Source organism: Tetrao urogallus, assembly GCF_951394365.1.
Source record: "Tetrao urogallus genome assembly, chromosome: 1".
Taxonomy (NCBI): domain Eukaryota; kingdom Metazoa; phylum Chordata; class Aves; order Galliformes; family Phasianidae; genus Tetrao; species Tetrao urogallus.
Genome location: NC_136813.1, coordinates 14,670,800 through 14,742,888, shown reverse-complemented (window position 1 = coordinate 14,742,888; position 72,089 = coordinate 14,670,800).

Sequence of the window (72,089 nt, the reverse complement as noted above, 5' to 3'; positions counted from 1 at the left end):
TCTGAAAGATGACTTTTAAAACATCTTTCAAGCCATTATTTCAGATAGAGTTAAGATGTCATTGATGTACATGCTGCTGTAGCAGGATGGGGATATGCCTTTCGAATATACCAGTTTAGGGAAAGTGCATAATTATTGTGACAAACTATGGTAACAAGTTTGTTATTGCAGTATCATTGATAATGCTTGCCACAACAATGTGCTTATGTCTGAATCATAGGACCTGAAACAGAATGTCATGTTAGCTCTGCTGTGCAGGGCAACATTCACAGGCAGTACAAAGTCCTGAAGAAGCTGCTCATTGATGATTTAATCTGTCTTGAAAGGGTTTCATTCTTACAAGTACTGGCAAGATTTTTATGATCTGATGGCTCTGAAATAATTTCCAAATTGTCTCCAAGGTATGATAATAATAATAAAGTAATTGAATAGGATTTTTTTCACCTATTATATTTTTCCTCAAACTGTTAGTAACAGTGTAAGACTGAAGATACAAGCTTATGCAGTTTTTGTGCATTTCAGTGTTTGAAACTGTATGAAATATGCTATCCACTGGCATACACACACAAATTTTTTCTTCTTATTTATATCACCTTCATAAAAGTGTCTGTCTTATCCTTGCACAGATTAGTTCTCATTGAGCATCATGACTTTTTCATGGAGGAGATTTGTGGAAGAGAACTCCTTATTTACTATCTAGCATTAACACTACACTGCTAATCTAAAGAGAGAAACAACTGCCACTCCAAGACATAAATGATGCATGACAACTCTAAAAAAACATTTATAACATTATGTAAAAGTGAAATAAATACTTATTTTTTCTATTATGCAGCAGATTTTCTTCTTTCTGTCCTATCAGTGGCAAGCTTCGCCGAATGTGAAGATCAGAATTCATACAAAAAAATACTGCATAGAAGGAAGTGAATTGTCTTATTTGTTATTCTGGACCAGGGAAGTTGAACATTTATAACAATGTATCGTTGAAATACTAACAGGCAACACCAGAAGCTAGGGAGACTTGGGAGAACACTTAATGTTCATAAAAAGCTAGCAGTCCTTTTTCCTTCTTTTTTTGTTTGTTTGTTTGATTGATTGATCGATTGATTGTTCATTTGTTTCCTAGCAGGCAGAAAATTGCCTACAATGTATTAGAAAACATAAATCCAGGAATCTTCCACAGATGTGGAAAAACTGTGATGAGAATATATTGGCATAAATGGGGAGGAAATGTGAATGCTTGGGTGCAAAATACCAGCAGGAGGAGGGCTCTAACAATGGGTGATAGATTAGATAGATAGATAGATAGATAGATAGATAGATAGATAGATATAGATAGATAGATAGATAGATAGATAGATAGATAGATAGATAGATAGATCATCAAGATCTTTGCACATATCTGCCTGCAGTTTCTCAGAACAACCAAATCTGAAACAGCGTGTACATCCCAATGACTCACAATGGTGAAACAGCATAGAGAGATGCATCAAAAACTGACACATTCTCAAGAAGAACCAGTAAGTGTGCAGACAGACTTGTAAACTGGTGTCCCGTGTCCACTGTGTCACTGCAAGCAAGGCTTGACAGACTCCTTGGATTACAGGTGTCACTGACTGCTTGGCAGACTGCTCACAACTGTGAGATACTGCACTGAGCTGTTTTTTGCTACAGTTCTATGATACTATTTCTTGCAAGACAATTTGGCAGTCATTGTGTTTTCAGGATTTACTAAAAGATAGGGATACTGCAATACCACATCCATACATACAAATTGTGAGATGAAATGTTCTATTTAGAGACTAAAGGGTCATCTTTAGTGCTAAATTACAAAAGAAAAACCATCATTTCTGTGAAGATGTTTGTATCAATTTGACATTGCTCCTAAATAGTTCAGATGAATTGCAAATACCAGAGCACAGAATGAAGTCTCTCATGACATCTGTTAGCAACACATTGTATGCAACCAATTTTAGAAATCAAAATGTAGGAAAGCATTTGAAATGTACAAACGTTTATGTGGAACCACATTGAGATCTGCCATAGGTGACACTGAAGCTCTTGGATGTCCCTAAAAAAGCTTTGCGGGATCAGGTCAGATACACCAGGATATCTTATGATGTGGTGGCTGTGTCACAGTGAGCACAATGTTGGTGGCTGTCCAGGACAGGTATGTAATGAGTTGTGCTGGTGAGGTGAACAGGCCAGCTCAGAGGCAAGCAGTGGGTGAGAAAGGGCTGAAGCGGGGAAGAGGGCAGGTCTGGAGAGGGCCAGGCAAAAAACTGAGGTTGCCACATCTCACCACCCGATGCAACAGCTAGTGGCTGCTCCTTCTTTGTCTGTCTGTCTTCTGGAGGTAGAGACTTGGACAGGGTAGAGGTAGAGACATGACCAGACCATGCTACACTCCTGTCCTCAGCCACAAAGGTGGAGAGATGTGCTGCTTTCTGCAAGCACATCAAAATAAAGCTAATGAATCAAATGTTATTTCTGGGCACCAACTCCAGTAGTGATGTAGTGCCTATATCACTGAGGCCAGCGGACCAGCAGAGGTCCATGTCACCATGGGATGGGTGACACAGTCACACCAGGATGGATGTCTCCTGGCCACTAGAAGATCTGGGACTGACAGCCTAGTCCTGAGGTGGGGAGAGCCCCAGGTGAGGGTAGGGGCTGCCCATGGTGACCATGATGGCTGCTCCCTGTGTGTGTTGGTATTACACTACCTTCTACATCCACAGGCCCAGGCTGGGACACAGCCAGACCACGGCACACTCCTGTCCTTCCTCAGCCACTCTGTCCGAGGTCACTGCAGCTCTCTGGAGTAACATTGCCCTAGGGATGAGAAAAGCCCCCAGCCCCAGCCTGCACTGCACTGCAGCCTTGCAGAGGCTGAAGGCGCTCCACTCTGCACTAACCACCCTCCCTGTTCCTGTGTGAAAATCTCAAAATAGAAATTTCTGATTGATTAACCCATTTTCTGCTTCTTCTGGTATGTGTGATCTCTATTTACTTATGAGATTTAATTTAAATTTCTTTTAATATATGTATATGTGGGTGATATGCACTTATATCAATATATGGACATGTAGATAATAAATGTATGCATATTTTACATCCCTTTTTACACATGTTTGTAGAAACCTCTATATAAATATATCTTATGCAAACATAATGATGTAAAGAGGAAACCAGAGGATGCTCTGAGATGATGTGGATATGAGGGTTTGAAAACATAGCAGCTGGTCCATCAGAGAGCAGTATGGAAACAGGTACGGTGTGCACCAGCAGCCATGCCCTCAGGTCAGTGTGACAAGGGAGGTGGCTGGGCACTGTGTACTGAGTGGGCTCCATACAGACCTCCCCATGGGATTCCTATTGAGAGTGACACTGAGGTGTTCTGTGCTGTCACTGGGAATCTTCATCTGAGGCCACCAAAGAAAAGCATTTCACTCTTCTATCTGTTTTCTCTTAGAAAATCTCTATAATTGCCTATAGGATCATAGAATATCCTGAGTTGGAAGGGAAACACAAGGATTAAGTCCAACCCCTGACTCCACACAGGATCTCCCAAAATCCAAACGCTATGCCTGACTCGGGGCCGTGCCCACAGCCCTGGGCAGCTGTTCCATGCCCACCGCCCTCTGGCGCAGCCCCTTTCCCTCACCCCCAGCCGCCCTCCCCTGACGCAGCTCCACGCCGTTCCCTGTCGCTGTCACACAGAGCAGAGCTCAGTGCTGCCCTCCGCTCCCTGTGAGGAGCTGCGGCCGCCCTCAGTCCTCCCCTCAGCCTGCTCTGCTCTGGGCTGAGCACACCCAGGGACCTCCTCAGCTCCTCACAGGTGTTCCTTATAGATCTCCATTGGGCAATTCTTGTATCTTAGTAATATGTTCATAACTTATCAAATATGGAGTAGAATCCAAAGCATTTTTTTTTTAGTGCCTCAGATTCTCTGTGGCTGGCTACATCACAAGAGCTGACATTGTATTCCTTTGATTCCTGTGTGATGGAATTCCATTTGCTGTTTTCCTATGATTCTTTTTACTATTATTTAAATCAATAAGACTCCTAATTAGATAATACAATGCAACTAATACACAGAATTAAGTATACTGTGAGATACAGAATCTTAAACTTGTTGGCAATATAACATCAATGCCGCTGTTTCTTCTCCCTCTGCGCTGATTGTGTTGAGCCAGACCTGTCCCAGAAATGTCAGTGCACATAAAGGAAGTGCATAAAGGCCATGCTTTGCAAAGCCAAGTATGACATCTTCATGTCACTCAGAAAGTTTTCAAAAAAGATATTGGTCTAACGGACGAAAAGTATTATAAAAGAAATCTGTCATAATAAATATTAGTCATACTGAAATAGTATCACCTGGCAGTGTTCGAGTAGCAGTAGGACAGGTGTAGGGCAGGGCTCATTGTGTCAGACTTGACTGTGCTAAAGGAAAGTTACTCCTGAAACGGGAAGTTGTGCTAAAGGGAAAGTTCATGTGAAGAATCTCAACCTTGAACTGCTTGGGATTTGAATCAGGTTTCAACTCTGACTTCTCTTAAAGGTGAATTCAAAACTCTCTCTTTTGCACTCTTTGTGCTCATGAGTGACAAACAGGAGAAACTACCTTTAGCACAGTAGTAACTTTCCCTTTAGCGTAACTTTCCCTTTAGCATAACTTTCCCTTTCAGGAGTAACTTTCCTTTAGCATAGTCAAGTCCCAAGTTACAGCATTTACTGACCTACCGTGTATAAAGTACCAAGGTCACAACATCATATTTTTACTCAACTTAATTACTTTTTTAAAAACCATGAAGTCAAATCTGTTAATCACATTAGCAATGCTTAGTCACTTGATTTCAAGTCCAGCTCCAGCATGGTCTATTTGTTTTTCTGTGGTACTTAGCTGAAGTTTTGCAGTTCTGTATGACTTATTAATGTGCTTTCCATTATTGTTGGTCAAAATTATCATATTTTACTATCCTACTTCTAACTAAATGCTTCAATAGATGTGCAGGTCTTCTGCACAGGCTACTCAGTGTTTGTGAGTCAAATATCCTTCTAAAAGGCCAGCAGTGCCTTTGGTATAGAGCCTGGAAACCATGTGTGTCAACAGACCTAATTTCAGCCAAGTGTGGTGGTGCAAAGCAGAGTATGCTTGGTAAACTGGCTCTAAGAGCAAATTTCATTGTCTGCCTTGTGAGCCACACAATTTCTTACCTCAACCATGTGTGGCACTAAATAAGGAAAATATCAGTGCTTGAAAAGAATGTCACAAAATTTATATCTCCTTCTCATCTTGTTACACACTTAGCAAACTCATACTGGTCAGGTTTTATGCCTTTCTTCTGCTCATAGTCAAGATGTGAGGAAAATAGCCTAGTGCTAAGATAGTTTCTTCAGCTGTAGTGAATGTACTAAAAGAAAATAAATATAATTAGCCATCGTTTACATAATGAGATATTCAAATATGCCTCTCTTGGCAGCACTTGAATTGAGACAGAATATATTCTTAATTATCTAAGTCAGAACTTTTCCATGAATGCAGACCAACTATTTTAAAATGAGAGATGATGCTTTTCTTTCAAATATGCATGTTTAATTTTCATCCTAATCTCATAGATAAGCCCTGATCCAAAGCCCATGGAACATTTAAAAAATGTAACCCAGTACATTTTCTGTCAGTCTTTAATACCGAGAGTATGTTTTATTGGTGGAAGTGAGTGAATATAGCAAGTGAAGTTATCATGCAAGTGACAAATTTCTAAGAATACTCAGGGAAAGAAGTAGTCACGCACTACAAATAAGCTTCCTGTTTCAAAAAGAAAGAAAAAATAACCCGCTCTAAATCTGCAGGGAAATAATTTAGCATGTTTTGTGCGTGTCTGTGATCAGAAACTGCCACAGTATTTTATTGTGTTGAGGTCATACTAACTCAGCAAAGTAGTTGCAGCTAGTTTATTAAGAGCCAGAAACTGGATCAAAGAAAACCAAGGTTTCCTAAGAATATGTAGGGATAGTAAAAGATAATAGTAAAACTGAGGAGTGAAAATTACAAGATTTCAATGTTAATAATAGAAGGATCCATAAATGACTACACAGTTTTCTTTGTGCATCATCCTTTCTCATGCATGCCACATCTGCTCAAGCACCATCTTTCAAACTAGTTTTGAGATGCTGTCCACTGCCCTTGCTTTTCTTTGGAGGCTCCTGATTCTAATTTGAACTTCTGCTTACAGCTGTAATGTGAGCAGTGGTCCCTCATCTAGTTTGATGACAGTTGTACCAGTGCATGAACAATGCAAAGTAACTGATACTTATAATTTACAGATAATTATTGGCTAGTATACTGATAATGATGAAATCCATAAAGATTTTTTGCAGTCATTAAATTGAATTGTTTTTAATGACAACTTCTGTTTGCATGTATGCTTGTCATCTTGTCATTATAATTTATCACTGAAGCCAACAGTCAGTTAGCCTACCTGTGCTGGTGAGAAAGGAAGGACTGTGACAGGAAAGTCGTCACCATACAAGAAACAGAAGGTAGTATCAGGACCCGCAACATCAAAAGCAATTTGCTATTCATGCTTATTTTTTTGTATAATGTGGTAACAATGAATGAAATTTTTTTACTTATATCAGAAAAAGTTTTGTAACAGTGAGTTAATATGATTTGGATGCTGGAAAACACTAATTATTTTGAGGTATTCTTGCTACTAAAAAATCATGTAGAAATTTATTGACAGATGATGGCACGGTGCCCCTATTTCAGTTCTTTGTATCTTTGCACAGCATGCAACTAAACACACAGTGATATACTACTACATGTTAACAACTAAAATCTCATAGATTATGAAATGCTTATTTTCTTTTGAAATGCTTATTTTAGATAAGTTTCTAGGGAAAAATAAATAAATTCTATTTAGATGATCATAGAACACTGAAATAGGGGAGCCTAAAACCCCTGAGGTGGAAATCAAATGGCAGAAGTCTGCTGTGCTGAATTTGCTTCATTGCCCTATATGACACTGAGCTCAATTCCTTCTATAAGGCAATTAATCTGAAAATTTGAAAGATTCAGAAGGAGGTAATAGCCTGAATTTATATCTTCAATTCAAAAAACATGTTAAAAAACAAAAAACCAACCAACCAACCAACCAAAAAAGCCAGAAAACTGTAATCCAAGCTGTTAACATATGTGTTACTTTCCCGCAGTATCATCCTGCAAAATACTGAAGTTGAAAGCTCATCTGAGAAGAGGGCTTCTTCAGTTTCTGTGGACTTCTAAGTGTTTTTTGAAAAACAAAAATTTGACTTTTTAGGACAGACTGAGGCAGATAGTTGATATTAACTAGCAAAACTCCACCAATATCTAGCAAAAAGTGTAAGTTTTACAGGGGTAGAATTTTGTGATTATTCATCAGTGGCTAGCAGAGTCCAAACAAGTATGTTTATGTGATAGAAATGTGGCATTATAGAGGAGGATGCATTTGAATATCTTTAATTCTGACCATGCTTACTATTTAACAGCTGTAGCTCGTCTCTCCAGAGCACCAAACTTCTCTTTTAAAGAGGTTTGCATTTTGCTGTACTACCTGCTTGTGCAGGGTTTTAGGGTCAAACAGCACACCATAAAAGACAACTTTATACACTGATTTGTACATCAACAGTCAGGGGAATAGAATGTTTGTTGGTGCTCTTCTATTTTGTAATGATGGGTTATGGGCTTATGTCCTCAATCACTTCCTACATTTAATTCTATGTATCTGTATTCCATATACGCTGCTACAGTGATTCCCTTTAATAACATCTGTGAAAAGAGGTCACTAACTCTCTGGGGCATATGCCAGATCTTCTTACTGTTATTACAAAATGTTTGCCTTTTCTTGAAAGCTCTATGTTTATAAAATACTTCAAAAAAACCAGAGGTCATTCAGAATATTGCAGAATCAGACTATACGTCCATGTGGATTTTGGACAAACAGGGTATAGACAGTATACGTATGCACTCAATTTCTATTTCTCAGAGTTCTATAATGTGGAAAGAGACAGAAAAATTAAATATCTAAAGAAATTATTAAATATATTGTCAGAAGTTAGTTTACACACACAGAGGAAGGTACACAGTTTTGCTTAGATAATGAGGCAAGAATGAACTTTATCTGAGATACTGTTTAAAATAGAGTCAAAAATAAGAAGGCAAAAAAGAATAGCTTATTTGTGTAATGCCTTTATTAAATACAATAGTTTATACAAATGTCAGATTAATTTTTCAGTTGAAAGTGTGGAACTTACACTCAGTTTCTCAAGCAGTGGGAAACTGTTCAGTTCTGTGACTGAGAGTATAGTTTAATAAAGTGTTTATTTTTGAGATTATTTTTTTCTCTAGGAAGCATCATAACTTTTTCTTAATTTATCCTTTGTAGATATTGGCCTTCAAAACAGCTAATCATGATTTTGTCCTGAAGGTTTTGGGTTTTTTTTTTGTGCATTCTCAGCATGAGCTCAGAAATGCTTGGACAGTGGAACTAAATGATTTTAGAGGAATTTCCAACTTTTATGATTCTATGATTTGATGACTCCGTTATGCAGCAAAACGTGTTTTAACACACATTTGTAAAGATTATAGTACTAACAAGAAATGTAACATCTTACGTAGTTGGAACCACCCAAACAACACATTTTACTTTGCCCTTAATTCTTAGAAAGAGTCTCAAAATTCAGAGTGAAAAGAACAGTTCACACCTCCTGGCATTGTTCCAGGATATTTTAGATCGCTTCAGGTGCGGTGTGTGCTCAGCTCATGTTTTCAAGTTTTTCCACTACCCTAAAGGGCTGGAAATGTAATAGGAGCATGAGAGCAAAGATTCTGATCTCAACCGTGTGCCGCCAGTAGCTGTAGATCGAGAAAAAGAACTTTAATATCTATGTCTTATTCTATCTGCGTCTTATGAGTTCATAAGACTGAGTTGGTAAGTGCTTAACTATGTTGCTGTATGGGTTTTTTTGCCCCTAAAAATTATTTATTCGTGTAATCAAATATTTTTTTATTGAAGATTACACATTAAAGATGTAGAAACAATGATGACTGTGACTGGATTAGGCAGGTAGTACTATTTTCAAAAAGATAAGTTATGCTAAGGACACAACAACGACAACAACAACAACAATAGCAACACAGAAAAGCTGAAATTCAGATGAAATCTCCTGCCCAAATAACCAGTCTGGTGGTTTCACGCTCATGGCTATCTAAACTCCACCACACTGATCTCTCCATCCGCCTACTCAAAGGAACAAGAGGAAAAAATGTGATGAAAAAGGGCTTAAGGGTAGATATATATTACTGTCACAGGAAAAACAAATTCAAATTAGGAAGATTAATGTAATATATTACCTTTTGCTGATAACACACTACTTCAGTGAGAACACAAAGGAAAACTGAAACCCTTTCTACCATATCCAGTGTCCTCCTCCCAGGCAATGCAGGGGAATGGCCAAAGGAGTCTGCGGTCAGTCCATCTCTTCTGCTCTGCCACAGTCACGCACCCCTGCTTCACCTGGGGTCTCTTCTCAAAGAGATCCTTTGTGGGCTTCCCACATGATGATGGATGGCACTGAAACCCCAGTCCCTACTGTAACTGACAGCATCAGCCCTGGGTACCTACACCACCATGTCCAGTTGGTGACCTCAAATTCACTCACACTGATTCTGGCAGTAGCTGGCACATAGTCCTTACAGCCTTTACACACAATAGAAAGAGATGAACTTAAACACAGTGGAAGGTAAGAAAAAATTTAATAAGAAGTTAGTACAGATTGTGGTGATCATGTGCAAGGCTCATCCAGAGAAGTGCACTGACAAGCCTCACTGACACTTTTTTGTTGATTATCTTCTTTGCTCCTTCCCAGTTCTCTCTCTGAATGTTCTTCTATGTATCAGCTTGCACAGTTCCACCATTGCCCTTGGATATTCCAAATCTTCATGTTCCTCTTGTTCCCCTTTCTTATAAGTTGCAGAATTCAGGATGACTCTCTCCAGCAATGTGTGCGAAATTCCTTAATAGCCTCTCCATTACTGAGAAATATATTGTTTAATTTATACATTCACATTTTAAACGCATTTTTGCTATGATTTAGCTATCACATGGAATGAGTGAATGTTTCTAATTAATAAGGAAAACATAATCATTTGATAATAATGAAGAGGGATGTAAGAAAAATACTACATCGTGTTTATCAGTATTTTTTGACATAGAAAAATTATTTGAAACTAAGATGTTCCGATTAATAGTTTCAATTTAGATAAATCCATTACACTGTGTAGGAGCAGCTATAAAACTGTCCTAACTGTTCTAACTGTTTACAGTGCAGGAATTAGAGTCTTGACTGGAACAGAGTTAGCTTTCTTCAAAGCAGCTTGTGCAGTGCGATTATTTGGATTTATGATTAAAGCAGTGTTGATAAAGTATGGATGTGTAGTACCTGCTGAGTGGTGCTTACATAGAGACAAAGACTTTTCAACTTCTCTCTCTGCCCTGCCAGCAAGGAGCTGCGAAAGCGCAGGAAGTTGGTGGTGCACAGATCCAGGACAGTTAACGCAAACCAACCAGAGGGATAATTCAATATGGCATCACGTGATGTTTGGCAATAAAAGCTGGACAGAAAGGAAGAAGGGGTAGATATTGGGAGTGATAGCATTTGTCTTCCCAATAAATCACTTCATGTGATGAGCCTGACTTTCCTGGGAGCAACTGAACATCTGCCTGCTTGCTGATGGGAGGTAGCAAATGAATTTCTGTTTTGTTGTACTTGTGTATGAAGCTTTTGGTTAACGTATTAAAATGCCTTTATTTCAAGCCACAGATTTTCTGACTTTTACCTTTCTGATTCTCTCCCCCATCCCACCTGGGGAGAGTGAGTGATCATCTCTGTGGGGCTGAGCTACTTGCCAGGGATAAACCACAGCACAAATTTAGAATGGGAGAATCAAGATTGCTCAGTAGTTTCAAAATTATGACATTATAAAGAATAAACTTCTACATAAAACTCGCCAGAGCAGTTTGAGTATATATGATTCAGTGAATGTATAATTATTTGTGTTCCTGTGTAAAATGGTCTTATGTATTTAATGTCTTGCTACAGAGTGTAAAGATGATAATTTGCTGCAGAAAGTAGGAATAGAACTCTTCAGTAAGATTTCTTCTAGTTTTTACACTTAGCAATTTTTATATTAATATTCTTTCACTGATCCTGTTTTCTTAGAGAAATCAAAATGAGAGAAGGTCTCAATATTATGAGTGTTTTCTTCCACTGGTTTTTAATTTAATAGCTGCATGGATGCTTGAATACCTCATAGTCCTGCTTAATTTCATCTTTTGTGTGATGCTGTGTTAGGAATTAGAGGAAAGGATCATCATCTGATTTTAAAAGGGATTTATAAAACAGCTTTCTATGTCTTTACCAGAGATAAAGAACTGTAGAAATGTGGGTGTCTATCTTGTAGACACAGAAAGAAAAAAAGTGAGTACAAAGTGGTGATTATTTCATTTGAATGCTTTGAAGCTTTCACAACTAGCAGTGTTTATTCTTGTTAGCATGTCTTCTTTTTTTTTTTTTTTTTTTTTTAATCAGTTTGTTTTACAGAAATAGATCTTGGCTTATGGCACGTATCTTAATTATCTCTCCTTTTTGAGACATATTTAACACCCAGCCAAACATAGTATTTTGTCACTTTTGATACCATTAATTATTACTGTGGAAATTATGAATAAAATAAATACACAAGGTTGTAGATGTTAATGTTTGTACCAATGAAACTAATGCTGGATTGGGATGTATTTCCTACACAGGTGTTTTCCTCATCTCTTTCTTTTGGGTGGATTTTTCCTCATTATTTTCCAACTAAATTATTTTTCCAACTAAAATGCTGTAATTTTCTATATGGCAAAATGGCTAGAATGAAAGTAAAGATGGGCAGGAATTGGTGGGAATGAGTGCTTGAATTCATTAAGCTATACAGATAAAAAAGGAGCTGATCACATAACCCAAGCAAATTTTGAATGTCTATTTTCAGTGGGTTGGTCTGGTAACTGAACACAAAGCACAGTTTTATTATGGGATATACATTTAGGAACATTTAGGCTGAAATAAAAGACATAATATAAACTGCATATGCTGAAGCAATTGTGGAAACTAGTAAGAATTTCAGAACTTCTCTTGCTTAAAAGTATAATGGACAAGGAGATGGACAAAGGCAGTAATGCCCCAACATTCAGAGAAGGGACTTAGCAGCGGGATCATATTTTTCGCATATAATTCACTGTTACCTGCTCCAAACTGCAAGAGCATATTCTTCTGTACAGTTTATTTTAAAAATAAAAAAGTGAGAGAAATAAAGCAGTCTGTTTATCTGAGTGCAAAAATTAGTCAGATGCTCCAGAATTCTCTGATTTACTTTTGTAGTTTTGTGCAAATCATTGCCATTTCCTATTTCAGCGAATCCATCAGTCCATAAAGACAATAACATGTGCCTGCATCACAAAGCTGCACCATCTCATTTGTACGTACAAAATATTTTGACAGGTTGTACAGTCATTTTCTTATAAATGAACTTGGTCCATCTATGAGAGAGAACCACATTTCTGATCAAATTCCCAGGGAAATTTTAAATTTCTGTTTTTACTTTACTTCTTTGATACTTTCAGTATCTTTTTAAAAGAATTAAAATGACTTTAACAATAAAAAATCGCTTCAGCATTCTGAAATGCTGGCAGTAGTCATGATTTATTTGTAGTGAACTTAAAGACTACCTTTGATTGTATTTTAAGTAAATGTAAAGTTGATGTCTTATTTGTGAGCAAAACAGGATAATGTTGGCCATAAAAAGAGTGATCTGCTTTTGTTTATGCCAAGCCGAATATTCCTCAGAATCTATTAGTTCCTCTACTGCTCTCCCAGATTGCTCTATCTTTTCCATCATAGCGCACAATCTATCTTTTCTTGTGCTTTGTGCTGTAATACGCAATTTCCTGATGATTAACGGCATGCACAAAATAATTATTAGATAGCAATACCTTAAAGCTTTATATTAAGCTTGCTATTAAATGTTAATATCATTGGTCTCTTCTCTCTGGCAAATGATGGTAGGATTCAAGGGAAAACATAGTTTTGCCAGGGAAGGTTCAGATTGGATGTCAGAAAAAATCCTTAACCTTGAGGGCACTCAAACACTGGAACAGGCTTCCTAGAGAAGCAGTTGATGCCCCATGGCTGACAGTGTTCAAGAGACATTTGTACCATGCTCTCATGAATATGCTTTATCTTTTGGTTAACCCTGAAGTAGTCAAGCTGTTGGTTTTTATGATCTTTGAAGGTCCCTCCCATATATTCTGTTCTTCCAAATGTACTAGCCTAGCCTAGCCTAGCCTAGCCTACACTATATTCTAAATTTAGAAAGCTTTAGAAGTATAAATATAAATAAGCAGACATAAAGTCTCCTAATTAATTTCCATTTGCATTAAATCATAATCACAATAACATATCTGCAGTATATGCTGCTATTTCTTTTCTGCATTTGTTATGCATTGGCTGTACTGTGTAGTTATAGAGTATCCTTTTCTGAAGGAAGGACAACTTAGATGAAAAGTGTCTTTTTTAGTTGCAAACAAAAATATCTGATAAATGCAATGCATAAGGCATATAAGTTACTGAAAACATGAACTGGTTGTTCAACTTTTGTCATTGTTGGAGCAGGGGTGGATGACTGTATCAACTCAAATAGAAACCTGGATTTAAGTTACCAAAAACAGTAGTGACATTCATATTGGAGTCCATCTGTTATTGCCGGGGCTGTTTCTGGGTCACTGCATTGCTGAGAAAATGCATGAACAATTTGACAAAACTTATGTTGCAGTAGTTCTTGTTTAATAGGGTAGAAGACAATACTGGAGAGTGTTAATTAAACTTTGTTCACATGACAGAAATCTTCAATGATGTATGGAGGGGAAGTTACCAAACCTGTGGATATTCTTAAAAAAAAAAAAAAAATAGTGAAAACAGAAAGTAATTTCAACTCAGACGTACCTCTGTGCCACAGGACTTCTATGCTTTCCAGTGGTGCATCTGGTATTGATTACTGTCAGAAAAGAGGTCCTGGCCTTGATGAACTTCAGGTCACACAAACTTTCAAGTGGAAAATAAAATAGAGATCCTTGGGACAGGTCTATTTCTTGCCTTAGATAACTCTAGACATCATTTTATGACTCACTCTGGTGTAAAACTGCAGAAATCCAGGTGAGATTTAAGTTCAACTGTAGTGTTTTCTGATGAACCATATTCACTATTTTCAGTGTCAATAAGGCTGATATGGCAAGGAGATTAAGTCCACCCTTGGCAAGTCTTCAGATGACACCCAGCTGAGTGGTGCAGTTGACATGCACCTCTTCCCTAGAGGGAGGGGATGCCATCCAGAGGGACCTGAACAGGCTTGAGAGATGGGTTCATGCCAACATCATGATGTTCAGCAAGGTCAAGTGCAAGGTCCCTGCACCTGGGTCAGGGCAAAGAATGGCTCGAGAGGAGTCCTGAGGAGAAGGATTTGGATCAATGAAAGATGCAACATGAACCAGCCATTTGCGCTTGCAGCCCAGAAGACAAACTGTATCCTGGGTCGCATCAAGAAAAACGTGACCAGCAGGACAAGGGAGGTGATTCTGCCCCTCTGCTCTCACAAGACTCCACCTGGAGTACTGCATCCAATTCTGGAGGCCCCAGCACAAGAAGGACATGGAGCTGTTGGAGCAGGTCCAGAGGAGGGCCATGAAGATGATCAGAGCGCTGGAACAACTTTCCTGTGGGGACAGGCTGAAAAAGCTGGGGCTTTTCAGGAGAAGAGAAGGCTCCTAGGAGACCTTATAGCAACCTTGCAGTACTTGAAGGGGGCCTACAGGAAAGCTGGGGTTGGGAAGGGACTTTTTTTAGGGCACGTACTGACAGAACAAGGGGAAAGGAGTTTAATCTGTAAGAGGGTAGATTTAGACTAGATGTTAGGAAGAAATTCTTTACCGTGGGGGTCATGAGACACTGGAACTGGTTGTGATGGGGCTTTGAGCAACCTGGTCTTGTGGGAGGTGTCCCTGCCTATAGCAAGGGAGTGGAACTAGATGATAATCAATGTCCCTTCCAACCCATTCTCTGATGCTATGATTCTATGAGAATCAGGGCTTTCCACTTTGATTCTTTTCACACATTCACAAGAAACAATCCCAAGACAGCAGAAGAAAAAATATTCACAGTTTATGATTATTTATTTTTTCTGAAACTACAGATAAAGCATTCTCATATCTCAATGTGGATATCATTAAAATCTGCAAGCGACAGTAATAAAAATTAGGATGTATCTTCAACTGCTGTGATCTAAACTTTGAAATGGCTCAATTCCTCATCTATATGCATAAGTAAAGATGACACGGGTGAAAATTATTCTGATAAGGAGATATGTACAAGAACTGAAACAACTTTTTTTTTTTTTTTTAATTCTATTACTGTTAGGTGAACTAAGTGATAAAATAATTTGCCAGATGTTTGATATACAAATTGATATACAAAGCCCAGGTAAGGGTTTTCTGTGTCATTTTAACATTAGCAAGACACTAGAAACCTTTAAAATTTTTTTGCTCTTTTTATTTTAAATACAGGTCAGAGATTCTGAATACTTGCTAAAATTTGGCTGTTAGAAATGGTAAGATATAGGCTTGTGAAAGCTAAGTAAAAAAGATTTCTGAATACAAGAGAAACACATAATTCAAATGACCTAATTTGTACATTCGTTTTACACCTGCAGTAATAGAAGAACAAATAATTTTGGAGACTCTGCTCTGTAGATTTACAGAGTCTGATTCACCAGTGAATTATTCTAGTATTACGTCAATGTAACACGGTGTTGAGGACGCCTCATAATAATTACCTCTTACGTTTATTCAAGCAGTTACATATCCAAATGGGATAAATTGCATAAGCAATTATTGTGGATGTAAAACTATGTTCACAATTTGCATCTCTAAATCGTAGGAAGAGAAAATGTAACCCAACCTTAAATATTCATAGCCATCTTCTGTATTTATACCCAACCCAAGTATAGACTATAGTTTCTAATGGCAAGAGTATAAATCAGTTTGAAACACTGACTTTGGTCAAGTGATTGCTGTTTTACTGTAATCTTTTAATAGAATGCTACCTGCCAAGCTGAATTTCTGCTCTGATACTAGAAGCAGTTCGCTAATATTGTGATGTTGAGCAGCAAAGTATAAAGTAAGTGAAAAGGGTGATTTTCCAGAAATGAAATGGAAATAGAATATGAATTAGCTATACCTGTATACCTGAGCATAGTTGAATTCTGTCTCACGTTTGCCACGTTCTTCACTAAACTGTAAAAAAAAGGGAGGGGTGGGAGGAGGAAAGTGAAAGCAATGGGAGTAGAAAGGGACATTTCAAATCTTCAGACAATTTTTTCACTAGCAACAACTTATGTCCAGGCAGAACCTGTGGTGCTCATAAACAACAATCAGAACTCACTGGAATGACAACATTTTTCTCATTAGCATTGAATTTGGATTATTAAAGAATAGTTTTAGAAGGATATTACTATATTTGCACTAAAAATATATTGAAATAAACATTTCTGATGGTTTATATTTTTCATCAACATGTTAATAGGAAGTCAGCCAGGTTTACTATTATTTTTCCTATTGCCTTGAAAGTTATGCTTTAGAAAACTTGATTTAAGTCAACATTTCAATTTGATACTTGAAAAGCATATAAAACCAGAAGAGATGTAAGAAAACTTGTATCCAGTTTATAAAACATTTTGTCACTAATTTATGCTTCCATCTTTGAAAATGTAGTTTAAAATATGTCTTTGAAAATATGGATCATTTCATACTGCCAAGTATTTTCTAGATAGTTTAAGACTTATGTCTTTTATTAGTGTCTTGAAATCAGTTTGTATTTCCTGATTCAATATATGGAAATATTTAAAATGTGGGAAGTTAAAGCTACACAATCAGACTTGATATCTTCTATGATTTTTACACATGGGCTAACACTGCAGCAAATTGACTGCCAAATTCAAATTTGCATATTTTTTCATGCTACTACTCATATTCTACCGAATTTTGTGCCAGTGTCCAAGAGTAAAGTGTTGATCATCAGGCATGCAAAGCACTGCCCTACTAACTAAAATGTACGGATCCCACTGCCAGGATTTGCTAATGGTAGTGCTTTATGAGCCCTGTAGAATTATCATAGAAGCTCTAAGTTACTCTGAAATTTGTCCCTTACAATGGCATGCAGCTACTTGTCGACTAGTTTACACAACGTATTATGCCATTTTTAAAGCCAGTTTACAAATTAAGGATATGAAGCAACTTACTGATTCATATTTGAGTGCTATAAAATCAATCAGTGTAAACTGATTCAGTAAATTTAGACACAATAAGAAGGCAAAAAGGAGGAAGAATAATACTGACAACTGCGAAACAACATATATTTGAACATCTTTCATAGTTTCTGTGCTTATAAAACACCATTTAGTAGCTAGTGTTGTAAATTATTTCTCATGAACTTTAAAAGAGAAGAGTACAGTGGATTTGTCAAAATTGATTTTTATGTGAGTTATGATTAGACAGGGAAATACTGCTGCTGCCTTACTGGAAGGACCCAAGCATGAATTTTATGATTAAAACCTTGCCCATATAGTCATCCTCCAATGTGTTATACCTGTATTTATAAGACTTATTTCCTCATAAATCTTCTGCATTTCTAGTTGTCTCATGAAGACTTTCCAAACCTCCTGGGTTTTGTTGTGGTAACAGCTTAATTTATCTCATTTCAACTTCAGTGAAGAAAAATTGTCAGGGAACTCTACAATTCCCCTAGAAATTTGTTTTCTTTTGCTGTGCTTATACCTGACACTTTATTATTTATTTTTTTAAACTTCTTTCTTTGATTTACTGGACTGAATTAATTGCATTTATTCTCAATTTGAAAGGCAACAATGAAATAACGTTCTTGTAACCCAAACCAAGTTACAAAGGCGTGGCATGGTCAAAAGGCAGGCTGACTACAGCAAAACAGAAGTGGATCCACAGTGCCCCGGGGTATGTACTGCCACAAATACCTCCAGTGATTTTTGCAGGGCCATCAGTACAATCACAGATGGGTAAGAAAGGACTCTGTGAGGTAATTTTATTCTGTTTCATTCCTACATTCAGTAGTACCAGCACTATCATTGTAATTTGCACAATATTTTTAAAGTAGTTTCCAAATATTTCTTCCTCAGTAGACGTGATGGACGTGCATAAAGACATATACTCATATTAAAAAGTATACTTGCAAAAAGTATACTATAATCAGGAGATACCGACGAGGCACAACAATCGTCCAGATCCAGACTAATTTAATATAAACTTCAGGAATGTTTATGTATGCCTTCTGTTCAGTGTCCAACATTTACAACAGTTTATATAGTTTTATTTTGCATAGACCTCCACCTATTTTCGTTTTACATACTCCTGAAAAACTGACATTAAACAAGCTATACCAGCAGTACTGCTTCTGTGTGAAAAACTGACTTAAAATAGAGCCTGCTCTTTGCTACTAGAACTAGGTTTTTGTAAATACATATTTAAATTATTTAATTAATAATTATTGTAAGATTTTTCGGCAAGATTGCCAAACACTTATGAAAACAAACTGAGCATATTCTTACAATGAATCACAGAATCACAGAATGGCCAGGATTGGAAAGGACCTCAAGGATCATGAGTCTCCAACCCCCCTGCCGCATGCAGGGCCACCAACTTCCACATTTAGTATTAGACCAGGCTGCCCATGGCCCCATCCATCTGGCCTTGAACACCTCTAGGAATGGACGGGGCATCCACAACTTCTCTTGGCGGCCTGTTCCAGCACCTCACCACTCTCTCTGCAAAGAATTTCCCCCTGGCATCCAACCTAAATCTTCCCTCCCTCAACTTAAAACCATTTGCCCTTATCTTGCTGCTATCTACCCTTTCAAAGAATTGTTTCCTCTCCTGTTTGTAGGCTCCCTTTAGGTATTGAAAGGCTGCAATGAGGTCACCCCACAGCCTTCTTTTCCCCAGGCTGAACAAGTCCAACTTACAGGAATTCCATTCAGAGAATGTTTCTTTTTCAAACACTTCAATATCCACTCTCAGACATATGCAGTGAAGAGACGACAGACATGAAGAATGCAGAAAGTTTAGAATCATTTCAATGGGCGTGCATGGAATGCAGATGACAACACCTTATCCAGACTTCATCTATGATTAGCTGTGCATTGTCAAGCAGCTTTCTCATAGAAGACAGTCTGACAAATTATTCCGTCAGCAATGTTTACAGGAGGAGGGGCTGATGCAAACGCACTAGACTAATCAAGACCTCTACTCTTAGTCTTCTTCCAAATTTCTTGGAAAGAGCAGACAGCTTCATCACTGTATAGAGCTGGATGAAGTCTGATACAAACTCTGAGAATAACTTCCAACTTAACGAAAGAGAGACATGCTGAAAAAATAAAATCTGTACAGAATTTGCAAAGAGAAAAGAGCAAAATGTATCATATTACTTGCTAGAAAATGTTGGCCCACTCACTTCTTATCACAGATGCTCTCTGAGTCATTTGTGCAACATACCATACACACAAATTAGTTAAGTTCTTGGAAAGGAAAGACATACAAAGGAACTTAATCTTGTTCATATTTACAGAGATATTCCATTCCTAATTTGAAAGTTGGGCGTGTATGAGGTTAGAAGTATTAGGACCGAATTATAACAGAGTTGCTTTTTATTAAAATTTGTTATCTGTTAGGTACTCAATTTTAGAGAATATGACAAAATGTTTTTAAAATACTGGTTACATCCTTTAAGTAAATTTTCTCCAAATCTTTAATTGATGGCTCAGTTCTCTAGGCATTGGTTCATAAAAGCACGTAAATATGGGCTTGGTGGAACCTGCTTTTAGAGTCTCATAATGTTATCTTTTATCAGATGGACAGTGCTGCTGATTACTTCCTGACATAGAAAAACTAGCTTCCATTTTGTTCAATCTTTAAAAACTGCAATCCATAGAATTTCTACTAGTCGCATATGAATTAATTTTTCTCCTTTAAGTACTTCCTATGGTCTGTATATTGTGTGGTTGCAGTTTCAGAAAAAAAAGTCAGAAAGAAAAGTAATAATCTTGCAGCTCCTTTACATTAAAAAAAAAAAAAAAAATCACTAAAAAAACAGGACACTGAAAAATCACTAAAAAAACAGCAACACTGAAAGAATTCTGTTTCCATCTTCTTTGTATACCTTCAGGTATTTGTAGACATTGAGAAGATCCCTTTGAGTCTTTTTTAGTGAAAAATTAGATTAGATCTGCAGACAACCTTTCTAGTGCTTTAAATAAATTAGAAGATAAAAGGTAAATAAATTCTAATGCTTTCTCTAATTACAGTTCACCACATATTCTCATTGCTTCCTGAAATAGCTGCAGTCCCTTCCTGCAAAGTTAACATCATGATGTAGCTCACACACAGCATGTGTCTCAGAAATACCCCTATAAATAGTTTAAGCTGCATTTTTTATAAGAATTGATGCTGAAGTTGTTTCCAGATATCCTGAAGCTCACATTATATATTTTCTTTCTAAGTTGAAGTACAGTAGGCTGTTTTCTAATATGGTACAAATGAGAAATACTTAAGATAAAAGAAGACCATCATGCTAATGTTTAGACTTATAGAATAGACTGGTGCTAAAATAGTCAATGTCAGAACTGAGGTGAAGGTATTTTGTTTCATGTGTGATGACACCACACTCCTAAAAGTGTCACTTAATTGGTCAGTGGTGAAGATGCTGATAGTGAATCATAAAGATTGTTTTAATACTGAGTAGCAGCAAGTGAGATTGTGAGAGTAAGAAGCAGATATTATTTTAGTATCTTGAAGGTTGGTTGCTAAGCACTAAGTGGAGAATACATTTTATGCCATTCAGAGCAGAAAAGGAAAGAAATAAGAGTTTGTATATTACAGAAGTGCAGATGTTTATATAGTCACTGTTATTTAAATGATCTGAAGATATTAAGTTTATTAGATCTTAGTCAAAAAGATAGATTACATGATTACGAGACAACTCTTTTACAGTATCTTTTAGGCCTTAGCGGTTCTGTGAGTCTGGCTGGGATCTGAGATGATGATGGAATTGAGATTTGTTATTTGCTGTTGCAGTCAGAGCTACAATGAAAATATTAGAACTTATTTAAGATTTGCATATGCTTCAATTTCAGAAAAAGGAATTAGTTGCTTTGTCCTAGAACAGATCCTGTAGATATTTTCTCATACTTCTGAGAAACCTAAAAAAGAGAAATCATGCGTGACTCTGGAAAGGGGAATAGGAAATAACTATTCATTTCTTTCTCACAACTCAAGTCCTAAAATATATGAAATGAAATTTTGGAGTAGCAGGATTCAAGCAAACCAAATAAATTAATTTTATGTGGTATACATAATTAAGTTGTTCAACTAATTACTGCCACATGATGCAAGCAATGTTGGAGGCTCTGATAAGTTCAAAAAGCAATAAAAGAATTTCAGAAAAGAAAATCCCATCAAGATTTTTAAAAACAGAATCTCTGATTCTGGAAGTTCCTCAGTCACAGATTAGGAGGTTAGCTGAGGAAGTATTTGTCATGTTTCACCATGCTTATCTTTTTCTGGGCTTTCATTATTAGCCAATATCACTCAGCTTCCTGGGATAGATGGAACTCTGATTTCACCATTCATGCATTCTTTTTGATTACAAGAATTGCAAAAGGCATAATTTTAAGTGTGTCTTGTGATGGGACATGTTTTTAGGAGTCTGAGTTTGTTCTTTTCTAGATATTTCTCCATTGGAGCAATTATGGTTTTTACAAACCTCACTGTTAGTCTTGCACATTCTTGAGACCTCCTAGAAATATGAATGAGCACAGATTGAACCTCATATATCCATTGCATGAAAGCTGCCCAGATCTTTCTACATAAAGAACAAAATATAAATGAAATCATCTACTGTTGCATTTTTGTAGCTGTTCTCTGTTGCTTTAACAGGTTAACTATTTAACGTTTAACTACTTGACAGTCAAAATCTATTTTCATAGGAAATCCAGTATTGGCATAAGTTAAGGCTTCATGTCAGAATTTGATTCCTTTAAGCATGAAGAACTTAATCCAAATCTAAAAACTAAGCAGCAAAATTCAGTGAATGCCAGCATCTCCTACTAGAAGGTGTTATAGGAGAAACAATGCAGTGTAACTGCTATTTCATTTGTCCATAACAAGCCTAAAATAACCCATAGAAACTGCAAAGTTTTCTGTAGCAGGCTAATGTGGGGACTATCTGTGAGATCATCAGCAAAACTTTTCTCCAAGTTTCTGGGATAAATTAGTGTCTAATGAAAAGATTAGATTCTAATATTTGCCTATACAGTATCAAATCTTTCAGTGAATCGTGCCAGCCGCAAAGGATTGGAAAACTTCCATATCTTGGTTTCACTTGGGCTGTTTGTGGATTAGGTAACTGCACTTTAGCTCTTATACTTAGAATTGTGTAGAACAGCCATGCTGATGGTGCATTTAACTACTTAGCACCTGTTTAAAGTAAATGGTTCTATGCTTTCCAGTGTCTTCTACAACAAAAATTCTTTCATGACCCTACTTTTTATCTGATTGGTTAATGAATCACAGAAACCACTTAGCATTCATCAAAAATATGAATTCTAATCTGCAATCACGCTGTTTACATTCATGTTTTCTAGTCTCACTAAATGAATTAATACAAAAAGTTCCATGGAATCATATTACATAATACATTACATAAGATATTGCTATGACTTTGTTTATTACTTTCTGTGGTGTCTTAGCTCTGTGGGCAGAAGTATTGTGGATGAGAAGTGCTAATTTCTCCTGCTTCTTCCTGGGTGCTGCACATGCAAAGCAAGGGTGCAGCTGGCAGACACAGAAATGCCTCTGTTCTGTCCCACATCCCAAGACTGAAATCCAAGGAAAGCATATGGATATTGCACAAGATTTTTTATTTTAATCCGTCTCACTTTGTTAACATTTAGAGCTGCGTTGACATTTTTGTTCCAAAAAATGTAATATGAATTTTTACAAAAGAAGTCAAAAAAGTAGTACACTTAGTATTGCTTGTACATTAAAGCACGATTGCTAGATTTTCCTTATCAGCTAGTCTTTTACAGTATTTAAAACATATATTCACTAAGCATATATATCACTTCTGTATCTCTCTTTCATGCTTTTTCATATTATATCAGCTAACATTGAAAAACTGTAATTGCACTAACACTGGAGGTTAGTATAATACAATTCATACATTTACTGTCCATCAGTATGTGCATGAGGCAGTATCTTACTGCTTGTATCTATATAATGAATATTAAATCATCTCTTCTACTTATAATAACATAATGGGTCCTGTGATGGGAGACTGTTTGCATGAGAAGCAGATGTTGGTGTTTACCTACACGTAATTTACAATGATGAGTGCTGGTAAGTAGTTTTCCTTTTTCCTGCCAGAACAACAGAATTTATGTCAAGCTTCTGCAACATACTTAATACGCCATTGTGGTATCTCAAGTCAATGTGTATGTATATATGCACTTTCTTCACTGAATAGTTGCTATTCTAAAAGAAGTGATTCTCCTGCTATATTTGGTGTTTGTGTGACCTTACCTTGAATACTGTGGGTAGTACTGGTTTCCACAGGGATCATAAGGAACTTGAAAGCATCCAAAAGAGGTTAACACAGCTAGTACTAGAGATCATGTAGTATGAAGAGAGGCTGAGGACACCTGGGTTGTCCATCTTGGAGAAGAGGAGGCCAAGACGTGATCTCACTGCTCTCTGCCTGAGAAGGGGAATCACACAGGGAAATGTCAAGCTCTGCTCCTGGAAATGGCACAGAGCTGTGCCGAGGCAAGAACAGACCGGGCATTAGGAAGAATTCTTTACTGTGAGGATGATCAAATACTTAGTGAGGTGGTGGATGCCCTATGCCTGACAGAGTTCAGCAAGCATTTGGACAATGTCCTCATCAAGATGCATTAACTTTGGTCAGCCCTGAAGTGGTCAGGCACTTTGACTTGATGATCACTGATGGTCTCCTCCAACTGTTTAGTTCTATTCTACATACACATTGGCGTTTTCTAAACTCATCACTCTTTTCCAAAAATATTCTGGCAGCATAAAAATGCAGAAGGCATCTCCAGCGGCAACCTTTTCCTTTGTTGTTCCCAAATCAGACCATTGGCTCCAAATATAATTAAAACAGCGAAAATACAGATATTTTGTCTCTCCTTATTTTCATCAAAGTAAAGTGGTATTTCTTGGACAAAAAGGATGTTCTAATTTTAAATCAGTTGCAATTGCAATGTGTTGTGTTTATTTTTTACCAATTATGTGGTTCCTCTTGTGGAATAACAGTTGTTTAAACCCTAAAAACAACAACAAAAATAATGACAGCAACAAATTACAATAGTCACCAATCGGAAGAGATCATCAGCTTGTGTAGTCTGATCATTTGCATAAAACTGTCCTTAAAATTTGTTTTTCAAGGTCATTGAGACCAATTATGCATGCCATGAGTTTACAAATATATCCACCTATATTTTTATCTATTTCTTCTTTCTGAAAGGTAACAACTTTTCACTCTCCAAAGTCTTCATTTAGGATCTACTTTCAAATTCACTTTCTTTTTCATCCTGCTGCTTCTTTCCCATATCCTGAAAAAGCCTTTCCCTCCTTGGCATTTAGACTCTTCAAATATTTATAGATTGCTACCATGTCCCCCCTTAGTCATATCTTAGACAAACTATGCATATTTAGCACTTGCAATCAATCCTCATACATCAATCACTCCAGAGGCCTAATCATTTTTGCCGTTTTCTTCTGATCTTTCTCCAATATGTGAATAACTTTCTTATAATAAAATGCCTAAATTAAATACAATGGGTCATGTCTGCAGCTCATGTAAATCAGTGTAGCTCAGCTGAAGACTGTCTTGATTCACATTAGCTAAAGAGCAACATCTCTAGTGTAAAGATATCAAAATTTCATAGTTTGCCAGGTATTTAGCTTTTTTTTTGTTAGTTTTGTTAGGGTGCTTTTTTTTTGTTGTTGTTGTTGTTCTTTTTTGGGGGTGAGGTTGTGTAATGAAGTCTCTTTGAATTAATTTCTATCTCAGGTATATTTTTAATGATAATTTGCCAGTTGCTTCCTGTAAAAATCTAAAAATGCCCTACATTCCCAATGTTTCTATTATTGTTCTGAAGAATTCCTTTTCCATCCTTGATGCATCTCTGTCCTATCCTTAGAGCAGCCATGTGTTCCTGACTGTCAGATTTAAGTTTCTGCTCACAGACCATAGCCATACAGAGCCGATGAAATCTCAGAGTGGCTTTGGGAAGAATTGCTGTAACTCAAGTGGTAATGAACAGAAATAGCCTAGACCCTCAAAAAAGACATATGCTGTGCGGATAGAAACCTTATAATCATCCTTGCAGTATCTGATCTTCCACCATCTTTGTCATTTTGCTAATCCCATCGAGCCATCCATCCCTCAGTGCATTTAATTCCAAATTGGCTTTTTTATGGCATGATCCAACAAAGTTCATGCAAACTCATAACAGGGAGACATAAGCGTACTTTTTAATATCTATACCTATATCTGTATCTATATTTATATTTAACTTTCTATTGCTGAAAGGTAAACCTAGATGCCCTAATTAGGCTCCTGATAGAACCTGATAGAACCTGTATTTTGGAAATTTAGAAGATGAATATAGCATTTAGACCAAGTGTTTCAATTCTTTTCCAATAAGATATAGAGGAGGCTAATACAGTGTAGTGATTTAAAATTACAATTTTCAAGTATTTTACAAGATAGATAGCATTACTTATCTAGCTACAAAAACACTAAATGAACCAATATACCAAAATAATGAAATTGATAAATAACTTACAGTATAGTCACTGCTCAATACAAAGTGTTATCTTTCCATTAGAAATACTGTAAGAAAAAAAAAAAAAAAGCTATAATAATGCAATTTTATACCATTCAACTCCTATTATATGTTAGAATATATATGCTCCTCATTGCTGAAGAACATTATTTCACTGTGTCACTATGGTCAGTTCGGGTCAATAGTGTAAACATGGTGAATTTACACTATCTTGGAAAAGAAAAATCTGGATTGCTGTGCTTTCAGTGGTATTGAATAGATACTTTTTTTTTTCTTTTCACTAACATGCAATACAAGTGACCATGCTTTAGAGAAATCTGCCTAATTTCAAGTATATTTGGCTGAACTGTAGCTTTGTTTCAAACAAAGTTAATATTTTTCCCAAGAAATACTGGATTTAGCCTGTATCACTTATTTACTTTAAAAAAAATTAAAAAAAATCAGAAAACAAAGAAATTTGCAATTGACTATCATATAGAAAAAGCTAGTGGCTAGTTTGATATTTTCCAAATTATTTTACATATACTTTTTTCCTCCAGTGTTTTCCAATTTTTACATTGCTTCTATATTTTTTTTTTACTGCGAGTGTTTTCTGCATGATTTCCTTCAGAACTGTTCAGTGTGACTTCTATGACTTTACATTCCACAGGGAAGTGTAAACCAAATGCCATCTGAGCTGTAAGCCATATGTCAAAACGACTTTAGATTCAGTATCAAGGGAGTCACATAGTATCATGGGAGTCAGAGATGATAGTATTTGCTCAAATTATTATGATTACAGCACTGGGATGAAATGAACTTTTATGTTGTTATGAGAAATATATACAGGGAGAAAAATCAAAGCTTTCATGTGCATAGCAATACATGGAGAAAGACATGAAAATTCCCTCTACGTTAATCATATGTGCCATGTTCCCTCTACGTTAAGCGTATGTGCCATGCTCAAATAGATTTGATTTTCAGATACCACACAGGACACAGAGATGGCATCCTAATCTTAAATTATATGGCAATTGGAATTTAGCATATAGAACATCCAAGAAATTAGTTTATCTGCTTTTTAAATGGAGGATTCTTGGTCTGCAAGTCATTCTTGAACACAGTGCACAGTACTTGCCAAACTACTTCCGCAGATGAAATTTCAAACATAGGAGTTCACAGTGTCACTGTATTTTATCTTTAGGATAGTATTTCTGAGATTGTCCTGAAGACAAAAACTTGGCTTCACTATATACCTGCTATTGGGGTAGATGTGCTGGAGGCCAGGTTGAACATGAGGCAACACTGTGTCCTTGCTGCAAAGGACACTAATAATATTCTGTACTAGGCAAAGCCACCTGGATATGGTCCTTGGCACACTACTCTGGGTATCTGGGTAAACCTCAGCAGTTGGCTTGGATCAGATGGACCGAAGGGTCCCTTCCAACCACAACCATTCTGTGAATGCTAAAACCCATTGGGATCAGACTAAGATTCATTCTTATGCTGTTGACCAGCATCCATTATGCAACTTCTGCCTCCATTAAGGTTGTGCATTTGTTATAAAAAAAAAGTGATAATTTCATATGTGCTTTTTGAGATTAGTCTCTACTAACCTTGTACAACTCTTAAACTTTAGTCCCCTGTTTATAATCTGTAGTAGAAATAGAAAATCAAGAAAGAAATGACAAGGATGAGCAACAGAAGCAACAGAGATACAGAACAGTTGTGGTTTCCAGGAAAATTTAACAACATAAGACCTCCTTTTTAGAAATTCTATAATATAGTAATAGTATATAGATCAAGTATAATGATAGTTCGTTAGCTCTTCAAACTAGCAGAAGCAGTCAAATGGTACTATTATTAACATGTTCATAATTAAAATGTGGAAATAGCTGTCACAAGATATTCTGAAAGACAAAGGTAGAAACAGGTTGATACAAATTTACAGAAGTTACAGAACATCCCCCAAAGGCTGCTAAACACAAATATCTGAAATTATTCCTGTTAAATTCTTGAGCCACTAATTGCCAGACTGGTAGCATACCTTAGAATCGTACAGTCCTTAGAGTTGGAAGGGACCTTTGAAGGCCATCTTCAATGCACAGGGACAACACAGCTAGATCAGGTTGCCCAGAGCCCGATCCAGCCTTGCCTTGAAAGTCTCCAGACATGGGGCATCAACCACATCTCTAGGCAACCTGTTCCAATGCCTCACCACTTTCACTGAAAGATTCCTTAAATCTAACCTAAATCTACCCTTCCTGAGCTTGAAGCCATTTCCCCTTGTTCTGTCACTACAGACCCTAATAAGGAGTCTGTCCCCTTCTTTCCTGTAGCTCCCCTTTAGATTCTGAAAAGCTGCTATGAAGTCACTTTGCAACATTCTCATCTCCAGGCTGAACAGCTACAGCTCTTTCAGCCTGTTCTCATAGGAGAGGTGTTCCATCCCTTGGGTCATTTTTGTGGCCCACCTCTGGATGCACTCCAACAGTTCCATGTCTCTCCTACTGAGGACTCCACAACTGAATGCGGTACTCCAGATGAGGGAGGCCTCACCAACACAGAGCAGAGGGGCAGTATCACCACCCTCGATCTGCTCGCCACACATCTTTGGATGCATTCAAGGGTACAGCATTCGAGGATACAGTTGGTTTTCTGAGTTGCAAGGGCATATTGCTGGCATATGTCCAACTTGCCATCCACCAGTACCCCTAGGTCTTTTTTGGAAGGTCTGCTCTCCTTCATCACCCAGTTTGTATTGATAATGGGGGTTTGCACAACCCAGCTTCAAGATCTTGCACGTGAATTTGTTGAACCTCGTGAGGTTCACCTGGGCCCATTGCTCAAGCCTGTCTAGGTCCTTCTGAATGGCATCCTGACCCTCTGGTGGTCAACCACACCCCACAGCTTGGTGTCATGTGCAAACTTGCTGAGGGTGCTCTCCACCCCACTGTCGATGTCACTGATGAAGATATTAAAAAACACTGGCTACAGCAACAACCCCTGGGGGACCCCACTTGTCACTGATCTCCATCCAGACATTGAGCCATTGACCTCCACTCTCTAGGTTCGATCCTGAAACCAGTTCCTCATCCATCAAACAGTCCACCCATCAAATCTGTATCTTTCCAATTTGGAGAGAAGGATGCTGTGGGGTACCGCATCAAAGGCCTTACTTAAGTTGAGATAGATGATGTCGTTGGCTCTGATATATAAAGTTGTCTTGCTCTTATATTCTTTTCTTCAGCATCCACTGTGCACTACTGTCCACTCTCAGGAACAGAGCACTGTATCAGATCTGTGATTCAGCTCCCTTTGGCTGCTACTTTGTCATTATCTACTAAATAAAATGCTCCTGCTTAGAAGAAAGAAGTCAGTAGGTTGAGTGCCTGTTTTGAGTGGTCAGCTGAGCTGTATGACTGACATTTTTAAACATGTCACCACAGAGCTGCTGAAAGGAGCTGTTTCCATATTGAGAAATTATCTGTGTGTCTGAGATAGAGAGGATGTGTGTGCAGCAGCACTGTATTCTGCTACGTGTCTTAAAAATGTGCTTCTGCTGTCAGCTTTGTCTCTTTTGTACATGCAAGTATGTGCCCATCCACCTTATTTGATCCTTGGCTTCTTCAAGCTTTGGCCTGAAATATTCTGGCTGCACAGATTTATTTCTTCTGGAATACCAGACATCAGATAGAAATTAAAATTTATCATTCAACTGAACTTTTGATGTATTGGTCTGAAAATAATCCAGTAAAATATTCTTCAGAATAGAAACTCTTAAAAGAGGAAAACCATCAAGATTTAGATACAAACTTTATTAGCATTTAAAAATACATTTATGTTGATAGTATTTTTATTTCAAATTTTGTCACACTTTCAGCAGATTTTTAATTTGCTAATTTCAATGACATATTTTAAGTCTCCTTTCAGTATTAGTAAGCAGGCAAATGCTCCTTTTTCTTTTCTTTTTCTTTTTTTTTTTTTTTTAATTAATGTTTTTACTTTTATAAACAGGAACTTGCAACGCTGCCTTTCTGCCAAGATTTGTCATTGTGTGAAACCAGGGATGAGATATGTGAGTCGGGAGATGTAACTGACTATGAAACTGTATACTTTACACACAGTGGTGATTTTTCCTTAATGTTTGGAAGACTAGAAGATGGCTAACGAACTACTTACTCTAGTAATGCCAGTAGGCTCTGGTCCCTCCAAAAATCAAGACAAGGCTTTACAAGAAAGGATTGGTATGAATAGTGGACTACAGCTAGATTTTCTCTATAGTCCTATATGAGAATTACCTTTCTAATCTTCCTCTTATAGTTTAAGTAAAATACACTCCTGGACTAAAGCTTCAGAAGATTGATCCTCTTGTGTTGTCTCTGTTCTGGTGGGAGCTTTCTAGTTAATGAAGAATACTAATTCTGATTACTGCAAATAGCGCTCATCCTTCTCTACAACCTCCTTAAGGGAGGCTGTGGTGAAGAGGGATTTGGCCTTTTCTCCCAGGCAATGAGCAGAACACGGGGTAATGGCCGCAAGTTGTACCAGAGGAGGCTTAGGTTGGACATAAGGAACTTTTTCTCTCAGAGAGTGGTCAGGCACTGGAATGGCTGCCCAGGGAGGTGGTGGAGTCACCGACCCTGGCAGTGCTTAAGAGGCATCTGGATGACGTGCTGTGTGATGTGGTTTAGTGCTTGTAGTGGCAATGGTGATGAGGAGACAGTTGGACTAGATGATCTTATAGGTCACTTCCAACCTTGTGATTCTATGATTCTATAATTCTACTGAAATGCAGGAATTGAAAGCATATTTTTCTTTCATAATTATTTTTAAGAAAATTTCACTAGAATGTGTTTTCAGGGATTGCATTTCTTTGAATTGGACATAATGGAAATATATCCAATTTCTCCAACTTTTTTCAGACCCTGGGAACTGAAGACCTTTAAATAAGGAAAAAGGAAGCAATGTCTTACCTTTTAAAAATAATGTGTTTCACATTGGTAAGCAGCACTTTCTCTTTTTCATGTTTATTACACTCCGAAGCATGATTGTGCTACTTCATCTCCAAAGAGTGATTTTAACACTCCACTGTTTTAGCAGTTAAGCTGGAAGGCAGTCAAAGGATGGTGAAGGAGTTACTTGTACATTTAATGCTGTGAAATATCCATCAGGGAAATCTGAAAAGATTTTTTTGTTTCCTCTCAAAAGAATCCACAAATAAAATTCTGATTTTCTCACTATTTCTCCCACTAGCATTTTGCAACTCTAACCTGCATGAGACAATTGGCAAAAAATAAAATAAAAACAATTGTGTTTGTGCTGGTATTCATGAATATTACATCTTTATCATCATTCCACATGTTATGTCTCCTATGGGAAGGAACTTCCTAAGGGAAGCTTCACAACTGCTGAGCCTATCTTCAGGCACTAGTCCTGTGGTGCTTTGTAGCTGTGTAAGGTTGAAGGTACTCTGCTATTTAACTCTGTTCCTTCTGGGATCCTGAGCATTACGACAGCTCTGCAGAGCTCAGGCACTGTGGATTGGAAGCTGCTGCATCTGTGAACCATTGCTTTCACACCGGTTTCTCAAAGCTCCCCTTGGACCTTCATCACATAAGAGTCTGCACCAGGAAATTCTACTGAGGTTCAAGGTTAAAATGCAAAATTTCTTTACGGGAGTCATCATCAGATTCTTCCTTAGAAAAGGAATAAAAAGCAAAGCAAAACCTGATTAGAGAGAATTTTGAGAGATGCTATATCAGAGCTGTACCAAACAATTCTCAACAATGAAGTGGATCAATGCAGGGTTCTCCTTTAAGTGATATAGCTTCCTTATTTTTTGAGAGAATTTCTGGGACAGATGGAGTAGATTGATTGATCTATTTTTAACCAGCTATTGTATTAATGCTTATCTTGCTTCCTGAAGCTGGTTCAGTATATGCTTTCTGTGAAATAGGGAAAAACCTCCAAAGAAGCCATTCTAGTAAACTCTTAATGAGACTTTTGTAGGCTGTTATCTGGCAGCATTCATACCACCGTATCTCTCTACACTTATTTTCCCTTAAATACTTCAATTTGCTTAAATTTTTTTTTATATCCAGCGTGCAGCACAGAAAATGAAAGTTTTGTACTATTGCTAGATAAAATAAAGATCTTTACATAAGTGGCCTTTAATGGAACTTCTGGTTTATTGTCACAAGCACGATTTGACTATAACAAAATTGTCATGTAATCCTCAGTCTCATAAATAGTACTTCATCGTCACTGTCATTATGTTCAAGTAACTACATATGTGGGACTTTTTTCTAATTCAGGCAGTAGGAACAGATGCATGGCTTTGCATGCTCAAGAGCCTGTTGTGCATTGTAATGGCAATAGATATATACTTACTTGTATCCATCTGTAAAATACACTCTTTAAAAAGAATGTAAAAGGTCAAGCCAATCTAAAGCATTAAGACTAAGATTTCATTGAGAGGTCTTAGAGATTTATTTTGTAGATATATGCAGAAGTTACCTCAGCATTTAAAAAGAAGTATATTAAATTAAAATGTGGAAGTGTTTGTTTTGTTGTGGCTGTTATTTTAATCAAATTTTGTGATTAATTCATTAAAGCATCAGCTCTGGAAAGTGTCCATGACACTTGAAGCTGAGAAAGTCTGGGATAGACGAGTGGATGGTGAGGTGGGTTGAGAACTGGATGACTGGCTGAGTTCAGAGGGCTGTGATTGGTGGTGCAGTCCAGTTGGAGACCTGTGACTAGCTGTGTTCCCCAGGGGTCACTTCTGTGCCCAGTGAGGGGACAGTGTCCATCCTCAACAAGTACACCAATGATACAAAGCTGGGAGGAGTGGCTGACACACCTGAAGGCTGTGCTACCATTCAGTAAGACCTGGATAGACTAGACTGGAGAGTTGGATGACAATTAACCAGATGAGGTTTAACAAAAGCAAGTGTGGAGTCTTGAACCTATAAAAGAATAACCACAAGTATCAGTACAGACTGGGGGATGGCCTGCTGGGGAGGAGCTCTGCAGAGAAGGACCTGGGGGTCCTGGTGGATGACAGCAGTGTTGCTCTGGCGGACAAGAGGGCTAATGGGATCCTGAAGTGCATTAAAAGGAGCATGGCCAGCAGGTCAAGGGAGGCGATCCTCCCACCCTACTCTGCCCTGGTCAGGTCGCACCTGCAGTATTGTATCCACTTCTGAGCTCCCTGGTACAAAAAAGACAAGGATCTCCTGGAGAGAGTCCAGTGGAGGGCCACAAAGAACATAAAGAGCCTGGGGCATCTTCCCTATGTGGAAAGGCTGGGGGAGCTGGATCTGTTCAACCTTGAGTGTGGGCGGTACTCGGTGTGGGTAGTACTTGGGCTCAGGTGGGTGGCGGTTACAGGGAGTGGTTCTGGGTGGTGCGTAACAGGTCACGGGTTCACAGGGCGGTCGTGTGTCACTGTCTATAGGCAGTGGTTGCTCAGCAATAAATTGGCACTTGAGCTACAGCCTATGGCATGTGTCTCTCATGTCCCTGTGCCAGGTGGTGGTGCAGACGGACGGGTGCTGATAAGGGTGTTGTGGACTGGGCTGGAATCACGTGGAGGTCTGCAACACTGAGAAAAAAAAAAAAAGAAGGGATCTGATTAATATTTATAAAAATCTTAAGAGTGGAGTCAAAGAGGCATGGTCAACCTCTTTTCAGTGGTCTGTGGGGACATGGCAAGGAGAAACAACCATAAACTGGAGCACAGGAAGTTCTGCACCAGTACGCGAAGGAACTTCTTCACGGTGAGGGTGACAGAACACGGGAGCAGGCTGCAGGGAGATTGTGGAGTCTCTTTCTCTGAAGGTATTCAAGACCTGTTGAATGCCCACCTGTGAAGCCTGCTGTAGGGAGCCTGGTTTGCAGGGCAGTTGGACTCCATGATCTCTAGAGGTCTGTTCCAGCCCTGACAATTCTGTGATTCTGTGATTCTTTGATTCTCTGCAGCATTCTGAGAAAATCCCAATACTACTTGAGTTTTACAATATTTTCAGCAAATTGCTTGAGGTTTTCAGCACAAAAGTTTCCCTGATGGACTTATCTTTTAAAAAAATCACTCTGAAATGTTTGTCTTATAGCACATGTCACTGCAGTATAAAATCCAATATTTTGGTCAATAATTTGCCAGCAAAGTAAAAGATGTATGGTTTTCTATACCAGGTCAGATCTAATCCAGACTCCTGTGTGAAACCATACATGCATCAGTGGACTTTTTTGAGGTGGAGTTACGTAATATTGTCACTCTTCATACCAAAAGACAAGACTGGTTAGTTTGCACTGATTAGCTGAGCACAGAGAACTGCGTTGCTATCATCCCTGGTAGGATGCTATGCTGCAAAAAAAACTGATTGAGCACTATTGTTATCCACTCCTCAATTCTACCTGCCTACCTATCTGACTGAGAGCATTATCCAGGTGTGCTGCAGAGCTGCTATTCTATCTGTCTCAAGAAGAAAAAGTGAAATCTCTCAGAAGAAACACAATGGTCACCATAACCACAACAGTTTTGGCATTGTGTGTCAGATTCAGTAATATCAGCTGTGTGTGAGGAAACCAATGAGATCCAGTGTGACTGAGGGAGCAACATAGGTATGACTCGAAGAGTCCCACTGGGCTTGCTGGCAGCTGCTTACCAAAATGATGCTACTATCCAGCAACACCTACATGTTTCCTTCTGTGTTGAAATACTGAAAGAGAAAGCAAAGAAGCAAAAGAGGTACATCTGGTAGTTTATAATATTTGTACAGATAGTTCTAACATAAGACATCTGTACTGAACAGAAAGGATTAAGAAGCTAATGATATTGGGATAGTCAGATAGGGAAATAGGAGCAAGCAATGAGAACTTAGCCTGAGGCTGTAATCAATTAGTTGATGGTTGAACGTCTGTTCCCTACATTTTATCTCCCAGCAGTGGCAAAAGATGTACAGTTTAAAATTCCTCGTCACAAAACCAATAGTCTATGGAACTCCTTATTCAAAAATGCTATAAAAGAAAAGGATTTGATGTAGTATAGATTCTATCACCATGATGATCTTTGATCTTTCAGTGGTATTAACTTTATAAAGAGAAGATCCTTGGAATACAGAGATACAAATGCAGTTGTCTGACATAATAAAGCTCAAACTAGGCTCCACTATTTTAATAAGAAATCATTAGATTGAACTGCTTTGGGTCAAATCTTTCTCCACTGAAGTTGACTGCAAAATTCCCTTGACTTCAGACAGCAAAAAATGAAATCTCTGCAAGACTGTTATTAAGCTGCAGTAACGGCTAAAAGGTAGGGAATTGATTTTGATTAAATGTAAATCTATACCTATCTCACAAACATAACAGGAGAAGAGACATTATTGATTTTTTCCTCATTGGCTGTATTTACTGATATACATTAAACGAAGAACCGAATAGTCTTTGAGAATCTTCTTTTATTCTCCAGTAATATCTCTATTTTATTCTTTTTTATTGTAGTTCAGAAAACGGAATTTTAAGAACACAAAGGCAATCTTCTTATAAATAATCAAACTGTGCTTCAAATAGAATCATGGAATCCTTAGAGTTGGAAGGAACCTTTAAAGGTAAACTAGTTCAACTCCACTGCAATAAACAGGGACAGCAAAGTTAGATTAGGTTGCCCAGAGCCTGATCCAGGCTCACCTTGAAAAGTCTCCAGACATGGAGCATCCAATGCATCTCTGGGCAATCTATGCTGGTGCCTCATCATCCTTACTGTATAATACTTTTTCCATATATCCAACCTAAATCTTTCCACTTTGAGATTGAAACCATTACCTCTTGTCTTATCACAACAGATGCTGCTGAAGTGTCTGTCCCCTTCTTTCCTGTAGCTACCCTTTAGATACTGAAAGGCTGATATCAGGTCACCTCGCAGCCTTCTTTTCGCCAGGCTGAACAGCCCCACCTCTCAGCCTGTCCTCATAGAGAGGTGTTCCATTCCCTGAATCACTTTTGTGGACCATGTCTAGATGCGCCCCAACAGGTCCATGTCTCTCCCATACTGAAAACTCCATCTCTGAATGCAGTACTCCAGGCAAAGGCCTCACCAGTGCAGAGTAAAGGGGCAGGATCACCTCCCTCACCCTGCTGTCAACGCATCTTTTAATGCATCCAAGGATACAGTTGGCTTTTTGAGTTGCGAGGCCACACTGATGGCTCAGGTCCAGCTTGCCATCCTCCAGTTCCCTCAGGTCCTTTTCAGCAGGGCTGTGCTCCATCCTTACACCCTCCAGCTTGTCCTGAAAGTAGGGGTTGCCACATCCCAGATGCATGCCCTTGCACTTGGATTTACTGAAATTCATGAGGTTCTCCTCAGCCCACCTCTCAAGCGTGTCCAGGTCCATTTGGATGGCATCCTGTCCCTTAGGCCCTTCCACTACACCACACAGTTTGGTGTCATCATCAACCTTGCTGAGGGTAAAACTGAAAACTGAAGACTCCTACAATGCTGCTACAAGCAGCTGTTGGGATGTGTCTTTTGTAAAGTGCTTTTGGTCCCTAATTAGAGATTAGAGATCTTCACTGTCCCTTGCTTTGTTAGATGTTTTGCAGTTGGTAATGATTAGTGGGGAATATTTTTGTTAATAAATATAAGCAAATGGACTTTGTGTCTGTGCGATATTTGTATGTCTCTAAAAATAATTAAAATAAAGAAAAAGCTATACATTTTTGAAGCAAGAGATGAACAATAAGTTATCTACAAGGACAGTTGAGGAAATGAGATTTCTTGTGTGCAAAGTTCAAAATTATATAGATTACAGTATTTTAGGCTGGTTAGGCCTTTTGTCTAAGTGTGCTTCTGTTGGGAAAATATATAACCTTCCCAGAAAATCCTTGGAATGAACTGGTGACAGGTATGAATGCAGATGATGAAGAACGTGGCTAGAGAGTCTTCTTGTACCTACTGGATTGAGACGTTAATGTACAAGGCAGTAAGGGGTGATAAAAGCCATGAAATGGTAGAATTAATAAGCTTTATGGTGGAAAAGAGAAATATAACAAAATAAAGCATAAGACTACACAAAAGTGGACTTCAACAAACTTAGAATTGTCTTATAGTACCTCACTAGAGTTTAAGAAATCTAGAAGTTTCTTGCAAGAACAATTTTAAGAGCATAAATGCAAATTATCCTCTTTGAAAGATAGATAGAAAGTATAAGATCTTCTAAATTGTGAGCAAATAGTGCTAAATTAAGATCTTTCCATGCAGCCTAAGAAAAAGTGAAGCAGGGACACTTCCTAAGACTGGATAGTTTTGCAAAAATGTGATGCCACAGAATCAAAAATAAGAAAGGAGCACAATATATTTCAATCCCAAAGCCTATGATGATAATAAAATCCATTCTTTCATCATGTTTAAAAAGAAAAAAGTACAAAGACTAACTAAATAGCTGTTCAAAAAAAGATAGAAAGTAATCAAGAGCTCTTACTGACACATCTTTTTAAATACCTTTTCTGCATCACTTTTTTTCTAAAAACTTGAGATACAGTTCAGTACTACAGTTATAAGTAATAACAAAGAAAACTTAAGGCCAAGGCTTGAGGTGGGAAGGAATAAGTTAAATAATTAGTAAAAAGGTACATGCTTTCATTTAGCAGTGATGAATTAGTTGATAGAAAATAAGAGATGACTGAAGTCACTCTGAAGTCAAGGACAAAAGGTGAGGAACAAATGTGTTACTGATCTTTGAAAGGAATGTGAAAATATTAGGGAATTAGACTAATCAAATGAACTTCAGTTCCTGCTTAATCAGTGGAACAAATAATCTAACTATTTGTAAGCATATAAAGGAAAACAAGGAAATTAGTTACAGCCAACATTGATTTGTCAAGACAAAATTATATCAGAATAATCTAATTTTCTTCTGTGTGAGAGCAACTGTAGATAGAAAAGAAGCAGCAGATGTCACACTCAGCTTTTAACACTGTGTCATAATTTTATTATAATTAAGCTAGGGAAGTCAATTCCAAACAAGTTTACAGAAATTGAGCACAAAAGACTAGAATCTTTTTAGTGCTAAAGCACTTATCAATACTTAACAGTCAGATTGGAATGACTTACTGAAAGTTGTTTCCAGGGAGTTGTCTCTCTTATTTTTCTTTGTGACCAGGAAAGGAAATGAATACTGTGGCTTCCCAACCCACAGGCAGCTGGCAGGACCTGTGGTCAGACCTGTGACATTTAACCCTCTATTCCCCTATCAATGTCCTGCATGTCCTGAATGTCTTGCATTCAAAGCAGGACTTCTGTATAAAAATTCAGCAAGCAAATATGTATTCTCCCTGTTTGGGTATACCTTGTTGTACCTTTTGGAATCTTTTCTCATTGTTTTCAGATCTTTCATTATAAATTGTAGATCTGTTAAACTTTATAACATTTGCTTAGCATATTAATAATGTAAATTTAAATAAGCTATAATAATTTGTGCATTTTTAAAAGATACTGAACAGAATGAACTTCACATGGGTTTTTGTTAATCAACTGAGTCATTCTCCAGAAGATTTTATGAATAGATTGCTTTTAAACTTTTCTATTCCATATTGCTTGGCTAGATATATGGAAAACATCATACATTTCCTTTCGTGACTGAATAAGCATAAATGTTTATAATAGAGAGAGATACTTTAGAATAATGTTTCCCACTTTGATTGTAGATATCCACAATTTAAAAAGTCATTTTTCAGTGCTATCTCCATTGTCTACTGAAAAATCACTGTTCCTATAAGTAATATTCAAACTGCATGGAGGCAGAGAAAGCACAGAAGAATGCTGGAAAAGATAAATTATTAATTAATTAATAGAAAATAATTATTGGAAAGGAAGATTCATGTTTGAAAAGCAATTGGCATGTTATTTTTGCATTATTTTTCTACATTACATCTTGCTGTGTTTGCATTGCCTGCCAATAGGTGGCACCAATAATTTCTACTTTGAATGGCAGCTCTGTTGTATTTCAACATTACTGGAGTTGCAATGTGATGCATCTCATCATCTCATTGCCTTTGTTTGGTTTTGAGTTAAATTTTGTTCAAGTAAAAAAAAATCTGAGTGAAAGTACGGCTACTGTAAATACAAACAAATATTAAACTTATATGCACAGAATTGATACATTAATAAACTCTAAATGAGTGATCAGATTGTAATGCATTAAAAGTTATCAAAGACTGTGAATAGCTGGTCTGTGGCAGCTGAAGGCTGCATCCATCTGCTGAAGTAAAACAAACAAACAAACAAACAAACAAGGTGTGCCTCCAATGCAACACGCATATTTCTCACTTTAACTTTATTTATTTCTTTGGAAAAGATTTTGAATATTGTCTACGGAACAGCTGATATTAACAAAAAATAATAATCATCATTTTTTCAGTCTGAATCTGCTTTTGATAAAGGTGATGTGACACTGGCAGAGGCTGCCCGGAGAAGCTGTGGTTGTCACACCACAGGATGTGTTTAAGGCTAGGTTGGGTGAAGTTTTGAGCAACCTGCTCTAGTTGGTCATCCAGAATGTGGCTCGTCTTTCACATCGCTGTTGCATCTGCTGATATGCACCACCCATTGCCTCATTGTGCTCACATCCATGGTTTGATCTCCATAAGTATTCAGCAAACATCAGTTAATGTCACTGTGTGCCATTTTTTCCACATAGAAGAATTCCACTCTTTTGCTTCAAGTGTACTTCCATGTAATATGTCATTCTGTCAGACTGCCCCTCTGCTGCCATCTGTCACATGGCAACAAAATGTAATGGAACACTAGTGGAAAGATTCAACAAGCATCTGCCTCTGATGTCATGAGTCAACATAATAAAATAGGAAGAATTACTTATGAAGCAGCCCTTATAAGAAAACACGATAAGCAACACGTCACCTACAGTTTAAACGTAGTTGTTCAAGTAAAATGAACACAGCAAATCAAAACAAACAAAAAGCCCAGGCAACAAAACCAGGGTAAATTTAGGGACAAACCCTTCTCTGTACAAGAAATAAGAAGGGTTTGGTAATTGAAAACAGTCAGATTGGAAGTGCCAGTAACTGAAGTGCACCTGAAGCACTGTCCCTTCTAAAAAACTCCAGAACTTCTCTCAACATGTATGGAGACACAAACACGCGGGTCAGTTGACGGATCCTATAGAGAATTTTTTTTGCTTTGCAGGATACATTCACATTCATGGGTGAATTGAAGTCTCAAAGAGCCTAAGTAATTATGAGTTTTGCTGCCTGGCAAAAATGACTAATTTTTAAGTACATCCTTCCTCAAAAAAAAAAAGAAAAAAAGAATAGTAGATAATCAAGGGTATGATTTCACATTTAGTTGAAATGTGAAGGTTGGAAACCAGAAATTGTTTTGATACTGGGCGTTTTGTTAAGCCAGCTCTATGCTGAAGTTTTAATAATAGTGTAACCATAATAATTGCATAGCAACAGCTAATGTGAACATAACACATATAATGGAGAGCTTTTGTGTAGCCTTTAGAAATAAGGTACTGAGAGTGGGGTTCATCACATGTAATTGTAGAGTTCTAAAATGTATGTATCTGTGTCTGAGTTGGTCACCTTTAGAATTTAAAAGGGACATGCAGATACTCATAGTTAAGCATCTGACCTGTTTTAAGTGTCTGCTGAGGGACAGTGTGAACTGTGATCTAAAAGCACATTGTTTCTTTCTCCATTGAGAGTTTATGGTTCCATTCACTATACACTGCCTTGAGCGTTTAGATGGGATGTAGATGTGCATGCTCTAGGTATTTGCATTTGGCCAAATGAAACCTCTCCACACTGCATTGCTTTGTATTATTCACAAATGCTTTGAAAATAGAATGCAAGAGGAGTATTCAAGACTTCATTCCTTGGAACAGCGCTCAAGGCAATATTTATAGTTACCATGCTGTCAATGTTCTGGCAACACAAGGCAGAGAGGAAGTGAAGGGCAGGCTGCGGAGAGCACTGCTTTGGTAAATCTGGTTTTTGCTAATTGGTGTTTCAGATTTTATTGTCACAGAATTCAAAACTCCTGCCATAATTTTAGACTGTATTGGCTAGAAATTAAACTCATTAAAAAAAAAAAAATCATTGTTGTTCAGAGTAATCTCAAATTACTGCTCCTCATAAAATATATTTTTAAAAGTGGAATGAAGAAAAATTTCCTCCTACTATCACATATGGTGACAACACCTAGCTAAGTGGTGCAGTTTACATGATGGAGGAAGAGGATGCAAGACCTTGACAGATTTGCCCTTGCAAACCTTATGAAGTTCAAAGCCATATGTAAGGTCATGCACCTGGGTCAGAGAAATGCCAAGCATGAATACAGGCTGGGCAGAGAATGGATTGAGAGCAACCCCAAGAAGGACTTGGGGATATACGGTGAAAAACTCAGCAAGAGCACACAGTGGCACCTGCAACCCAGAAGACTAATTGTATCATTGACTGCACGAAGAAATGTGACCAGTAGGGTGGGGGAGGTGATTGTACCATTCTACTATATTTTACTCTCATGAGAACCCATCTGGAGTACTACATACCATTCTGGGGTCCCCAGCCCAAGAGGTACTTGGACCTGTTGGAGTGGGTCCAGAGGAGGTCCACAAGGATGTTCAGAGTGTTGAAGTACCTCTGCTATGAGACAGTTTGAGACAGTTGAGGTTGTTCAGCCTGGAGAGAAGGCTCCAGGGAGATTTTGTTGTAGCATTTCAGTACCTAAATGGTGCCTGGGGAGGGACAGTTTGTCAGGGAGTGTAATGGCAGGACATGGGGTAATGGCTTTAATCTAAAAGAGGGTAGATTTAGGTTAGATATTAGGAAGAAATTCTTTGTTATGGGGGTGATGAGACTCTGAAAAATGCCAGAGAAGCTGGAGGCACCCCATCCTTGGAACTGGTTAAGGCCAGACCTGATGGGGCACTGGGCAGCCTGATTTGGTGGAGGGTGTCTCTGTCCATGGTGAAGAAGTTACAACTGGACGGTCTTTAAGATCCCTTTCAACCCAAATCATTCTGTGATTCTATGATAATACGATTTTATGGCTCTATGATTGAAAATATATGCAAGAGTACAAAAGGCGAGATAATTCCTTTTTTCTACAACACAGTCACAGAGACATAGATGATGCCACCTTTTACAGAACATCCTGATGGAATATTTTCTTGGAGTTGGCATACCAGGAGTTGAGTCTTTCTCTTTCTTTGCAAGTTCTACAGCGAAACTGGAGTTCTGGGCTGAATGTGCTGGTGTATGTCAGACTTAAAGCCAAGTACCAGTGAATTATCAATTCTTATATTTTCTCTTTTAATACTGAAAATATTTCAACAAATTTTCAATAGCATCCTACAAATTTGTCTGACGTTAAAAAGTGTTGCCATTGCAGTCTTATTTACCTAGGTTTTATGACTTGCTATATGACTTAGCATGATCTGGTAGTCATCTCTTTATTTTAACCTTCTTCCAGTATGAGTTCTTCATTTGAACTAAGAACAAAAAGTTATCTCTGAGACTTTCTCAAACTTGATCAAACTACATGACCACAGCATCTCAGCTGAGATTTTATTCCCACATCTGTGATTTTATAGCACTCCAGAGGTGCAGCAGATGATAACACATTTTGCCATCTGACATCAGCTTATCAAAGAGGTCAGATTAATGTGACTGAAGTAACTCATAGATGGCAGTGTGCTTTTCTGATACACTCTGCATTATCATCAGCAACAAGAACATTTTGAAAAATGACACTACCCAGGTTAAGAATGTGTGGATTTGAAGAATATCACATCTCTCATTCTGCTCAGCAGCAGTGAAGCTGCACTTGGAGTGCTGTGCACAGTTTTGAGTCCCACAGTATCAGAAGGACGTAAAACTAGTAGAGAACACCCAATGAAAGGCTACGGAAATGGTGATGTGTCTAGAGCGAAAAATGTGTGAGTGGCTGAAGTTACTTTGTTCAGCCCAGAGCAGAGCGGGCTGAGGAGAGGCCTGATGGCGGCTGCAGCACCTCACGGGGAATGGAGGAGGTGCGTCAGGAGAGGGCCATGAAGATGGCTGGAACAACTTCCCTGTGGGGACAAGCTAAAAGAGCTGGGGCTTTTCAGTCTGGAGAAGAGAAAGCTCCTAGGAGACCTTATAGCAACTTTGCAGTACCTGAACAGGGCCTACAGGAAAGCTGGGGGTTGGGAAGGGACTTTTTTTTAGAGCATGACAGAAAAAGGGGAAATGAGTTTAGATGTTAGGAAGAAATTCTTTACTGTGGGGATGGTGAGACCCTGGAACTGGTTGCCCAGATAGATTATGGATGCCCCCACCATGGAGGCATTCAAGGCCAGGCTGGATTGGGCTGTGAGCAACCTGATCTAGTGGGAGGTGTCCCTGCCTATAGCAGGGTGTTGGAGCTGTATGATCTTAAAGTTCCTTCCAATCCAAACCACACTCAGAAAGTAGATGTTTGTCTTGCCTTCAGTGCTCTCATACCCATAGTTCTCACAATTTAGCATTACAAGATGTTCTCAATAGGAAAAGATTTTAGAATCTTGTTCAAGCTGCCTTACAGTGTAGCTGGAGCTGTGAACTAGAAAATCAGAGAGATGACTCTGAACAGGTCTAAAAGCCCTTTAGGTAGGAGAGAACTTCCTTGCATTCTGGTTTTGGTTTCAGGATTATTTCTGTTTTTGTCTAGTGACGTCCTAATATAAAATACATAGACAGCCCCTGGACGAGAATCCAGGATGCTCCTTTGTTGGATCATAGAAAATAAACCAATAGAATTGTCTAGAATTCTAGAAGAATACTCTTGCATTTGAGTTATTTGTATATCAAAAGAGGAGGCTTATTCTGTGAAAGATGTTTGGAAAGATGATCGGACACATCTGGAGCACACATATAAGCATTTCTTGTGTCTTCTGACTACATTTTTGGAATAAGCAGAGTGCACAATCCATGCATAGATGAGTTCTCAGCCTTTTTGCCTACCTTCTCACTCGTTCTTCTCTGTGAGGATGTTGAACTTGGAATTGGACAGCGAGGTGATTGTCCCCTTCTACTCTGCTCTTGTGAGGCCCCATTTAGCATACTGTGTCCAGGTCTGGAGCCCCCAATACAAGAAAGACAGGGAGCTGTTGGAGATGGTCCAGAGGAAGGCCACGAAGATGATCAGGGGACTGGAGCACCTCCCCTACCAAGACAGGCTGAGGGAGCTGGGCTTGCTCAGCCTGGAGAAGAGAAGGCTGTAGGGTGACCTCATTGCAGTCTTTCAATACCTAAAGGGAGCCTACAAACAGGAGGGGAATCAACTCTTTGAAAGGGTTGATAACAGCAGGACAAGGGGAAATGGTTTTAAGTTGAGGGAGAGAAGATTTAGGTTGGATGTCAGGGGGAAATTCTTTACAGAGAGAGTGGTGAGGTGCTGGAACAGGCTGCCCAGAGAGGTTGTGGATGCCCCATCCATCCCTGGAGGTGTTCAAGACCAGATTGGATGGGGCCCTGGGCAGCCTGGTCTAGTATTAAATGGGGAGGTTGGTGGCCCTGCATGTGGCAGGGAGGTTGGAGATTCATGATCCTTGAGTTCCCTTCCAACCCTGACCATTCTGTGATTCTGTGATCTTGTGAATTGCAATGATAAAAATTGAATATCCTAACAGATCTCCCAAAATTATCACTCTGTAATACAGTTTCCTTCTTCTGTTCATCGTATTTAATATACCACCACCAAGTAAACTCTTTTTTATCATCTGAAAATGGGAAGTTGGCAGTTCACTGAAAGACAGACAAAAAGAAAGTTTATCTCTCTCCAGTAAGCTCAGCTGAGTCAACTTCTGCTCTAGATTCGCAGGAACAACATGAATTTCCACAGTAGGTACTACGATTCATGAGGCTTCAATAAGATGTTTACCGCCTTACTCTACTGAGATGCAATAGCACTTCTGTATTTCAGACAATGAGCCCTCAGTATTCATCAGCTTGTGTTACCTTTTCCTAGAAATGCAGATATTGGAGTGAATAGGATCTCACAGGTCAGTCAGTCAGTCCCATCTCTGATATCTAGGCAACATCATTGTTTAGCGGCTTTCATTACAACTTTTTACCTTCAGTGGGACTACAGTGTCCACAGTAATATTAATAACAATGCATTAAACTTAAGAAAATTGGGATTTGCAGAAACAATGCCATTCTGTTGTTGGTAGTTTTATTATTATTATTATTATCAATTCTTTTCCTAATTAAGAAAGACCTGGAGAATATTTTCATAAGCTATGATTTAAATTTTTGTTAATAAATTAAAAAAAAAAACCAAAAAACAAAAAACAAAAAACATTTTTACCAGAAGGAAATTGTCATCTCTCCTTGGAAAAAAAGAAAAAAGAAAAAAAAGTGACAGCTAAGTGGGAAGTGGAAAATTAGACGTTTACAAAACTAAAAAAACCATGCAGAATATTTTTAGGACCCGGGTATTTATTTCCTTTTTTATTATCTTCAATTTGTTCCTATCCATGCTCAGGAGAAACAACAAGAAATGATCCATATCATCTTTGTATGAATATTGAGCTCAGGCCTAGGATTGTGAAATACAGTATATTCAACAGTTTCCTTTGCCTGTATACGATAATTCTGGAAAATTGTTGGTTACATGAAAACCTATTGCAAAGGCATGAGCAAAACAGATGACAAGAGTCTATCTCATTTAATTGTTGGAAGTTCTTAACCCCACCTGAGTTTCCCGTTTCTCTTAAATATTATTCCATGGTCTTTTCATACAAGAGGAACTACTCCAAAATTCTGAAAGGAATGTCCTGGGGAGAATTCTAACAAACTGATTAATCCAGCAAGACTACTGTATTGTGCAGATATCAGGCAAATGCAGTAACCTTTCTGAGCTGTTTGCAAACTGGGAAGATTCTACATAGTGAAAGGGTCCAACTGCCTTTGAGCTGTTAAACACATATCTATGAGAAAGAAAGGATCAAAGACAGTGCTAATGGCATTTATGAAAATGTCTGAATAATAGACAAATAGGGTTTCTTGCCCACTTCAGCTAATTCCATAGTGTTAAAGAGCTAGAGAGATAATGCAAAACAGAGGATGTGTTAGAAAAGCTTTGCAGCAATGGTAAACTACTGGCAGAGAAAACCAAGAGAGAAAAGGGTCTCTATAAAAAAAAGATGAGACAAAGAGAGAAGAGAACAAAAGCTGCCTTTTCGACTGGTTAATTATTGTCTTTCTGGAAATGATGAGATCTTAACTCTAAATATATACCTAAGTATTGTGCTGTCTGATAGCATTAATACATGGTTTCAATTTGGTGCAGAGAAGCCCATGCTGTAACTAGCATCTTAAATACATCCTCCATCAGAATAAGTTTGAAATTCTGTTGCTTGGGGAATCTGTACATTTCAGATAGTGTGATATTTCCTTATGAGGAGGAGGTGAAAAAGTCTATTGAAATATATTCTTGCAAAGAATTTGCATCTTAATGTTGTCTTTTTTGTTTGCTCATGTACTTTCAGTGCATTTTTTTGGTAGCCATTCAGGAAAGCTTTCAGGAGGATTTTATTCCTGAATGAACATTCACAGCTGCATAGCCATTTCTGCTAGAGCCCTTGTATATATATTTAAATAATCAGTCCTTTTAAGTATTTCCTGGAAAATATTCTTTCCATATATTCATGAACTGATGGCAAGATGAAAAGGAGAAGTATGAACAAACATGAACATTTATCTGGTAAGTATTTACTTCTGCTGCCAGGAGAGTTTTCAAAAGGAAATATATAACATGAGAAGATTAGAGAAATAAAGGTCTTTTGTAAAGTTCTCACCGGATGAAACTAGTCTTAGACCAAACAAAAAGAACGGTATCACATGCATGCTAAATCTGTCTAATGTATTGAGAAACATGGACTGCAATACGAGGAGAGTTTTAGCCGTACATACAAACTTGCAGGTTAGTAATGAGAATTGGTATGGTGGAGAAGCTAAATGACTTCTCCTGTTCTGCAAAGCTGAGCTGACAGATGATTCATGCTATCTACTCAAGGAGTGTAGAGGAATCAGCAAAACAGCTTTCCTGATGATTGGCTAAAACTGATATCCACAAGAAAAAGTAATTACCCACTTAGGATCACCTTTTCCAATGTGATCAAAGTCCTTCAGGAACCTCAAGGAAAAGAGAAGACAGATGTGAGAAGTGGTTGAGTATCTTCTGGACAACAAATTTGGAAAGAATTAACCTAGAAATATAATTCCAAGACAAGAGGTTGGCATGTATATGTCTTCTCTAATAAACAATTTTCAAGGAGTACAAAAATTTTCCTGACGAGTTTTTCTGCTACTGACACATTCAGTACTTCCTAAGGACACCATGCTGCACCTTCACCATCAGACATTCAGTGACACTAGTGTTAGTCAAATTCTGGTCATTTGACAAGATGCTCACCATTAGTTCATGTACAGAAAGCTTGACACACTTCTCTGAGTGCTTTCAGTTCTTCATCTTCATTGATATGGTGAAATGGGTCATGTTAAACAGAGAAAAATTCAGAGATGGTTTCAGTGGTCTGTGTAGGAATACCCACACTAGGAGTTTACATCAGAGATTATATCCCTTGAAACAAAACAGTGACAGAACTGGTATATTCACTGAGAATTACCTGCCAGTTTGGTTTGTTGCTCTGCTACCAATCCACATTGTAACTTTGGGAAATTCATGTAGTTTTTCATATTTCAGAATTCTTGTTATAATGGGAATAATATGATTTATTAGTCTCATGGAGTTGACGTGAGGTCTTTTCAATATCAGAAAAGTGCAATATAATTTCTATGTCTGAACCTCTCTTAACCTGCAAAGTATTACCATGATTAAATATTGATTAGTTTATAAAAACCTGTGTTGCGGCATTTACTACCAAGAGAGGGAGAGTGTTAATCCGTGGGAAGCAAGAAACTCACAAAACATTGATGGGAAGCTGATGACTCAAAACACAGCTATATAGATCCCTTGAAATGCCTTTATAGATCCTGTGAAGAGCAAATGCAAAGGCTTTAGGTTGATTATCAGTGATAGATGGAATAACAGCTATTCCACTTCCCTCTTTCTCTTGACATTCATATGATCTGATGAATACATCTGAGCAGGCAGATTGCAACCACAAAGGAACAAAACCACATAGACATGGCAGTGCAGGTGCTCCAAAAGATGGCTGTTGTCCTTACTATTATACAAGTGACACAACTAATTTGTTTTGGTAATGGAACGGAGAGTGAGGATGAAGTCCCAGCTGTCTTTGTTCATCAGCTGGATGTTGCCCTAGGCCAGGGGCATGCCGTTGCTAATTTTAGTTTATTTTGCTGCTCAGCTCAGCTTGTGTTTGTGATTCACCTAGTCATTATGATTAGGAAATTCAGTCATTTCTGTTTTGCAAACTCCACACATGGATCTTTGTAAAATGTAAAAGACAAGGTGTAGATGAAAGCAGTTTATAAATGGCATATGACTGCAATACTTCCCTTGCAGGCATCTGTCTGCTTATAGGAAATCAGAACCCTCAATCTTAGTTTTCCTCTACATTCATCTACACAGTAATGAGTGTTACACCATGCAGAAACAGTGAGTGCCGATGCTCTTAAGCTAGAAAAAATCAATTAAAATTTCATCTCACCTTGAGTGGAGCTCAGAAACTCTTACAGTACCTTTATGTAACCCAGTGCAGTATTGCTATACCAAAATAAACCTGAAATATTAAGGAAAAAAACTGGGTCTAAGCAGTTAAGGTTACATATCTGAGATAGTCTTGAAGATGCCTTCCTGCATCTGGTATTCCCTGCTGTGCAATGTCCTCCTGAAGTGCCACGCGAATGCACCTTTGACCCTTCAGAAATGGAAGTGCCTTTTCTCTACCCTGCTCTGTGCTCTTCTGGAAGATGAAAGTTTGATATTATCCCCCACGTGGGGAACATAAATTTATTTCTGAACCTAATGAATTCCTTGGCCCTAACCAAGGAGCCAAAGCTCTTTTCTATTGAAGTTATTCTGCTTTGTGCACACTATTTAAAAGTGCTCCAGAGAAAGTGCAGTGAGAAAGAATAACAATTTCATAAAATGTACGCTTTTTTCAATAGGTTTTATCTGTAAGTAAGTATATAAGTTCTGTAATGTTTAGCTTTGTATATCTTTCTCGGACAACTTATTGCACTAATAACACAATCCTAAACTTACTAGAAAATGAAACAAAAAAAAGAGCAAAACGTGTTGTGTTTACAGTGCAAAGGCTTCCTCAGCAGTTTAGTGGAGAACAAGGTAGGATGTAGACCCACACAAAACCTGTGGAATATTGTGGCAAGCAAAGGGTTGTGGGATAAAGTAAAGATAAGGACCTCAGCTGATAGGAGACAATTGCATGGAAATCTCTCCCTTTCAAGATGCTTCAGGTTCCCTCTTAATGTTAGAAATGTGGATCCTGCAGAACATAGTAGAAAGTTTTAGCTGAACATATTTTACAGTGTCTATCTCATGTTTGGTTTAGTGAATCTGTTCTCTGCCTAATTGTGGGGTCTTGAAACTTAGGAAATTATGACTTTACTAAACATAACTTCCAGAATGGTTTAAAAAAAAAAAAAAAAGCTATTTTTGGTTTTCTTCACTACATAATGATGAATATTATTTTAAAAATAAATAAATAAATAATGTAGAAGCAAATAGACTTCTGAATTTTTGGACCTTCCCCATGTAAAAAACTAATAGCAAAAATATAAAAATATCCCTGCTTGGAGTACCATATCCCAGCTCAGATGCCTTTCTGGATATTACCTAGTTTACGGAAAAATGTAGATGCCATCATTCATATTCTGAGACAGTAACCATTCCTTTTACAGCATTTTTATATATTTATCTCATATTAAGCAAGAGCTCAATGCATCTCAGTCTGTTGTAGATATTTTAAATAGTTCAAAATGTGCTCATTTCTCATTATTTGTAATATGGAATGTTTAGGATAACTAAACAGATATAGATATAGACAGATATAGACAGATATAGACAACAGTAGAGATATTTAAAGTTGAATATGGTAAATCTGATGTACTATGCTAGACCCTATACTTCCCATTCACATAGACATCAGTACAAACGCAGTCAAGGATTTTCTGACAGTACTTCTATGACTTCCACTTCATGTTCTTCAGCTGAAAAGAAAATCCTTATTTCTCAAGAAGACGATGTAAAAATACAGACTTTATGGAATTCGCATATTTGCTATCAATCTTTTTCCTATTTTGCAATGGAAGATATAAAACCCACCAATTTTGCAGCAAGAAGTACTTGGTGTCTTTTTAGGGTACAATACAAATAAAGTTGGTCATTACAAGCCTCAGTGATATTTCCACTTCGAGACAGAGATAGTCACTTAAATACAAGAAATGATCACAGTACAGCTTCTTGAATTTGAGTGTTCTTGCAAAAGCGTCGTATTTCAAAGTTTAATACCAAGTCATGTACGTTTCTTTTTTTTTTCAATAAAATAAGTCCAGAGGCATTCTCTACTTCCTAAAAGAAAATCAGAAAAGGAGAGCTAAAGGCTTTTGCACAGGGCCAAGGACCTTGTGGGTTTACTCTGTAATCACTGGAGACAACAGGTGGTGAGGGCCCTGCTTGATGGAGGGACCGACTGTTGGCATAATGCAGTGCAACCAGCGTTTTGCTTTTGTATTCTCAAATGATGATACATTTGTAGTCAGCCTTTTTATTGGGAAAATATATTGCAATTGAGTATTTCAGAAGCAATCAGCAGGGTTTTGCTGTCCCCACAAGTCTTTTTGGTGAGTTTGAATGTGTTATCAATACACAGCCTTGCTTTTGAAATAAAAATGATGGCTTACATTTCTATGTGGCATTCCCTTTTTGGAGATAGAAAGTAAGTGCCTCACTAAATAAAGAACAGAAAGAATACAGTTTGAAAATTCTAGAGAAAAAAAATTCTAGATAGGATGTATCTGACATATCAAATACTACATTTCAAAAATAAAAATTCAAATTAGAAAATGAGATATCAAGAATGTGGACTGAGACTTTATGTGTTTGTAGTAATACTTTAATAAGGGCTCACACAAAATGGGTACCTAAGTAGATGAAAGCAATGAATCCTGTGTACCTGAGGCACATGTACTTTTTGTTGAGTCTTGCTAAATATCAAGGTTTAGAGCTGTTGAGATAAGTCATCCCTCACTTCCATGATTTAGTGGTACCTATTGTATATGTAAATACCTATCAATCAGTGCTATAGTTCAGACTATCTTTCTCTGTCTACAGAATTTAATAAAACACACTCCAAGGATACTATAAGTTCCTTTCTGCAAATCAAGGAATTAGTGCTGAAGTAAATAGTACCAAAAAATAGCTAGTCACAGTTTTTCCTGCTGGCCAAGATCTCTGTTCGGAAAAATAAGTGACATGGTGTTATGTAAACTGAGCACTTGAATTTTGGTAGGCAGTGAAAATCTGTTTATCCTGCTACTATGATGGACCAAGGGCAGGCCTGCCTGACCAAACTTGTGGCTTTTTATGATGCTGTAATTGCATCAGCAAACAAGGAAAGAGCAACTGATGTCATCTGTCTCAACTTCAGTAAAGCCTTCAATATAGTCCCCAAAACATCCTTCTCTCCAAATTGGAAAGATGGATTTGATGGGTAGACTGTTCAATGCATGAGGAACTAATTGCAATATGGTACCCAGAGTGGTGGTCAATGGATCGATGTCTGTATGGAGGTCGGTGACAAGTAGTGCCCGTCAGGGGTCAGAACTGGGATTAGTGCTTTTTTAATATCTTCATCAGTGACATCTACAGTGAGATTGAGTTCACCCTCAGCAAGATTGTGGATAACACTGACCTGAGTGATGTGGTTGATATGCCCAAGTGATGGGATGCCATTCAGAGAGACCCAGAAAGGCTTGAGCAGTGGGCCAAGGCAAACTCATGAGGTTCAACAAATCCAAGTGCATGGTCTTGCACCTGGGGGTGGCAACCCCTACTATCAATACAAGCTGGGAGATGTAAGGATAGGACATAGCCCTGTCTAAAAGGACCTGGGGGTACTGGTATTTGGCAAACTGAACACAAGTCAGCAGTGTGTCCTCACAGCCCAGAAAGCCAACTGTATCCTGGGATGCATCAGAAGAAGTGTGGCCAGCAGGAAGAGGGAAGTGATCCTGCCCCTTTATTCTGCACTGATGAGTCCTCACCTGGAGTACTGCATTCAGATGTGCAGTCCTCAGTACAGGAGAGACATCACAGAATCACAGAATTACAGAATTCAAGGGGATGGAAGGGACTTCCAACCCCCTGCAAAGCAAGCCCCATACAACAGGCTACAGAGGTTGGCTGGGGTTGTTCAGCCTGGAGAATAGAAAGCTCCAGGGAGATCTGAGAGCTGCCTTTCAGTATCTAAGGGGGAGCAACAGGAAAGAAGGGGATAGGCTCTTTTAGCAGGGTCTGTTGTGAAAGGACAAGGGGAAAATGGTTTCAATTTAAAAGGGGGGAGGTTTAGATTGGATGTAAGGAAAAAGTCTTTTACAGTGAGGGTGGTGAGGCACTGGAAAATGTTGCTCTTGAAGTAGTTCAATTCCCATCCCTGGAGACAATCAGGGTCAGGCTGGATGGAGCTCTGGGCAACCTGATTGAGCTGTAGGTGTCCATGTTCACTGCAGGAGAGTGGACTAGGTGGCTTTTAAGTGTCCTTTCTAGTTCAAATGATCATATGATTCTTTGAAAGTTCTTCATGCTGCTGCTTCAAGCAGTACTGTGAATATATTTGTTTTTGTTTGTTTGTTTGTTTTGAGCTCTCCACCCTCTTCCTCTTCACTCATATTGTACTTAACGATACAAATACTAAGGTTACAATAAAGTATTAAAGTTATATTCTTTCTACATAAATAAGACTCTTGCATTTTTCTAACTAGCTTATAGATTATTTGCACCAAAGCAGGAGATATTAACAACAGCAGTTGCCATACACTGTTGGGGACAGTGTTGGATTTTTTTTCCAAGCAGGATTCAAAATGAGCAGCTACATTTAAGTAGGTGCAGAAATATATTTTGCTGTGCTCATTTCTTATGAAAGCATAAGTTGATTGCCACAATTCTGAATAAACACCACTGCCTAGAAACGTGTGAAGAGAGCTACAGGGAAGTGACTTTCATTTCCTAAGCACAGAAGATAAAGCAGAACTGTTTCATTAACAGTTCTCTGAAAGAACTGGTGCCTGATTTCAGAGGAACTGGATCGCTGCACACTGTTCGTGGAAATGATGTTTTTAGACTTGTAATTTATGAAGCATTTGACTGCAGTTGCCACCTCTCCATGGCTGCTTTGTTTTGCCATAAGAAATTTTCCTGAGACTAGCTGCTTAAGCAACAACTTTTCAAGAGTTCTACTGAGCTAAGGTGGAGAGTCCTACTGAAGGGCTTCTTGGGATGGGCAAGGATTTTGCATTCTACTCAGGCTTCTATCTTCAGACACGAAAGGGAGAAGGAGGAGGAAAAGGATAAGATGAAAATCCTGAAGTTGAGAATATAAGGTCACGAAGACACCAAAACCAAAGAAAGGTGTTCTGCAGCACATCCCAAGGTGTATTCTGAAATGCCATGATACGTTGAAAAATGTTTTTGGTATACAGTGTTTTGTAATCAGCACATAAAAGAGTCGTTGACTTAGGGGAAGGGAAGCATCACAGAACCTTTTACTTCCTTTATTCTGCCTTCTTTCTTCATTACATCAAAGCTTCTTTGTCAAAGTCAAGATATGTCACGTTAAGAATGTTAAAATAGTTTTTTCTCTCTGATAGTTTTACACTGGTGTCATTTCATTTAGTAACAGTGATTTTGACTCATGAATAGAGGGTCCATTCTCTGCTCTGTAATGAGAAATGTTACCACTATTTGTATCTCTTAAGGATTTATGGGAAATAAATGAAATGGTGATATGCAGTGCCAGCCCTAGTACTGCATTCAGTCCAGACATACTCAGTCCTCTTCCATCATATACAGCCTCCCTATGTAGGACGAAAAGAAGTAGGGTGATTACTGTAAATCATCTTCCTTCAAGAACACGGAAATGAGGGCTATTTTCACTGCACCTTCTGGATCTTTCCCTAGAACAAAATATCATTTTTAATGTTACAGTGTAATATTGTAAATGTGAATATAATTATTATCATTTTTATATAACAGAAACATTTTACTGTAAGAGATACCGTAGTCAATATAAAAAGTGACATCAAAATAGCTCTTGCAGTAATGAAGAAAGAGTAACTAGACACACTAGTCCTGTGGCTTGGTATTTGGAGAGTCAGAGGTTATAAAACTGAGCAAAATAGTATTTCAGAGAAATGCAGACATCTGGTAAAACAGCAGAGTATAATTGTCCTATCATCATTTACTGTAATTCATCTAAGCACAGTCGAGGGATTGCAGAGGAAGATAGCTCAGTATAAACTCATTTCTATTGACATAGTCAAATATCCTCTTTCCCTGGTTTAATGCCTAAACAGATGAGCTTAGTCGAGGACGTTATGCAGAGTCTGGACTGATTAAATTCTTCCCATACAGTGTAGAGCTAGTGCCATTTTCTATTAATGACAATTTTAAGATCCCAAGAGAAACAAAATATTTGGATTAGTTGGATTTTGAAGAAGAAACTCAAGCAGAAGAATCTCTCAGATCTTAAAAGTTAAATATTGACACATTCATTCTTCTGAGATTATAAGGTGAAATTGAGGCTGTGCAAAGAGATAGTCATCATGTTTGTACATAAACCCCAAGCCCATGTTACGAGGTTCTGAGATCATCCACTATGATGGATGGTATCTCCATTTTCTTTTATACTCTACGTTGTTTTCCACTGCTTTTTTTTTCCATCTTAATTTTTAATCAGATGCATTTGTTAATTTGTGGGATATCTACATCTTTATTAACTAGTTGATTTGTACTGAAGGAGTTACTGAAATATCACTGATGGGTATTCCTGTTCAGAGAAGTTAGTGGAGTGCTTCACTTTTATTTATTGAAAACATACTGCATCCAAGAATATTAATTTTCACAAACTACTGAGCAGATCCACTTTGAAAGCACAATGCATTTAAAGTATCTAACAGAGTATTTACAAACCTTACCTCTATTCGGAAAACATGAGCAAATGCAAAAGTTCTTTACCTTATAAAGTACACTTTCTTACATATTTGCTAGATCCTAGATTGATAGTAAGTTCAGCAAAAGGAAGCAATCTCTGTCATATAAAGATGAGCAATACAACAGTATGAAGCAAGTTTATGAGAGTCAGCTAAATACCACATAAAATATTGTGATGTGACACACTACAGGCTTTTCCCTTACTTCCCAAGGCATCTTCACAGTCTGAGGTATGGTTTATTAAGTTCAAGATGTTATTATTTATTATCATTTCTTCCATTTCATTTATTCTTTCTTTAGCTCACCTGTTGTAAATTTTGCAAAAGATTTCTGAACTCTTATTAGTGGGTGGGTATGGTGGGGATGTTGGTGAATTAGCATCAGGTAGAAGTGCTAACAATTAAAAAAAAAAAAGATAACACCCACCTTGCTCTGCATTTATACTGTTATGCTTTTTATTGTGGATGAATAATTTAATAAATCCTCATAGATTCTCCTAAAACTTTGAAATGCCAGGCATTTGTTGACCTCCTTCACTTTTTCACAAATGTATCACAGAATTAGAACCTATCTTTTGTGTCTATTGTTTGTTAGACTGTTTTGGTTCACGTCTGTACCGAGGTCTAATGAGTCCAGCAATAATCTGGGTAGAAGAGGAGAACAAACAGAAACAAATAAACAGACAACAACAAAAAAGTGTTGGCAAAAAAACCCACAGCCCACAAGCCAAGAAAAAAATCTCAACAAAAGAACACGGGGAAAAAAATAAGGAGATATCTGAATTATTTTGAACTCATACTCTTAGGATAACTGTTTTCAGGATAGAGGACAAAAAAAACATAATACAAAAACGAAACAATTGTTCCATTAAAACAGAAAAAAAAAGTTTGCAAATGTAAAAGAAGTAAATATTAAAGTCAAAAAACTAAATATTAAGAAAATTTTTAAGACTAAGATGTAGACGTGAATCTACACACATCAGTGTAGTCTGTATGAAATAAAGAGGAGAGGATACCTTTAGTATATACCACTAGTATTTTAGTTTAAGAACTGTTTGGTTTTGGTTTTCTGAATGTACTATAGATGTAGTTTAGTGGATTAATAATCACATTGTTAACACATCACCTATAACAATGTTCTAAAGTATTAGTGTTGCTTTCTTTCTCTTGTCTTCCAGGCATCCAGTATATTTACTTTTTTAGAGAATGGTGACAAGTGTAAGAAATAGTTTGATGTAAACACCACAGATGCCTTTTGTTTAAACTATCACCTTTGGAAAATTGCAGCGATGTATGCACAGTTCATATTTAAGCTGTTTGCAAAACCTTCACCTCTCCCCAGTCTTGTGATTTTTTTGACAGCCTGATTTGTTTGTTTGTTTGTAGAGATGGAATTTTCAGACACTAAAACTGAAAATCATTCTTAGTTACAGAGAACAAAACAGAGAGCTTGCTTTCAAGGCTGTATGATTGAAATTAATACATGATAGTCATAACGAATACATTCTCAAGATCTAGTCAGTGCATCTTCACTAAAATAAAGAGATCACCTAATACAACTTCACTCCTGTGACCCAGACAAAATGAATACATTACTGTAACATTCCTACTTTCAAATGCCAAATGGTGCTTGATTGTAAAGAATTGTTGAATTAGTTATTACAGCCACTGGTGTCAGTGGTAGATACAATTAGATCCTGTGAATTTCCTAACATATGCAAAATGTTTTCTACTACCATTTTCTTTTGAATGAAACTAGGAAAAATTAATTAAGTTCATCATTATTGTAGTTTAACCCATGAGGAAGTTCAGCCCCACAATCATTTGTTCACTCTCCCCTCAGTGGGATAGGAGACAGTTTAATGAATAGAATAGGAAGGGGAAATAGTAATGATTAATGATAATATTAATAATGATGAAAGAACATGTAAAATGAGCAATGCACAATACAATTGCTCACCGCCAGCCAGACAAAGCCCTGTCAGTCCCCAAGCAGCACCTGCTGTCCAGCCAGCTCCTACAGTACTATTGTTCAGTACGGCACTAACTGGTGTGGGATATTCCTTTGGTCAGTTTAGGTCAGCTGTCCTGGTTCTATCCTACTCCATCTTCTTGCATACTCCCAGCTTGTTGCTGGAAGGACGATGCAAGAAACTGAAATGTCCTTTGACTCTGAGCAACACTGCTAACATCATCCACGTGTTATCAACATTATTCTCATCCTAAACTTGAAACACAGAACCAGACCAGCGACTAGGAAGAAAGATAACTCTATCTTAGCCTGTTCTCCACCTCAAGTACTTCAGGGGGATGAAAGTTGTGGTCTGTCCATGTCAGATCCTCTCTGCTGCTGACTCATCTTCATGCTTTTTCTCGATCTCTATGCCACAGTTGCTTCAGGAAATACTCACTCCACAGGCTGCAGTGTGGGCATTTCTTTCAGCATAGTCTCTCCATGGACAGTAGGGGTTTTTCCAGTAATAAAGAGAAGTTAAAAACAGGAGGGAGACCACATTTTTACACAGTCTGACAGTGATAGGCAGAGGGGAATGATTTTAAACTAGAAGTGGGGAGATTCAGAGTAGAGGAAATTCTTTGCTCAGAGGGCTATGAGGCACTGGGCACAGGCTGCTCTGAGAAGTTGTGGATACCCCATTTCCAGAGATGTTCATGGCCAGCTTGGATGGGGCCCTCAGCAACCTGGTCTGGTGGGTGGCAATCAGCCCATGGCAGGAGGTTGGAACTGGGTAGTCTTTAAGATCTCTTCCAACACAAGCCATTCTATGATTCCGTGATTCTACTAGAAATCTCCCTAAAACTGTAGAAGTTCTTCCAATATAAGACTCACCTACTTTGTTTGCTAATCATCTTCACTATTAAAAATATACTCTATTTTCTGCTTTGACTTTATTGAGTTCTATTCCAGCTTATAGCAATTTTTTTCTTCTCTTCTTTGTCCTCATGTTCTATAAACACTTTAATGTGCTTGAGTTTATAAATCCTGGAATTACATTTACCCATTTTACCACTGCATTATGCTATTCATAATAACTCCTTTTTCTGAGTTACTTTCCAGATGATGTTCCTCCATTTGGTTGTTAGGGCCCACATTCTTTGCTGCAATTGTATTAAAACACATTTTATAGGAATGTGTCCAGCGAGCCAAATGATACAGACTGTGCTCCGTGATTGCCTCTCCTTGTTTATGTCTCTGTGAGTGCTTTCATCATTCACAGATTTGTACAGCGCTTGTTTTATATTTAGGTCCACTACACTGTTGGCATGCTGAATTTACTAAATGGATATCCTTGCAGTCCTTGTGTTCCAGTGGCCCCTGCTTTTGACATTTGTCAGATAGCTCTTAACCATTCATCATGTGATCCTTTGAAAATAGCTGGTGGGAATTCCTTTCTCCCTCTTTTTCTTAAGAAAGTAAAGCTTGTTCAATTAATTTGTCTCATAACAGTGAGGTAATCCTTATGATTTTGAATCCATAGCAAGTTGCAAGTAAATTAAAAGGAAGGTAGATCCCTAAGTACCTTCAAGTTTTAATAGAAGAGTCAACTAGATATGAAGGAAATAACATTTATGCTCTTTAATGAGAGCAAAGATAAGAAATGCATGCTTTATGAAATTCAGAACATTCAGAGAGCAAGCTTACAAATGAAGTCTTTAGGAGCTGGGTCCTCATAGGTTTCATTGCCAATGCGAAGGCCCTTCTGTAAGTGTGTCAGGTGAATACATGAAGGGGTTGAAATGAAAATGACTGTGGGCTTTCTTAGCCTCCTCACAGCTCTTCTTCTTTCCAGTCTCTTTTTTATGTGACCTCCTCCTGAGTATATAGCAGTTGTGATTGTGACACAGGGTGTAAATTGATTAGCTTCGTGTACCAGATCTCCTCTGTGGATGCATAGACATTTCTGAGGGTAGGACCAGTTTTCCATACAAACTGGCAGTGGGTGCTGTCTAGCATTCATTTGATTTTATTCTTCATGAATCTGTTGTTGAACTCACTTCTCCTTTCCCTTGTTGATTTCTGACAAACTGCTAGCATACATCCAGTCTTTTGTCTCACGATTTCCAAAACTGTTAAAAAAAATTAAATTGCCAGATGAGAAATCTCCTCCATCAACACTCTCAGAGATCTGTTGACGTTAGTTACCTAGAATGCAATTTCAAAATATTTTCTTATAATTTGTATCATTTAGCGTCCTTCTTACTAATGGATTGAAATTTCTCCAGCCTTGTATTAAGTACCAGCCACTTATTTACTCTGAAGATGTGCAATTATTTAAAGAACAAGACTTACCCTCTTTTTAAAAGCAGCACAAGCCACTCACAGAAGAATATGTGATTAATTGAATTATGCTTGCAACAGTGAAGACCAGTTTGTGTCAGAGCAGGGTACTCAGGTGGCTTTGGAAGATCTCCAAGGAGGAGACACCACAGCTTCTAGGCAGCCTGTACCAGTGCTCCGTCATCTGCACAGCACAGCAGTGCTCCTTGTGTTCAGGGAGAACTGCTTATGTGCCTGTTTGTGCCTTTTCTCCTATCACTGGGTGCCATTAAAAAGAGCCTGGTTCCATACTCTTTGCACCCTCCGTCCCTTCAGATATTTATGTACATTGATGAGATCCCCCCGTACCTTCTCTTAGACTGAGCAGTCCCAGCTCTCACAGTGTTTCCTGACAGGAGTGGCATTGCTGTCCCTTCGTCTTGGTGGCTTTCCATTGGAGTCTCTCCTGTGTGTCTATGTCTCTCTGGTACTGGTGGATGCAGAACTGGACTCAATTGTGGCCTCACCAACACTGAGTAGAGGGAAAGCAAGACTCCTGAATATAGGCTCATTTAGTTACTTTTTATCTCTGTTTGAGTTTACCTCTGTGATCAGTGCTGAAGATGGTTGTGGAAAGCTTCAAGCAGAAAGTAACTATTGCTTTTGTCTGTACATTGACCCTGTGGCTATCCTTTTAAAGGCAATCTGCCTAAAATTTTAACTTTACTTTGAAGCTCGACAAATGAGGATAACATATCCAAGAGAAATGTTTATCTGTTCAGCTGTATTTTTACATATATGTCTATATATCATTCATATATGTATTCATAAATAGATCTATAGAGAGATTTTAAATACAAAATTTATAGTTATATAGGTATATGTTATTATAATATATATTTATATTTATATATCATTTGAACTTTTAAAAAAAGTCTATACAAAGTCTATATATGGATAAATGTAGATATAAAAAGTTAAACGTTTCTCCTAGTCTAAAACCCACTGGATGTTTGTTAGTATACCTTTAAACCTTCAGGTATATCTGTCTAAGACATGTAGGAGAATGTCTGAATTTTTTTCTCTCATTAAAGAAAAGCATCTTTCCATCTCTCATCTTGCGAAAATACCACCCACTCCTCTCCCAGGTTGTTTCTTTCAGAAAATTAATTCAAATTGATTGTGACAAAATCTTCTATGAAATGGTTTCTGTTTAATAATTTGACCCATATCTGCTGTGCAAAATTTCCTTCCATAACCCTTTTACTTGCACCTCAGGATTTCATTTCTCTCATTTTGTTCCCTTTATTCCCCTCTGCTATGCAAGACCTGTTAGGTTTCTATGTCAAGTCTAGATGAATAGGAGGCCATTGGCTCAACAAGACTCATTTCATCAGTGGTAAAATCATGGTGCAAGTATATTTCCCAAGTTAACTTTAGGGCAGGATTGTCAACACGTACATTGTTTAATTACTGAAGTACTTTCAGATCCAAATCTTGACAGGCAGGGGATACTAAGCTTGAAAATAGTGAAGACATAGGACAAAATAGTACTGGAATACTTAATTCAATCTACAGAAGCATAATGCACCGATGACATTCATGGTGCTAAACAGTGATGACTGTGAAGATATGATTTTGTATAAAGCGTTGACACTGGGAATTCTGAGCGAGTGTCTGATAAACATGACTTCAGGCAATAGATTTGAAGACAAGAGTCCTCTTGAGGAAATAAAATATGTTCTTTTATTTCTTTAAATCCATATATATATACATATATATAAGAAGTACAGTCTAACACAGTTTCACACAAAAAAGTATTGTAGCAAGTGGTTTGCTTCAGCAAAAGAAATACTACTTGGTTGCAGGGAATGTTTTTTGTGAGGCTGAGCTCTAATGAAGTCTTTTTCCTTGACTGTGGCAGCACTGATCATTTTAGGAATCACTGTGACAAGATTTTTCTCATCAGTGATTCACAACTTGATTCTGCTGAAATCTCCCAGAGATTTGACTGGTCTCTGTAGATTCTAATTCTGCTACTGTGTTCACTCCTTCAGCTGTTCAAGTCCTAGCTGAGCCTTCCACTGCACAGGTAGCATTTGCATAACATGCTTATAACATATTCATAGAGATCCAAGGTACCTCTGAGCAAAGCAGTTCAAGTACTAGAAGCAGTTTAACCTCAAAATAAATAACATTCTTCAGGCTACTTTGAAGTGCTAAACACCTCAATTACTCTATTACATGTTAAGTGAAAGCATATTCTGCCTGCTAAGGATATGCTATGCATATTGTACTTAAATTTGGTATAGCTGCAAGTTACCTGCGTGGCTTAAGTACAAATTGTTGGAAATGGGCACTGGAACAGGATGACCAGGGAGGTGGTGGAGACACTGTCCCTGGAGATGTTCAAGAAATGTGGAGATGAGGCACTAAGGGATTACTGGGCATATTAGGGATGGGCTGGCAGTTGGACTAGATGATATTAGAGGTCTTTTCCAACCTTAATGATTCTGTAGTTCTATGAAATCTATGGGTTTTCTGCTTTTGGGAGCTACCTAGGAGTGCTTGGGTAGTTGGGCAGCATAGAGAGAAGACAGATGGGCCACATGGCCACCTGCATGGCAGTGGGGATTGTGATACCAGCAACAGCCCAGGAGCACTGAGAGTTACATTTGCACGAGGACTCTGTTGTAACAAAGAACATCAGTCTGTTTACAGCTTCACAGAGGCCACAATAGAGAATCATGTGTCTGATTAATCATGTTTAATTACAAGTTCTTACTAGGCTCACAGCCATTTTGGACAACAAGCTGTAAAGCAGCAGAGCAGTCACTGCCTGCTGTATGAACAGAAGTACAAGCATGTGCAGTTCCTAGGACTCCTTTTTGTCTGGAAATTGCAATTAAAAACTGTGGTATTGTCATCCAGAAAACATAAAATGCTTAATATCCTTTTTTCTTTGTTGAAGCCTCATTTCAACAGTTTGAGATCTCATCATACCCAACACAGAATATACATAATTTTTCTGGAAAATTTTTTGGATAATCTTTCTTTCTTTTTTTTTTTTTTTTTCCTAGTAGTTTACTCATATATTTTGGGGATTTAAATCTTTATAATTAGATGAATAAAAATGTGCAAAAACAGATATTGTATTTTGCACACACATGAATTTTATAATAAGTGTGCACAGCAGAATGACTGTAACGATTGGAATAGGCTGCCCAGAGTGGCTGTGGATGCCCCTTTCCTGGAGGTGCTCAAGGCCAGGTTGCATGGGACCCTGGACAGCCTGAGCTGGTGGGAGGCAACCAGCCCACAGAAAGGGGTTGGAGCTTGATGATCTTCAAGGTCCCTTTCAACCTAAGCCATTTTATAATCCTATGACTCTATGAAGCATGAAGCTTTTTGCAAGCCCTGTCATTATTGTGCACATCTTTCTTCCTGATAGTATTAGGCTAAATTTCTGCTTGTCCAACTGGTGTGTCTGCACTATCCTTTCAGAGGGGTTGATTTCAACCTCAGATTAGTTGATAGTCTCATTCTGTTGACTGTGAGGGAAGGGAGCTCCAAATAGACTTAATCTGGCTGCCCTCCTGCTAGGCCATGGGCCAGGTAGTATCTGAAGACAGTTGGGATGCTAGAGGAGTCATAGGTGAATGTGGTGCTACCTCTTGGAAAAAAAGACAGGCTTAATTGTTTCCTGGAGAGCAGTAGGTTCAATTCCTGAATAAATGGAGCAAGAGGCAATGTGAATATGCAATAGATTTGTTCTTTCCCCACAAGAAAGTCACTTCATATTTCTTGCTGTTGTGAAATGGATTTAACTGCTCTCCATGAACAGAAGGGACTGATTTATGTCTTCTGAAGAATTTCACTCAAGCTGCCAACTCTCTCAAGTCCCCCTTTTTCAGCACCTTCTGACTGCAAAACTGGCTGAGCTGTGATGATTTTTAGCTGGCGGTGCCCAAGTTGATCCAAAGAAATGAATCGAGGTTTCTTCAACCTTCCTTCAGAGAAGATCATATCAGAGGGGAGCAGACTGTCTTAGAAACAATTCTTTTTGTTTTTTGGCATAGCCTCTTCCTTAATAGGAATAGGAATAGACATTCCTATTCTTTCAGCACTTGTTCCTTAGTTGCTTCTTTACCTTTGTATGTAAAACCTAACCAAAACTCAAGACTGACAACAAGACAGTGCCGTATACAAACAGTGTCTTATGCAGCTGAAACTTGAAGAGAAAGGTAGTTCACCTGGAGGAATGAGGAACATGAAGAAGACTAGCGGATTATATTCCTTATACTAACATCAAGGTCTGCTAGCAACATTGTAGGGGGTAAGCTAAAGAGGCTTTAACAGAGATAGCAGTGAAACAGAAATGTCATGACCCAAGGATCCAGGGCAACAGAACAGTGGGAACATTGCCCCTTTTATGTATGCTATAAAGAAAAGAATATTGAGGTGGCTTTTACAACTTGCACAAAACATAGCTTCTGTGAAAAATAAAGGCTTTCCCTAAGGATGGATGATTTGAATCCAGGAGCTAGTACCATACACTTCTGTATTATGTCAATGATGTGAATTGAAAAACACACCAGAAAATTCAAACAGATTGCATAAAAACGTTAACTAGGATTTTTTTTTAAGATTACTCTGAAAATTCTGAAATATTTACCTAATTCATTATCATTAAATAAGCATATATCTGAAACAGGAATCTGTCAAATATTGGATAAAAATATTCATTCCACTTCAACTACCAAGCCTTAAGTCGTTAAAATTTCATTCATGGCAATGAGTTACAATCTGAAATTATGACATTGAATATAATCAAATAATATAATACCTGTCATAGGGTGCTTTATTTTTTTTCCAACTGTACATGTCACAATCCTTTAGAGAGTAAGTCAGCATCATTAAAATTAATGAGCAGGTTTCGAACTGGGTGACTAAGGTATCACATGTTCAGAAATGCTTGCAAAATTTGTTGCTGTGTGCTTGCAATCAAGCAGTGCAAAGGTAGAGAATTACTGCTTGTTTTCCTCAAACACATGGTGATGGGAAAAAAACATCATTTTCCCCTACTATGCTTTCATAGGATACTACTGGAAGTTTGTTTGTTTTCTGTGCCCTCTACTGACTTTTGCAACTACTGCTTTTTTTGACATCTCTGCAATTGCTTTTTCATTCCCTCGTTTTCTTTGAATGACTTTCCAGTATGTCATCTTTCAGAGTAACTGGGTAACTGATTGGAAAAATAAAAAAAAAGGCTTTATTCTGATATATTCAGACATACAAAGATAACACCTGGAAAACAATATATTTTACATCTCTTCTTCGTTCAATTGCCAGTATTCTACTTCAGGCAGAGGCAGGGAGTCACATCCAGTCTTATAAAATCAGTTTTCTCTGAGTCAGTTGCAGAAATGTGATGCTTATTTCTGCCAGCTTATTTGAAAACGAAAGGCCATAGTAACATACAAGAACATGGCTGTGGTCGTATACACACATTTTTGCACATGTGCTACCCTTGTTTTCATTAGTTGCCAGGATTGCAAATGTAAGAAAGTATTCACTGTATGGACAATCCATTAACGTTCCTCCAAGTTTCTGAAAGAGATACGAGTTATTTTCACAGGGTATGAATAAATAAATCCCCTATAATGACTGTATTTTCTTTACATTACAACTAGTCCTAGTGAGAAAATGTGGAAACCTGGCTATACATATGGAATAGAAAATTAATACAAACACTTTTCACTACTTTTACAGAAGTTAATGTCAGTATCTGTTCTTATCCATGTAGATAAACTTCAGCTTTAAGTTCAGTCACCCAGTCCTTACTGTGAGAGCCATGTCTGCAGTTCATTCTTTCTTGTATTGCTCTTGAATAAAAAACGCTATTGAACTTTTCTATACCTGATGCTTAAGAAAGAAAGAAAGGAAACATGAAAGACAGTTAAATTCCCATTATAAAAAGGGTCTTACTTTTTTTAACCAGAACTCACCCACATTAATCAATGTCATGAAAGTTCAGTGGGCTTTAAGAAACAGATGTTTGAAAGGTGCTTTTAAAACACAAAGAAGTAGGTAGCTAGGTAACCTGAAGAACAAAAGAAAACGAGGGCAGACAATTGTCATAGAACCCATATGACTATTAAAGATTTTAATGGAATTTTATGTAGATTTTCAAAACCTCTTTTGGCATCTTCAAAGTTAATATCTGCAGCTAGTGATTTTTCTTGCATTCCTTCACTCCACTCCTATGAAATAACAGGAGACGTCATGGAAGCCTTTAATTAAACTCTGTATAACAATTTTCTCCTTGCTTGTCATAAAAATTAAAACAACAGTCCTGGTCAATTAATGTCTAGTTCTCATTGAGTGTCATACTGAGAATATTCTTTGTGACCATTCCTTAAATGTTCAAAAATACCAGCTGTCAACAGCAGGGCACTTGGCTTTCAGATTAATACAGATACTCTGTTACTTACAGTAATGAAGGATTCAAACAGCTTCATAAGACACACTGTAAACATTTCATCGGGCTAAATACCTATTCCTACTATTTCTGTCAAGTTTGCATTACTGAATAATCCAGCCATACAATTTATGCTACAATTTCACTTTACAGTACTCTCTTGAGATTGCAATAATAAACATTTTTACTAGCTAATATAATCTTTCCCCAAGTCCAGTGAGGCACTCCTTCCAAATGTCTAAGTACAACAACTCAACCCAAACCATCAAAACAAGCCAAAATCTACTAACATCCTCTGACTATGGGCTTGGTTGGGTTTTGTCCTTGCATTTTCTTTATGCTTAGGAGATGGAACCACTTAATTTCATTACACTTACTAATTATGAGAGCAATAATTAATAAAAACCCAGAATCTTCCTGGCATTTCGCACATGGAATGAAACATAGCTGAACAGCAACAGCCATAGTGAGTAATGCAGTTAGAGATGGAGAATCACCCCTGAGTTTCAATCCCTCTTGTACTAAAGCAAACAGTTGTATTTATACTCACTGTACTTTTTTTTTCAGAGACTACAATTACAGTCAATACTGTATTACACACAAGAAAAAAAAGAGCTAAACACCTCACTGTGATTAACATCCCAATGGTACCATTACACTGATGTTGTTAATTCTAAAATATGTATCATCAGATGCAGGTGTATAGATTTCATCATCTGAGTCACAGATACACTGTTATCTGAAAAGTATTGGTCTGATTTAGGAAAGTTTGCAAACACGTAAACAGTGCAGTATGTATGTTAGTGAAATGTGAGCCACTTCTTTGAAAACAAAGCTGAGCATATTCCAAAGCAATTTTTTTTCACCCTTCTGAATCTGTGCCTATAATGGTATGAACTTTATGTACTAAAGATAATGAAGGAAGTGTCAGGTATTCTGCAGAAAACTGATGCTTGAGAGACAATGAGGGTAGACACTACATCTGAACCCTCTTAGCGTTTGCTATACTAATACAAGACTGATCTGATTATACTCTGAGAAGATCAAAAACTGTTCTTCTGTATTTGACAAAACACCAAACTTAATGTGTTGTGGGTTAACCTGGCAGGCAGCTCAGCACCACTCAGCTGTTCACCCACTCCCCTCTCACAGTGGGATGGAAAAGAGCAATGAAAAAAAAACACCAGAAAGTAGAACTTGTGGGTTGAGATAAAAACTGTTTACTAGGACTGAAAAGTAGTGATAATAACCTATATAAATATATTTACAAATAAATGATGCAGAGTGCAACTGTTCACCACCCACTGACTGATGCCCATCCAGACCCCAAGCAGCAGCTGCCTTCAACATCCAACTTCTATTTTATAGTTTTGCATGATGCCTCATAGCACAGGATATCCCTTTGGCTGTTTTAGGTCCTGATGCTGTCTCCTCCCAGATCGTTATGCACCCCAGCCTCTTCACTGACAGGGCAGTACAGCACAGCTCAGCAACAACTGAAACATTGGTGCGTTATCAACATTTTTTTTCTCCCAAAGCCTAAACATAACATCATACCAGACACTATGAAGAAAACAAGCTCTGTCCCACCTGAAACTAGGACACAATGTCCTGCTAATTTTGAACATATGATCATCAGCTTGAAGTGGAGGGATGAGTCTGCATCTGTCTCTGAATGTTGGTGCAGACCCACCACTGAAAGGTGGAGCGGGGCAGGACTGGGCAATGTATCATCACTTGATGGATGTCACAGGAGGACACATGACTTACCTTGTGCTCCTGGCTGCTGAGTAAAGGGCATACTTCAGAAACATGTAGGCAAGAAAAATTGAGTGATTGACTACCTTCCAAATGAAGAACTGAAAATCTCTACTCCAGCAGATATGCTTTATGAGAAATAAGTGGCCATTGTGGATTTTTGTGATAAGGGTTTCATGTCAATGACTTTGCTGCTGGTTTGCACAGCTAGAGAGGAATGATTTAAAAAACTCATGAATATATCTGCTAACATCCAAGTCAATTACAGCTTTAACTCATTTCTGAGAGGTGACTGCAGATGCTGTGCACTCAGGTACCTCTGACTGAATACAGCTGGTTTTGGCATCATGATAGCTAGACATGAAATAAGCCCTAATCACATTCAGCTAACATCTTGTTGATCACAAGCAATGGAGGGCATAGAGCAAGGCAATCAGGCCATTCATCACTAATGTCCATCAGCCAAACTAATCCTCTGTAACTGTGTTCAGCCATAAGACAACACCTCAAAATGTCCCAACAAAGGACAAATAAAAAAGGGAACTTTTATTTATAAAATGTAAATATTTTGAAGAATAAATTAAACATAGCTGATAAATCTGTTGAAGAATAATTAGCTGTCAGCGCATACTCTTCCTTTCTCTGTGGTGAGCACTACAGTTGCACAGGCAGTCTGACTAACTTGCATTTCAGTCCTGTGTGTTCACTTCCTCCTATTGCTCAATAATTTTTGATAAGTAACATTTACTGATAGGTTTCAGTCGTCACACATTTTCTTTCTCTCTGTTACTCAATTTTTACAAAGTGTGTAAGAATAAGTAGAACCTGGCCCCTCTACTTGACTTAATCATGCACTCTACACTGTTTGCATGAGTTTTTCAGTATTTTTAATTAAAGTAAAATTAAAATTTCCTTTATATTCTTTATCTCTTGTTGTCTCATGCATATAGGATAGGTGAAAAGAAAGAAAATGTGCATGCAAAAATGTAAAATATACATTTTTTAAAGACTTGTAATGAAAATGTTGCTATCTGGAACAGTAGTAATAATTTTTTTTATTCTAAGTTGCTTGATTTGTGAATCAATAGAGCTGTAGTGTCTAGGCATAGTTAATGTAAGTCAAAGGCAAAAGCATTAGCATTTTCCAGAAAAAATCACAAGGACTGCATTTATTTCAGTTTCAATGGCAGCACTCCTAATTAAGTTCTGATTTAAATAGTCGTTTCTAAGTTACATGGCTCCAGCTAAGAGAACAATTTTTTCAGAGATGGGGCCCACAGAAAAATAAAATATCATCTAGTCATTTAAGCTTAAAATTTTCAGATTTTGTGTTCACTGTAAAATCAATACTTGAGATAAGTGCTGTACTGCTTTCTGAAAGCACAGATTTCCAAGCCTATACATATTTCTTGCAAAGAAGAAACTACAGTATTTTTTTTTCATAAAAGATACTGTAGGAAGATGCTGCAGTAACTACAGAATGTATTTTAGTAAAGTAAAACAAGTTTTGAAGGATTCATGGGACGGAAATATGAAAGCCATTTTGTAGATCTGGCAATAATTTCTGGTACAGTGCCATCAAATACTAAAAAAAAAAAAACAAAAAACCCTAAAAAAGAGAGATTGTAGAAACGTAGAACATAGAATCATTTAGATTATAAAAAACTTTCAAGATCATGAAGTCGAACCATCAACCTGCCCTAATAAGCCCCATTACTAAACAACATCCCTTACTGCCATTCCCATGTCTCTTAAATATTTCAAGGGAAGGGAATTCCATCACTTCTATGGGCAGCTTATTTCAATGCTTCATTCATTCTCTCCATGAAGAAATTCTTCCTAATACTCAATTTCCAACACAACTTGAGAACATTTCCTCATGGCCAATCATTTGTCAACAGAGAAAAAAAGACCACCATCCTCTTCACTTCAACCTCCTTTTAGGTAGTTCTACAAAGTGATAAAATCTCCCTTCAGCTTTCCTTTCTCCAGACTAAACAACCACTAATCCTTCAGTCACTCCTCACAACTCTTGTTAACTGTCAATTCTTATGATTTTGCCAGTTTCCAGAATAAAAGAATAGTTAATTTGTGATTTATTTCTCCACATAACCCAATTCGTAACAAACTTTTCAGGGGACCACATTGAATTGTTAGTATAAGTTATACCAAAAAATGGTGAAAGAATGGGATTAGAAAATGTTCACCTGTTTAGTACATAATTTTCATTGCAAAAAGACTTGCTTCAATTTCTCTTAAACAATGTAAAGCTGTTCTGTGTTACTCAAATCTTATTTAGGAATAATAAACAAATAAAGAAATAAATGGAAAGGATGAAAAAACAATAATGCTAAAAAAGGACTACCTTTCCTTCTATTCCTAAAGCATAAGGAGATAACTACGGTTTCAATCCTTTATCAAGTAAGGTGATTTTGGCTGAAGGATGTCTTTGAAATCTGAAAATCTTTCAAAATGCATATGTAGCATACATGCATGAAAGAATAAGGAGACTTTCTTAGCTGACCTGAAATAAAAGTTATTAAACAAAAGATAATACAGACACTTCAAACATTTGCCTGGAAGAGACTCTGAAGGAGAACTTCACCTCATAGAAAAAAATAATTGTAGAGGACTGATTGGTTAAAAGTGATTCCCAGATGAGTGAAAGGCTATTGACATAGTCTACCTAGACTTCAGAAAGCCTTTGACACTGTCTCCCACAGTATTCTCCTAGAGAATCTGGCAACCTGTGGCTTAGACAGGTACACTCTTTTCTTGTTAAAGAACTGGCAGGAGGGCCAGGCCCAGAGAGTGGTGGTGAATGGAGTTAAATCCAGATGGTGACTGGTCATGATGTTCCCCAGTGGTCATTTCTGGGGCCTGTCCTCCTCAATATTTTAATTGATGATCTGGATGAGAGCATTGAGTGCACCCTCAGTAAGTTTGCAGATGATACCAAGTTGTCTGGAAGCATCAACATGCTTGGGGATAGGAAGACCCTACAGTGGGATCCAGAAAGGCTGGATCACTGGGTTGAGGCCAATGGGAAGAAGTTCAACAAGTGCTGGGTCCTGCACTTTGGCCACAACAACCCCAAGCAATACTACAGGCTTGGGGCAGAATGGCTGAAAGACTGTGTGGAAGAAATGGACCTGGGGTGTTGGTCAACACTCGACAAACTATGAGCCAGAAATGTGCCAGGTAGCCAAGGATCACAGAATTATAGAATTCTTGGAGATGGAAGGGACCTCTGAACACCATCTAATCATCATCCCCTTCAGTGAACAGGGACACCACAGCTCTATCAGTTTGCTCAGGGCCTGATCCAGCCTCCCCTTGAAAGTCTCCAGGGATGAGTCATCAATCACATTGCTAGGCAACCTGTTCCAGTGTATCGCCACTCTACCCTCACTGTGAAATATTTTTTCCTTGTATCTAACTAAATCTACCCTCCCTGAGCTTGAAACCATTTCCCCTTGTTCTGTCACTACATAGCCTGCTAAAGAGCCTGTCCCCTTCTTTCCTGTAGCTCCCCTTTAGATTCTTAAAGGCTGCTATCAGGTCACCTTGCAGCCTTCTCATCTCCAGGCTGAACCTTTCTCCAGCCCCACCTTTCTCAGCCTGTCCTCATACAAGTGGTGTTCCATCACTTGGGTCATTTCTGTGGCCCGCCTCTGGATGCACTTCAACAGATCCATGTCCCTCGTGTACTGAGGATTCCACACGCAGACACAGTACTCCAGATGAGGCCTCACCAGCACAGAGCACAGGGGCAGGATCACCACCCTTCGACCTGCCTGTCATGCTGCTTTTGATGCATCCCAGGATACAGTTGTCTCTGTGGACTAAGAGGGCACATTGCTGGCTCATGTCCAGTTTCCCATCCACCAGTACCCCCAGGTCTTTTCCGGCAGGTCTGAATTCATCCTGGCTTGTTTCAGAAATAGCGTTGTCAGTAGGAGCAGGAAACTGATCATCCCCCTGTATTCAGCTCTGGGGAGGCCACACCTCAAGTACTGTGTTCAGTTTTGAACCCCGCAGTACAAGAAAGACATTAAGGCCCTGGAGTGTGTCCAGAGAAGGGCAGTGAGGCTGGTTAGGGGTCTGGAGCACAAGTCTTATGAGAAGCGTCTGAGGGAGACATTCATTCTGGAGAAAAGGAGGCTCAGAGAGTCTCACTCTCAACAACTCCTTGAAAGGAGGTTGTAGTGAAGTGGTGAACAGCCTCTTCTTTCCTGTAACAAGAGATAGGTCTAGAGGGAATGGTCTCAAGTTGTGCCAGAGGAGGATTAGGTTGAATGTTA